The following is a 72,089-nucleotide window of genomic DNA, read 5'->3' on the forward strand; positions in this document are numbered from 1 at the left end:
TTTTTGGCTGACATGGTTCCACACACATCGACCCCCCCCCCATTTTTTCAGAACACTTCCCTGGAATTTTTCATTAAATTAAAAATTCTGGATAAATCCCTGGGATTGGTGTTTTATTTGCTGGTCTGTGTATCTCCTACATTTCAACTGATAATTAAGTCAGTCTTATTCCTATCACAATGAGTAACGTAAAGATAAAAAATATTCAAAGTTAGATAAAATGAATAATTATAATAATAATAATAAAGAAACGAAAACAGAAGGAAACAGAAAAGTGCTGTATATTTTTTACAACCGCATAACGAAGTATCAGCTTCGTACCCTGAATCACAAATTCGGCGCACTTTATTTTTCGTTTGTTACTATGCCTGCTAGAGAAGGAAGGGGTGGGCCTACCTACATCCACAAGTTTCTTCTTGGCAACAAAATCCTTGCTGGAAAACGGCATCTTCAACAAGTTCTCTTCCCCACCGCACAATCACACTCATTTTATTCCATAATGCACTTCACTATCACACCACAGCACAGGCCCTACAGTCCGCTTTCAATAGATGGAATTCGCAAAAGCAATACCTCGACAACAAGAACGGGGAAACAAAAAGAAACCAGAAGATCCAAAATTGGTCACTGCTCAAAACAATGATCTTTCGGACTGTGAAGGGAATATCCCTTTCGGATATAAATAAATTCCCTCTCTTGTCTTAAAATTCCCTATATTTAGTAAAAAAAAAATACAATATTAATTATAAAAGAAATGCTCACTAATTGTAGGAACATATCCAGAAATTTCTATCAAAGGACATGTAAGTGCTTTCTTAGGATACTGTAAAAGCAAATCTAGCACCTATAAGATCATAAACAGGCTTTTCGAACGATGTTCGAAGAGTGTTACTACGTAATTAATAATATTTGGTTTACATTTGACATGAGATTTGTAAAATTGGTTCAATCTTCAGCTTTCATTAACATTTATTTATTTATTTATTTTTGCACTTTTTAGCTCAATTATTACCAGCTGAGTTCATACATAAACGGAAAACAGAGATCTTAATATTTCTGATGTTTATGCTCTCCTACAAGCTAAAAACAGAAACAAGAATTTAGCACATCAATGTGTATCTAGTTTTCCCGTATCCCACTCATTTTCAGGTTTCTCCTTTTTCCCCTTCCTGTTAGATTTTTGCTTCAGAATTCCCTGTTCCTGGAAAAAAAAAAACCTTGAAGCACCACCGGCTCAAATTTCCTTTGCCCTCAACCATTCATACCCGACAACGCTGGAGGCCCTCCTCCTGTTGCAGGACCTTTGTCTCAAGACTAGTAGTCTTGCCTGTCTCTCGCTGGCGCGTATTCAGTGAAGCCAACCCAAGCATAATGGTGCTAAATCTCGCACAAGTTTAAAAAGTCGTTTGTAAGTTGGGAATATAAATAAAACAAGAGGGCCACTTTTCGTTGTGGATTAATTTTCTCAAACTTTTCACGTATAACGTCGAACCCATGCCGTTCGTTGAACCATTCGAATGTATCTTTATGTTTTTGTTATAAATTAATATTAATAATATGAAAATCACAGAACAATTTCGTAGTATGTAGCATAATTTCGGAGTTAAAACGACACCATGGATATCCAGAAGGGACAAGGCAAGGAGACACTTCCTGAAAAATGAATGTCAACCACTTTCACACATACAATTTAATTTCATTTCAGTCACATCAAATTGTTAATTATTGTAAGGGCGTTGCAGAAAAATGTTAACTTCAAACTTAATTAGTATATTTTGAGAAGGGAAATATACCTAGTGTACCCCAACCCCTGAAAAAAAATAATACTTTGCTTAATCCTCCCTGGAGGAAAGAAATACTGCGGCCATCCATGAACAACACTTTTTCTAAACATGAGGTTTGCAACACTGCTGTAAGCCTGTGGCCGTAGGTTTACAAACCTAGGGTTTGGCCCACTCTTCTCCCTATATTCCTTGCTTTTCTCCATCCAGATACGGTAGGCACTGCTCCTTCGCGGTCAGAAATTTGTAAGGCAACATTCAGACGGCTTACAACTTTCGGCAAGCAAAAGGTGGGAGTTCCAATGTGCCCCCTGGTGCTGAAGTGTTGCAATCTAACAAACAGGATCTCGAAGACTGGTATCAGGCCGAGTTGAACTTTGAAGTTTTTACGAATTTTGCCATATAATTACATACATTTTACTAGAACTAATAAAGTGTAAGCCCGGCTTACATGGACGCTCCGCGCCTGGTATTACATATTGCTATGATTATATTTGACTGCTTTATTTCAATCTGTTCTGTGTAAGCATTTTGCACTGGACACTTACAAACTCTTAAGAGATAGAGGGTTGTTAAAATAAAAGATATGGAATTGGGGGTAAATTGGTTGATTTGTAAGTTAAATCACTCTCACAGAACCATAAAAGCCTGTGTCAAATATTATTTTTAGAGAGAACCATAAACTATTAGTGTCGTCTCATTTGGTAAACTTTATGCAAAAAAAAAAAGAAAAACTGGGTAATTATGAGAACTGTTTGAAACGTGACTAGCCGGTTCACGGTGTGGTGTGGCAAATGTGGTGAAGATATTGTATGAAAAGAAGTTGTTTCCGGATCCCACTTTAAATTGTAGGTCCAGTCCCGATTAGCCTTACTGTGCATAAAGCAGAATTAAAACACCAACTCAATCAATCAAAAGTTGTTTTCTCGTTGTTCTCATTCTTGCAACCGGTTAATGTCTACTGCCTTCAGCAAAAACTCGCATTAAACCCTGACAATGAACAAGCACATGCAATTCTATCTATCACAAACTCCCCCATCCCCAACCAAATAGGCATGAACGGGAAGCGATTCCTCCATGTACTTCCAATTCTGTTACGTTTTAGGAGTTTGATAATAATGTGCATTATAAAATTATGAGCACAATGTACGTACAATTGACTAGGTTAGCTATTCTCAAGAGTTTGCTGTTGCTCGCTCCAGCTGCGACACTCATGCTTTGCTGCCCCATCTGAGGGACCTTGCTGGTAACACTACAAACAGATGGGTGAGAAGTGGAAGGGGCAGGGGAAGGACCTGGGTCAGTGGGGCATGGTTTGGTTTGTGTAGAAAATGAGTTTCATCTATTGTCTATCTGGAAAGAGAGAAAGAAACTCATTTTCTACACACCGCACTTACCACCATATTGCCTCGCGGGCCACAGGTTGGGTCCCTAAGCCAGGGTGAAAGGGGAAGGCTTGCATAGCTGTGTTTGGTTTGTGTAGAAAATGAGTTTCAAGCCCGTTCAGGAGAATTTGGCGAGAGAACCCTGACATTTTGACAAGAGAAAAGACAATGAACCGGATTTCATGGAGGAGGAAAAAGATAAATCACCCTGGAGTGGCTTTTTTGCTACCATGGGCAAGTTCTCTTCCTTCTTTTTCCTTTATCTCTATCTATAAACCCGGGACCTGTTTTCTCCCCTTCTCTAGGATCCAGCGAGGCAGCATCAAGTTTTTCCTCAATTGAGTGATGCCAAATGGTACTAAACCTAGCAAAGTTTGATCCTTCTTGGCTCCCTGCTTTTGGCATAATGGTAAAATCTAGCATCATCTGCAAACGTGAGTCTGTGGGAGAGGGAAATCCAATTCAAAGGAATATGTTTTCAGGAAATAAAAATAAAATTATGTCCAAATCTTATTTCTACTTCACCAGTGGTAAAAAAAAAAAAGGTAAAGTGCTCCCCTGTGCTTAGCACCACGCCATGAAGGCGTATAGGGGGTGTGGGGGTAACGCCCCACACTTTCTTGATCCGGTCGTGAGTGGGGGTGATGTGATCAGCATCATGCCCCTGACCGTCTTTACACCCCCCCCCCCCCAGGGTTTCCCCCAGGTACCCATTTCATTCGACGCTGGGTGGGTGCCGGGGCCGCTTCCAACGTTAGAAAAGTTCCTGGATTTGAACCGGCCGGGGATCAAACCCGGGACCTTGAGCATGGTAGTCAGACGCGTTACCGACTGAGCCACCAGTGGGCATATTTCAAATAAAAGGGAGTATGCCTACACAGCGACAAGCGTTTTAGAACCATGCCACGATCCATCCTCTATCTTTTCTTTATCCTGCCCAATTTTGTGTGAGGAAATTTTATGGCAGGTAATCAGTAGCAGGTTCAAGTTTTGTACTGAACCCATTTCATTTGTTGTGCCATGTACACAATTTTGTGGGAAAATTAACAATATTACATAAATCTAGTGAATAATAAGTAACACAAGTAGATACATAATTGAACTTAAAACTAGTTATCTGAAAAATAAATAATTAATAACAAATCCTAGCATTTAGCATAACTTCAGAGTTTAAACAGCACTTTTTATTATCCTCAATCCACACAACAGACAAAAATCGAACTTCTTGCAAAATCTAAAATTTCGTCAATGCCTTTTTCGTAAGTTTTTATAGGTTCACATTTTAAATATTTCATAGTTCGGGGGGAGGGGCTTGCTCTACCTTGTGCATGTGCCTGCAATTAAACATTCTACGTAAATGTAATGGATAGTACAAGCAATATGTGCGACTGTAATTGAAAACATTTTTCAAACCTTCCTCGGTTTACCATAACTTCTTTCTACACCTGAAAAAAGTCACGAGTTGCCACTGATTACGAACCATAATACACAGAGCAGCATTGCATGCCTCTCAGTGCTGTCAAACTACTCCCAAATCAAATCAAAGGAGTAGAAGTAAAACCATACGTGAAGCCACAGATGTGGAAAGGAGACAAAATGAAAACCCAGAAACTAGCTACACAACATTGCAATTAGTTTCATCAGAGTACCTTCATGAAGCTGTTATTGAGAAGTTCACTTCATAAACAAGTAATGGGGGGCTGCATCTGAGTTTTTACTAGCACATGCCTCAATATTATACAGCGTTAGCCTAAAGAAATAGACACTTTATAAATTGAAATTTGTTTGTTACATCAGAAAGCATTTAGTCATTTAGTACTGTTGTATAGTGAAAGTCTTGAAGTTTATGACCTCCGCTTTTCGTTTCTCTTCGTGACGTCAACATCACGTGAGCAGTGGCAAAGCGTGGTGTTGCTGGAAGGGTAGGCACAGGTGTTGTTATGGGTGCAACTCTTTTAAAATATATAAAATATAACCTTTAAAGTTGTTTTTTGATAATATAACAACTTATTCTTGCATCTATCAATGTACCTGAATAGTAACTCTTGATGTGTGCTAAATCGTAAATCGTATTTCTTGATTTTATTGTAAATTGGTGCTTTAGATGTTATTCGAGTGGCAGTCCTCAATGTTCCGATGCCCGGTAATAGGCTTTTATGCAGGTTTTTGTAGCATTCCAGAGTAATACAAGTCATTATTCCCCTTGCTCACTTCACGCTCACAACAATGAAAGCTGGCCCCCGTGGCAGAGTGATTAGCACATTGCACTACGAGGCCAGGGGTCCTGGGTTCGAGTCTTGGCTTGGGCATGGGATGTTTGTGAGTGTCCATTCGTCAATTTCATCATATCATCACTCATCCCCATCTTCGCAAATTAGCCAAAAGTGGCACAAAAAGCAACATAAAATAAAATCAATCATAGAACAATAAAAAAATAAACGAAAAGAAAGACAAGATAAAATATAACAATAAAACAACAATGCAACAGGAATAAATTGAGAGACTAGGGGTGTGCGGGATGGGAAATTTTTTAAATCCCAGACATTCGGGATGGGATAAATTCGCAATTTCTCTACAAAGTCTGGAAATTTTCGGGACGGGAAATGTTCAAAACTTCCCGAAGCTCTGGAAATCTCGAATTCTACACGTCATTTTCACTTTAAGTGATTATTTTCGCATTTCTGGTACAAAAATGAACAATTTTTGATAAGTTCCAGACATTTACAATGTAGAAAACTTCAAGAATTAACAACTTTTAAAAATGACCATTCGGAATTTCCCGACTGCTCGGGATCCCACACACCCCTACGAGAAACTAACGAAAATGCAGAACACTGTGACAAACATTTTTTTTCACCCTCGGAACAAGTTGTCTTTGCCTTTCTATCCCCACTTTCCCTTCCCTTTCCCCTCGTCGGACACCCCATGCTGGGCAAGAAACAGATGTGAAGCCCAGTTTATACCGTGTGTCCAGGGTTGCCAACCTCCCAATCAGGAAAAGTGTGCTGATTAATCTCTTAAATTTTGCTAAATGCAACTAAATTGTGCTCTGATGACTTAGGTCTTAAGTTCATTTTATGTATCTATTTTGGGGGGAGTTGTGATGTGAACATGCATTGTTGATTAGTTAAACAATCTTTGTAACTTCCCCCATCAAATGAATTACAATGATTTAACCAATATAATTGGTTCAATATAACGTTTGAAAAGTTTGAGAAAATTCGAGGACTACAAAAGGCGGAGGCTTGTTTTATCTGAGACCCCAACTTTCTAGCAATTTCCTTCAATAAAATGTTCCTCGTGAGCTAAGTAAGGAAAGATAAAGAAAAGATGAAAAGTAGACAGTGGACCAGATGTGGCTAGATCGGCATTCTACCTCTTGTTTGAAACAAATAAGATCTGCGATTTTTTAATTTTTTTTTTCAAAATATATTCCTCTGAATTCAATTTATCTGTCTCCCAGGGGCGCATGTTTATAGATGCTATATTTTACCATTACCCCAAACACAGGGTGCTAGGTGAACCAACAAAGTTCCAATTGTACAATTCCTTCAATAAAATGTTCCTCGTGAGCTAAGTAAGGAAAGATAAAGAAAAGATGAAAAGTAGACAGTGGACCAGATGTGGCTAGATCGGCATTCTACCTCTTGTTTGAAACAAATAAGATCTGCGATTTTTTAATTTTTTTTTTTCAAAATATATTCCTCTGAATTCAATTTATCTGTCTCCCAGGGGCGCATGTTTATAGATGCTATATTTTACCATTACCCCAAACACAGGGTGCTAGGTGAACCAACAAAGTTCCAATTGTACTACGTTTAGCACAATTATGCTAGGGTTGACATCACTGCGTGAGGCCGGACTCACTATGTCCATTTCAGGCGAACACGCCCCTGAAATTATGCTTTCCCTCATAAATCACATAGAATGTTATGGGACCAGCTGAGGCCCTCGGAGAAGTGGCTCTGCGTGCGACGATAGAGCCTCTGGCAGGGATGGAAATTTGTGGAAATTATCGTAAGGCCTAGAATTTCAGTTTCTTGTATCAAGGCGGCATTTAATGAAATAATAAGTAATAAAATAATCCGTAATAGCCAAATATATTAGGGTAGGCCCAGCCTCCGGGCCTATTACGAGGCTTCGCCACTGCACGTGAGCACCCTTGATGTAAGTAGAGCAGTATGGCCGCTAGCCAGTGGAGAAGGCTTTCTGTGTGACTGAATTTGCAAAAACAAATTCTGTAACTATCTTGCAGCGTCGTTTTAGAACATGGTATGGTAAACAGCCACTCTACGATTGGAGCAAGACATTTAAGGAAACTGGTTGTCTGTGCAAGGGGAAAAGTCCTGGGAGAGGAGAACTGGACTATCGCATTGATACCTGTCATGTTACACATAGAACACTTGTGACTTACCAATATAAACTTCAGGATATACTCTTCAAACCATGCATTTCAACCCTATTATGAAAACAATTCTTTCTGTAAAACTTTGAAAGTGTCTATTTCTTTTAGGATAACCCTGTATATCTCTGTGTGGGTGAATCACAGGTCAGAGATTACCCGTTCATTAAGACCAGCATATGCCACTGCTACAAGTGCATTTTCAAATCCATTGCACTGGATGAAATTCAAGTCAATGAAAAACAAATTTTATGAGGTTTTTTTTTCTTTCTATTTTTCAAGTCTGCTTGCATCCAAAATTTACAATAATTACACAGCAAAACTATGATTTCTTACAGAGTATTGTCTAAGAATATGGATTTATACACATGATATACACAGTTACTTTCACAAAATATTTAGACATGTTGAACACAATTTCATTTTGAATCTTCCACGAGGTGCTGCACAGGAATATCTTCGATTCTATCCATAGAGCTACGCATGTATACACAAATAACACATTACTTGGCTTTCCCCTGAGCTGCAACTGCCTCCATAGCTTTGCGCACCGTTTCCTCATCCCCAAGGAACTGCATCGATACAACTGGCTTCATGTTTTCATCCAGTTCATACACAAAGGGGATCCCGGTGGGCAGATTAAGTTTCATGATGGCTTCGTCTGACATGTCTGGAAAGTAACGAAGATTTTTAATTAGTAGATCCAAGGCAGCAACTTGAGTTTTGGGAGACATTATTTGGACTGACCGCAGCAGCAGTGTAAACCCTTCACATTTTCAATAAATACTACCATAATGCCTAACCTCCTCATATTTGGATAATGTGCATTTCTCACAAAGTTGAGTCTATGCAGTAACTTGTAATTGACAACAATGTCTATCTTACCAGTTGCAATTGATTTATGGTTTGAGATCCAAAGACAGATTTTTCATGACATGCATGTGATTAAATACTTTTTTTTTTTTCCAGCTAATGTCTTGACCATATTAGGGAGGAATGAGGGCAAGCTTTCCACAAGCAAACACTAACAACAAATCTCCGATAAACATAGGCATAAATAAATGAAAATCCCCTCCCCTTTTGAAGCATAAAATTAAACAAACTACCTTCAAAGACATCTTAAACTAATAATATAAAAGCTAATGTGCACAGTGGGTGAGCATCCACTCACATGAGAGGAAAATGTTTATCCGCCACTGGCTAACCTTTGTGGCTGTCTATATGGATGCAAAACCTCAAAGTGTTATATTTATGCTGTTATTTACACCTACGTCATCTTCACATATCATATTTCTAGGGTGTTGTTACGGTGACTGAGGAAGGGATTCATGTTCACATCCATCATTGGAACTACTGGAAGAGCTGGAGTTATTTTCATTGAAGGGTGGATTTTCAATGTCTAGTTAATCTTTGTCAACTACCGTGCATCCAATTCCTTGCGAGGCTGAGAAATCGGGAAAAGTGTGGCAGGCAGCGCTAGCGGAGATGCGGACATTTTCAACCACTAATGTCCCGCTTAGTTTACCCTCAAAAGCATTTTGCTTTGCTTGGAATCGTTTGAAGGTTTCAAATGTGCAACACTGTATCAAGATTACATTGCAGACTAAACCGTTAAAAGTCAATGGTTTTCATGAGCATTGTTTGCAATCTGAAAGCTCCGAGCTTGAGTTGTTCTTTCCTTCGCGACTACAGGTGCCCTGGACACAGCTGCGAATGGAGTGAGGAACAAACCTTGAACCAAGAGCATGTTAATTTCGTACTGTGTGAAACAGTGTGGTTTTTGGTTACTTGCCGTGCTACTACTTTGTGTAATTGCAGTGTGTGCGTGTGTTGTGTGTAAGTGAGGAGATTGAAATACCAGTCGCTAAGTTCACGTTAGAACAAAGAATTATTATGTATGACACTTACGTGAAAACAGACTCATGTCAAGACGTGTGTAGGGAATTTGCACAGAAATTCCCTGGCGTTTCATCTCCAGATTGAGAGATGGTTAGATGTCTTGTCCTTACATTACGAGAAACTGGATCATTAAATTTTAGAACCCCTAAGCAAAAACAACGGATTCTACCCGAAGAAAAACTCAACGAAATTGGGTCAGCATTAGAACGCTCTTCAGACAAACCTCTACACCGTGATTCACAGAGGTGGGTGTGTCAAAATCATCAGCACATAGAGCCACTAAGCAACTAAAATTAAAACCGTACAGAGTCTCTATAGTGCAAGAATTATGGCCCCCTGACAATGTTAAGTCAAGTATCAACGAACTAAAAGACAATATAAGGGCAGAACTTGGAAAAATTACGGAAGAAGAACTTTTGCATGTGAATCAAAATTTCATCAAACGATGCCAGGAATGTGTAGGTGGACATCACTTTGAACAACTCTTATAACACAGGCTAGTGCTCGTTTTGCAATATTAATATAAACATCTGCATGCTAAAGATATGTCCATAAATATAAGTGGGACGTTACTGGTCGAAAATGTCGGCATCTCTAGTGCTGCCCGCCACACTTCTCCCGATATCTTGCCCTCACAAGGAATTATACGAACTGTATCTGCCTCTTGCAACTAATCACCAGTCCTAGCCAGCCACAGAGTTTTCAATGTGAAAGTAAGCAGCAGTTAACTAAATGGAACTTCACATTTGAAAATAGTGAGTTGGCAATACTGAAGCATGGAAATATTAAGAAATTGATCTGCACCCATCTTTTAGTTTCAAACCGAATCGAATGGCACACAGCCTGCAGGGTTGCTACAAACAAGTAGAAATGAAATTCCCTGACTTTTCCAGGTTTTCCAGGACAAAATTTACATTTTTCCCTGACAATTACAAACTAAACTAAATCGATGTTTTTGCAAATGGATATAATAAACTCATACAGATCCACGTATGGTTTTGCTAAGTACCAATATTATCTTCTATTAAATTGACTTAATTTCTCTATTCTCTATGATTTGAATTCAAACTGAAAAATAGTGAATTTGGAAAATTATTACAATTCACAAGCTAAGGAAGGATTATGGAATTTTGTCATGCGCAGCAAGTTTAAAATAAAATACTTGATTATTTTTAAAGTTACGACTAAATGAGATAAGAGTGAAGAGTAATTAAGAAATACAATTTGTAATTTATCAGTCTCCTTATACATTCTCGGTATTATATGTTGATATTTCCACTGAGGTTTGGAACCCTCTGCTTGCAAAAACCATGAGTGCGCACTCATTTTTCAATGCATAAAGCTACTACTCTCTTCTCTGTAAAGCAAACAACTTAACTCTTGCATATAAGTGAAACAACTGAATCGAACAAAAGAAAGTGTCATATTTCCTTACATTATCGATGGGATTTCTGCTTCAGTACAGTATATCCAAGTGAAGTTCTGTGAAACTGACAACATGCAGTTATGCCATTAATGCTGACGAAAAGGGTATGTAAGTATTAGAAATTTAACGCAAGGAATTTATAGAATTGCATTGTATAGGTACCTGATTTAGCTAACCAACACATTAAAAACAGGAACACTCTAATAATAAAAGCTTCTGAAAGTTCATATATGAGGGGCATCCTGAAAAAGCTCCAATCGTGCCTATACGCAGCACTAGTGGTCGGAGAGCGACACACACACATACAGGCAGGAAGAAGTGGCATGTAGCTGTAATCTGGTACAGTTGCAATGTAGCCGGTTTAGGACAGTTCTAGGTTAAAGATTGCAGCTTTCATAAAGTCTCCCACTGACTGCGATGTAGCCTACATTGCATGCTCAGAATTTGGCACAGAGCCACCAGCAATCATGTGAGTTGTGCAGACCGGACGTCGTGAGTGATAGTATGGTCAGACGATGGTGCAGACAATTCACGGAAGGCCAATCGAATGTGCACAACCCCATAGAGCTGAGTAAACACGGGCCCTTTGCATCACTTCAGGTGAGAGATCTTAGACCACTCCCTGTACAGCCCTGGCCTTGAATGTACCTACTTTCATCTGTTTGTTTAACTGAAGAGGTTTCTGGCAAGGCAAGGATTTGACAGCTACATTTCGGTAGAGATAGTTCCAGTCTTTGCTGTCAGACACATATACCATGGGCATACAAAATTTAGTGCCATGCTGCGACACATGCCAGAACAACGGTGGTGATTATGCCGAAAATTTTTCCGAAAATTCACATTTTCATTTTAGCGCATTTTCTGGCAAATATCTGAAATTATACCTTCATGGTGTTTTTAAACTACTGTTTCAAATTGTAAGTCACATGGCTTATGCCTCTTCGCGAGAGTTTGATATCTTGAAAGTTATTTTGGGAAAGTTATTTTCCATACCCCTTTATTAATTTTAAGGTAAGGATTTTAGATAATGGAATTTTGGTGTGGAGTTAGGGTCCCACACTTTCTTGATCACGGCTGAAGGTGGGGGTGATGTGATCAGCACCACACTCCTGGCTACCTTTATCCCTCAAAGTTTCCTCAAGGTACCAGCTTCATATGATGCTGGGTGGGCACTGGAGCAGTTTGAATAGGTGGAAAACATCCCGGTTCTCCCCTGCAGGGGATCGACCCCGGGTCTCTCGCATAGTAGTCAGATGCCCTAACGACTGAGCTCCATTATTACAAAAGCCGATAGTGCACACTTAGCTTGGTAATTCAAAACATATCTCGTGCGACAAATACGAAGATGTGGCTCCCGTGTGACGGTAGATACGCACGCGATCTCATGTTAGAACCCTGTCACTTTGCTCTGTGATGCAAATGGTTTTGATAGAAGTTGAAAAAATCGTGGGAAATAAATGATTTAATGTGGCTGTCGGAATTATTCCACGTACGTATAACTCTATAGTTTACTCTTGAGTAAAATGTTGGAAAACTTGCATGTTCTATGTACACAAACATGGCCTAGAAAAGACAAGGATGTTGGATTTCATGGAATTTTTCATTGTTTTAGGACATTTCTTTAAAAAAAATTCCTAAAAATGCCTACAATTCGCATTTTTTGCCAAATTCGCATTATTTCGATATTTCAAATGGGTGAAAAAAGTGTCCAGACATCACTGCACATTCATAAACATAGTTTCACAGCAATTACCATTTTTCACGGTTTTGGCGTTTGCGAAAAATCAATGTACCTACTAATTGGAAATTACTTTCTGGCCACCTCTCGTATAAATCAGTAGATGGAAAGTGAAAATGTAGCAGGGCTGGCAGAGAAAAGTCAATTCTTGAAGGAAGTGATTTGCTGTTATGATTGAATGATTCGAGTAAATATGGTATTAAAATATTTACGTATTTATTATTAGTATTTTATTTCATAATATTGGACATTAACTTCACTGAGTGAGAGATTTAAGATCATCTCTCACGAGATCAAACAGACAGGACAGAGAGTGGCGTTAATTTCATTGCAATACTAGTGTTGCAGTAAATTGGAGGTTAGGAGCATGCACTTGCCAATTTTTAAAACGTTCACCAATGTAGATTTATTTTTCGCTTTTTCGTGATAGTATTCAATATATATCCAGTTTGGTTGGATTCTTCTTGATATCTAAGAATATTGCAATGTCATTGTAAACGTATGTTAACTTGTGCGAAACCAGTAATACGTCAGGATGATAAAAGAAAGCCTTCGTAAGCACTGCTATATTCAATAAGGTGAAGTGAGCCAGAAGAGTAATAAAATTCCAGCATCATATTTGCAGTCTAAATCTCTTCTTGTTTATGCATGCGATTTTTGTTGGATGTTTCAGTCCATGCAATTTCTGTAGCATGTTGTAGTGAGATACTTTGTCGGGTGGTAATTTTCGACAAAAATCGTATGTATCAATGGAACATATTTGTTTCCATGTTCCTTCAGTTTGCCCAACAAAATGACTTACTACGACATCTGACAACTATCAGACAGCACCACCTGCTCTTATCCCCTCCATCTGTCTACAGGTCCCCTTACTACTCCCATACGGACAAGAAAAAAATGATAATTCAATGCATTTTCCACATAATATTTAGAGGCTTAACCTTTACTCCTCCGATGATACCAACGATATGGTATCATCAGAGTAAGGGCGTACTGGCCCGATGATACCATATGGTATCATGGTGCTGATTACGAAATGAATGTGCTTTTTGGACCTCCATACTCTTATGTTTGGATGGAAACTCTGACACAGGTCTGGAGCAAGTCTGGAAAATTCATACTGATGACCAACCTCCCCTCCCCCCCTCCGCAACATATCCATGCCACATTTCCAAACAAAGTTTTATTTCACATTTTGGCTCATTATTCAACTTGTATGGCACCAAAGAACATGAAACAAGTTTCATTCTCTTGAGAAATGTCCATTCTTTGAAAAGAATACTAAAGTTTGCACCTTCTTCCCAAATAGCGGGAGAAGAGAGGGTAAACTCCTGATTTTTATGTTTTTTTTTCATTGAAATTAGGTAGTCGCTCCCCCCAAACCCCCTTTCCTCAGTTCGGCATTCTGAATTGTACACCGTTGCATGCTCTGATGTTTTACCTGCAAAACAAAACTTATCCGAAGTAGATTGCTCCCATAGTGCCCAAGTTATAACAATTTTCTTCCAAAAATGCAAATTACATTTGCAAAAACCGTTTCACATTTTGGCTTATTATTCAACTTGTATGCACCCAAGAACATGAAACATGTTTCATTCTCTTGAGAAATGTCCATTCTTTGAAAAGAATGTAGCAAACTCCACATTTTTGTTTTTTCCATTGAAATTCGGGGGTCACACCACCCCAAACCCCCCTTCCTCGGTTCGGCGTTCTGAATTGTACACGGTTGCATGCTATGATGTTTTATCTGCAAACCAAAACTTATCCGAAGTAGATTGCTCCCATAGTACCCGAGTTATAACAATTTTCCTCCAAACATGCAAATTACCTATTTTTCGTAAAGAAAGAAAAAATCACATTTTGGCATATTATTCAACTTGTATGGCACCAAAGAACATGAAACATGTTTCATTCTCTTGAGAAATGTCCATTCTTTGAAAAGAATACTAAAGATCGCACCTTCTTCCCAAATAGCGGGAGAAGAGGGGGTAAACTCCAGATTTTTATGTTTTTTTTCATTGAAATTCGGTAGTCGCTTCCCCCAAACCCCCATTCCTCGGTTCGGCGTTCTGAATTGTACACCGTTGCATGCTCTGATGTTTTAGTTGCAAAACAAAACTTATCCGAAGTAGATTGCTCCCTTAGTGCCAGAGTTATAACAATTTTCCTCCAAAAATGCAAATTACTTATTTTTCGTAAAAAAAAATCACATTTTGGCTTATTATTCAACTTGTATGGCACCCAAGAACATAAAACATATTTCATTCTCTTGAAAAATGTCGATTCTTTGAAAATAATACCTAAGTTTGCGCCTTCTCCCCAAAATAGCGGGAGAAGAGGGGGCAAACACCAGATTTTTGTTTTTTCCATTGAAATTCGGGGGACGTGCCCCCAAGCCCCCTTCCTCGGTCCGGTGTTGTAAATTGTACACCGTTGCATGCGCTGATGTTTTAGCTGCAAAACAAAAGTTATCCGAAGTAGATTGCTCCCATAGTGCCCGAGTTATAACAATTTTCATCAAAAGAGTGTTGAAGTCAATGACGACTAAATTCCCTGACATTTTTTGACACCTCAAATTCCCTGACTTTTCCCGGTTTTCCAGGTCTGTCGCCACCCTGAGCCTGGTATTTTAGTGTAGAACTGCAAGTGCATATACACACTGCACTAGACGGATGTTTTTACATTGGACACACTTGAAACAAAGTCTGCTTACTCTCGTTCTGTATTGTTACGAAATAAATTTAAGGAAAGCAAACACTAAAAAATGCTTCCTTCAAATTTCTTCTGCTCAACCTGTAATGTATACTGTAGGCTGTGACATGCAACAAAGTGTTTCAAATAGCGCCATCTCTCTTCTGTTGGATTGGGTAATCTGATGACGTGGCATCCTGACACTTTTAGTATATCGTCAATTTTTTCATAATACATGTGAAGTTTTACCATCTGAAAAATGTGTGCTTTTAGCAGACAGAATGTTCTTCCTTCTTGCTTGACAAACTGCTTTACAAGCGCACTGTAGACGAAGCAATGTCCATCACCATGGAACGGACTTATATGTAGTAAAAATGTGCTAAATATGTAACTACATATTAAGTTATATTCACCAAAATATGGAGTTGAATATGGACTGAAAATTGTAAAAATTTACCTTTTTAATAATATAAAACCCTACACAAGCTACATAAAATACAGTGTGCTTACATTGACATAATTGTAAAACAACACAAAATATGTTTTCATTTTCTGTTCCCAAAACAATGAATACCAAAATTATGTTGTAAATGTTTGAACGTGAATTTCCTTCTGTTGTCTCTTAAGATGGATTTATATTGACTAAAACTGCATTCAATATCGCAAAAAGTAATGGGAGTGTATTTCAAATTTGTCAGTTATTCGCAAGAAATTCACCTAACACTTTTAGTCACACAGGGACATGTAGTTATTGCACCAATATGGAGTAAATGTTGAGAAATGTTCTGAAATACCGAAATAATATGTAAAAATAACTAAAATATGAGCCAAAACATATGTACAAATATGAAATATAAAAACTGAATTTTTCGAGTCTACATGCCGTGATGTGCAAAGATAATACAAAACATAACTGATTTCAGCTTCATACATAAATATGTATTTACATACATATAAATCCGTTCCCTGTCCATCATTATTGCAGAATTGGGTTGAATATTGAGAATAATAAATTCACAAATATATTTTCTTTGTTCATTATATGATGCTAGTCTTCCAAAGAACTGTATGCAAGGAATATGGGACCACCACTTGTAAAAACAATCCTTTTCATTTGTGCAATATATGATTACGAGCCTACTGCCATTTCACTGTGCAAGCTACAAAAGCACCTAGACTGCTCACATTCTACAAAATATCACACTGCATATAAAATAGGTGGTACCACCAAGCCTTTGAAGTGGCAGAATTCTATGCATGTTAAGCTATAATATGCACTAATCTCTCGAATATGATTTACGTATGCACTACAAAATTCCAAAGTGTTTGGAAGTGTTCCAAATGAGATGAAACTAATTAATCTAATGAAAGCAAATTAATTTTCCTAACATATATTGAAAAATTCAACTCTTTATAGGAGTTTTGATGCAAAACTATTAGATTCATATGATGTGCAATTGCTAACTATTCTGAACAAATTTTCATTAGAAACTTCAAGTATCTGCATTTAGTGTAATGGAAGCAAACCTGATGTTAGCCAACTTACTATCAAGATGTTTGACAATGCCCCTCAAACTGTTCCCATGAGCAGCGATTAGGATGCGTTTCTCTTCCTTAATTTGCGGAACGATGACATTGTTCCAGTATGGCAACGTCCTCTGAATGGTCAGCTTCAGAGATTCAAACTTTGGAAATTCTTGTTTGCTTGGGCCATTCTCATAACGTTTGTCTTCTACAATTGTTTTGTAGTAAGGGTGGTCCTCTTCCATTGGTGGAGGAGGAACATCAAAACTCCGCCTCCAAATCTGAACCTAAGGAAAAGAAATGCCTCTTGCAAACCCAAAAAACAAGTTGTAATATAAAATTTACCAATTCTGATCTGATTTAAAATAACTAATTTTTCATTATGAATCATTCTTCATCTCCTTAACTAAAACATGTTACCAGTGAAGTCCATTGAGAAAGAAACTATGTATTTACTTTGCAAAACCAAGTACATGAATTACATGTTTGCATACATAGAAATAATAAAATGACAGAATTTGGCAGTAATATATATAGACTATGTACAGAAACACTGGATTGATAAAATTAACGGAAATTTGAGTGGTATGCCTACATCAGTTTATACCAATAGGGTACCAATTAATGTGACCCACCCAATGCACAGTGATCCAGAATGGCAAGAAAATCGAAAAAAAATCAGGAGCTCTCTGTTTGACCCCTAAATCAATACAAATATGTAAGTTTTGCATTTTTGAGGAATAATTGACACTTTGAATCAAACAGAATTGACATGAGATTGATTATTTAGATTTTTATACAAATAAAAATAATGATTATGACGAAAATAATAGTATAGTGTAAAGCAACGTTAAAATGAATTTATGCACAATAATTGTTTAACGTCTAGAAAACAGACTTCCTATTTTAATAACTTTTTTTAAAAAGTAATGTATTTTAAAGCATTAAATAATATTTATTCACTAGTTCCGATTCCTTACCTTCTCCTTCCTCCTTTAAATGTACTTTTGTTGCAAATGTGAGTTGCTTAGACGCATTTTCCCACAGAAATTCAATTTATCGCTTTTTATTTCTGTCGCTACTTTCTTCAAAACTGACAATCTTCTTTTAAGAGTGCATAGAGTAGAAGAAAAAGCAACTACAAATATCCCATATTTTTAAAAAACCAACTGAAATTATTTCAAAGAAATGTATCTTCTATTCAGCAACAATTTTTACATCCTTAAAATACTTTGCTGCAGAACCGCAACACATCAACGTTAATCTTCTTAACACAATCTTTAGCGATATTGTTAAAATGTATAGAATCTAACACGAATGAAACAAATACTTAATTTGATCATTCCTAGTTTCATCAAATTTTTCATGAATAATGTTTTTGTGGATATATAACTCACCACCACCATTAACCGTGAATGGGTAACAATGACCCAAGCCATTGTGATTTTTTTTTTTTTCATCTTTTCCAATGAGTGCTTGAGGTGAACCTTCTTAGATCCTTTTCGGGGCCTCCCCTATGGTGCAGTGGTAGCGTTGTCTCCTTGTAATCAAGGGGTCCCAGGTTCGATACCCGGTGGAGGCACACAGTGGTTCAGATTCCACTTTAAAAACTGTAGGTCCAGTCCCGATTAGCCTTACTGTGCATAAAGTGGACTTAAAACACTAAATCAATCAATCAGATCCTTTCCAGTGAACCCTTCCGTATGTCATGACATTGAATCTGCTAGTTAATCAGGCTTCGTAGTTCCCCTCACAGGGCCGTAGAAAGATCGCCTGTTTAGATTTCACCCACACGTGCACTCCTGCCTTTCAGTTTGGTATTTCACTTTTTCTCATTTTTATTAATTGTAAAATACAATAAAGATGTTCAAATTTAATACAATTAGTTTAACCAATAAAGGTATTGAATGCTTTAATGTAATTGTAATTTGGACTTACGAAGTAATTTTACTTCTGGGTAATATTTACACAGCGTGACCCTTTGGTAAAAAATTTTAGGGAGAGTTTTGATGAAAGTTTTGGGGGTTGTTAGGGGGTGTATAAGTATCAGCTGATATCGAAATCGTATACCTCCCATTCCACAGCGCACACACGTGACCACGTTTTATTCAGGTTTGCCTGCTAACCCATTAACAGCACACGTTCATACACATACAAGCTAAATTTTTCAAAAGTAGCAAAAAGTTTCTACCGTACCGTTTTCACAATACTTTAAAGTGTCTTTTGCTTTAGAAATCGTTGCTTTAGAAATTGCGACTAAAGCTGTGTTAACTCAAGAAATTTTTTGTATTTTTAAGTCAACAATAAACATGCCATATTTAATTCAAATATGTGTAATTTTTCTGTGTATTATTGAGAAGTTGCAAGTCTACCTAGCACAATGTTATTGTCCAGGGAAAAAATATTGCTACAACAAGTCTTAAAAATTTGTACAAAATATACTCCAAAAATTCAATTTTGAGGCCCGGAAATAGGAACAAATATAATCGATTTAGAGAAAAAATCTCTAACAGTGTAATGGCCCATTTAGTTGTTTAGTAAGTGTTCATGTTTTGTCCCCTTACCGAAAAGTAAAAATTTCTATTTTTGCCAAACTTTTTTGGCATTCTGGATCACTGTGCAATGTTGCCAGAAGACATATAGCAATCCTTATTGGTGATATGTAGGTAAGTGTTGCCCTCGTAAGGCCAGAGTAACAAAGGTTTCAGCTATCTCCTGTGCACTGCACTGCCATGAAGGTGCACAGGGAACATGAAGGTAGAGCCCCACACATTCTACATTTTAGTCATACTAAATGTCATGTGTTGTTGTTTTCAAGTCTACTTTGTGCACAGAGAGGATAATCGGGACTGGATCTACAATTTAATACAGTAGAATCCAAACCACTGTGCAATGTGCATCCACCAGGTATTGAATCTGGGACCCCTGGCAACTATGTAACCATTATGCCATCAGGGATGCCTAAAGGTAATATGATCAGCTGTTTCAATTTCAATTGTGTAATAATTTCTACATCTTGTACAGGGGCACGAAGAAGATATTCCGAATATTTGTGGTGTAACGACCACCATGTTAGGCAAATTTCAGTCATATATTTGAATTTATATTATTCATACTTTCAAGTTAATAACTTGGATTAAATTATTTATATTTAATTGTTTTCATAATTCAGGTATATATTTATGTTTTATCTTATGTTATTATACTATTCCCATATTTTTGCAACATCCATTCATATTTTATAGGCTAATAATTATCCCAAATAATATATGCAACATTTTCATTATTTGTCAAATCCAAGATGGCTAGGATTATTTCTATATTTCACGCGAATGTTGTTGTTTAAGCACATGTTAAATACATTTCTACCTAATACTGATATTTGTCAACAATAGACAAGATTGAAGTAATGTAGTCTTCGTTATAAATCTGTAAGCTAAATCTTTATTTAATCATTTTATGTGCAAGGGCAAATATGAATTATTTTAAAATCAGTTTTGTTATTTGTTTTCCTAGTTTAATATTGTAATATTATAGCAAAGTATTTCTACCTCGCTTTCAATAAAATAACCTTTTTCTATTGGCTGTTTATGTTAGGAGTGGGGAATGACGCTTCGTGTATATGGCGACGTCAAAAGTTCCACGTTGCCATTCTTAATTGTTGCCAACCACAATCAAAGCGTACTATCGCTAATTACCATTAATCTGATATATACATTATCAACTTTTCTTGTGTTATTGTTATGGTACGAGTTTGTAGCATTGTAAGAAAGAATCTGTTAAGCTATGCCTCGGGCTTGAGGTAGGAGTTGGGGTCTTGCTATTAATGGTGAAGGCTGTGCGCGGACTCTGTCGTGTCAAATAAGTTGCTTATCACTGACTACAAGCATGCAGGACCCAACAAATTATAATTTTAACTTGTGCGAATCCGTATGTACACGCGCGATACACGATTAAAGATTTTGGACATTTTAATTATAAAGTATTTGGATTTTATTTGACGTGATGTGCAGCAATTTGGTGGTTACCTTCCTGGTAGATTGGGGATCGCCTTAATCCCAATCCCTGGGTGAGAACTTGTGCTTCCAACTGACCAGCCGGAGTTACGAGTGGTGGCATGTTGCAGTGGAAATATGTTTGGAGATCTAACTTTTGCCTTCTTAAACTTATTGCAAACATAGGACCATGCACATAAGTTGCACATAGATTTGACTGTCTGGGAAGCAGAACAACACTGGAATAAATTAAATAATGAAAATGGCAACGTAGACCCACTGTGGAGTTTTCTTATTCACAAGTGGAATAGGCCAAAATGTTTAAAATTTAACGTAACAGAAGACATCAAGAAACTTAGTAAAAGAAATGATGATTTTGAATTGCCTGATGATATTTGGGATTTATAATTTTAAAAATGTGATAAAAAATCTTCATCTATAATAATAATAATAATAAAACAGAAGGCTTGTTTGACAGTTAAGTTGCTATATTACCAATATAACATTAACAAAATCCATTGTATAACTGATTCTTTTTTTTGTTAAAATTTTTTAACCATTGTTACAACTTTATCTTTAGTCAAACTAAGAATAAATGTCTGATGAAGGAAGTGTGTGTTCTCCTGAAACGTCAGAACAAAAACTTTTTTTTATGCTTGTGACAACTGTAGACTACAAGAGAAATAAGCCTGCGAGTTGTCTAGTGTTTTCTGTACAATAACGTAAGAAAATCACCATTAACCTTAAGAAGATTTCAAGACATTTTTGTAAGATTTTGAAACTACTTGCAAGGGACAGTGCTACAGAGGGGCTGAAGCCCCCCACCCATTGCCCCCCAACATTTTTTTAGTACGGTAGATGCATTTTGACCGAAAACTTAAAAAGTTTATGTTTACATTTTCCATTATTAAAATTCGATTGAGGCAAATACAATGTTCAAGTACATTTTCTAGTTCAGTTAAATCGCAAAGTTACTTTTAATAGGATGTGTTCTAGAATCAAGGGGAGGGGGGTATATGCAGATATGCCTGGATAGCAGTGGCTACCACTTGATACTACGTAATGGGCCAATCATGAGTGCAAGCCAAACTTGCTACGAAATCTGTTACCTGCCTCGTAGGTGGACGACATATTCAGTGGCTGTGACATTGTTCTTTAATTGTTGGCATATGCACCTAAACGTGTACATTATTAGGCTCCATAAATCGTATTGCTATATTTCTGAATAAATCTAACAGATGTGTAAAATGAATTTGTTTAAGTAGGACAATATTCAACATCTAAAGAGCCATCGTGAATGTTCTTTTCTGATTGTTAGTTCCTCATTCGAGTACCGACAATGGTATGAGTGTTATCGATGTTCTCTCATTGTTTTCATCGTTATATCTATCCTTATCATCGCAAATATTCAAGAGGGAGAAATAGGACGTTAAGAAATCAAAGAGTACCCAAGGTAACTAATTAAATGTTAAGAATTGGAAATATTAAAATTGGACCTCCCTGCTCTGGTTATCTAGCAGCAATACTGCTGCCTTGAAATTAAGGGGTCCCAGGTTCGATCTCCGGTGGAGGCACATATCACTAAGTGGCTCAGATTCCAGTATAAGCTGTAGGTCTCGTCTGAATTAGCTTCTGTGTATATAGTGGATCTTAATACAAATCCAATAAAGTAAACTTTTTTGCAGGATGCAAAAATCAGCATGCTTGGGCAAATTTCATTCTTCGCAGGCCTAGGCCTACATGCTAATTAATTATTATTTGTGATGTTAGAAAATAATTTCTGCAGTACCGTCAAAGTGGCCAAATTTGATTCCGTGCAGAAGAATCAATCTTTGAAGCACATCTCATAAAACTATTGATCCAATTCTGATCAATATTCAGAGCATAATATATTCTGAAATAAAATTATAATCTTCAGCAGTCACTTCTCTATCCAAAATGCCCAGTGCAAGAGTTGCAACTACATATATTCATTGATTATATATTTGTCTCGTAGTGGAGGTGGATTTGTAGTGAAAATATTTTTATTCCTTGAGAGTGACACGTCCTAAGTGGAGATATTTCTCACATCCTCCCCATTTTTAGCCCTAAGTTCTGAATTCTAGTCGTTGAACGAGAAATGTAAGATATTTCATTATGGAAGAGAAAATTGTATCATTAATACAATTTCTATTCAAGGATGTTTTCGCTTATTTGATGCCTACTTTATTAAGTTAGTGCCACTTTTCTGATGCATGAAAAGCTACAATCTTTATATGCTCCCTACTGTTGTGATTTCGACAGTTTAGAGTCTTGGCACACTATGAGGCAGAATGGAAGCCAAAATAAAGACCTTCAGCAGCTGCTTGCAATGATTGAAACATTCAAAATTTCCTTTTACGAACTTTATAAGCTTTGTGTTATTGAAATGTTCATATTCCCATCAATGGTTGCTTGCGACAAACCTTCAAAATCTAATTGATGAGAGGTTGAGTGCTCTATTTGTTTTGTCCTTTGAAGAGCTTGAAAAATCTTGAATTTAAAAAAGGTTGTGGCTGCTCATAGACACAGACGTATCTTATCATAGTTTCTTGTTGTGGCTCATTTTCTCATTTTAGCAACAAGTTAGTCACACTGTTTACATAGAAATAGTGTTACGTGTAATATTTATACACATATCCAGCAAGTTGATAATGTAATGAGTGTAGTTTCTATGGTGTATTTTGTTCTCTTCACATGACTAGTAAGACTCTTGATATTATTCCACTCAATAATGGCTTAGGAAAAGAAACAATATAATTATTGCATTTTATTTGACATAAAAGATTCTAATATAATTAAGCCTTGTTTCCATATTAAAAACACTAAGTTGCTGACCAAGGCAGTTTAGTGTTTACAAGTACTTTTGTATATGATGGAACAAAATGCAACATCTCATTGATTTATCTTGAGTTCTGATTGTAAAATATGCAAGCGGTAAAATTATACCCTAAAAATATGAAGTAAGTACATTTAAGTCAGTATTAGTTAGCCCTCCCGAGAATTTGACTCCGAAATCTGCAGCCCCCACTTATTTCAGGCCGGCGCTGTCACTGACTATATGTAATTTTTAAGTAGTAAATGTTACAACACTAACTTAGGCCAAGCAACTTTCACTGCCTAAGCTGCATTTTTTATATTTGCCTACAATGTTATTGATTGATTTGGTGATTTACGAGGGTCACTCTGAAAGTTTTGAGAATCGACAACAATAAGCCAATGCAACACGCTGCTGGTGTTTCTATATTTAGTTTGACATTTCAATAGCAAACTCTACAAGTTTCAACTTGCTCCAACAATGGGCTGAGTCAGCATGATAGTTTACACAGAGGCAGTTGAGGTTTCGTTTCGAGCAAGGATGGATCTGAAACGAGAGCATTTCCACGCTATGATTTTTTATGACTTCAAAGTTGGTTTAGACAAGAGTGAGTGTCGTGGAAGATTGCACCGTGCATTTGGGGATCTTCGCCCTTCACAAGCCACCATCTATCGATGGTTTGCAGAATTTAAGAGAGGAAGGGACTCCCTTGAAGATGAAGATCATTCAGGGTAGCCTGTAACAGCCATAACAGATGAAAATGTGGCGAAAGTTGAACAAATGTTGAGAGAAGGTCAAAGATGTACATATGTGCAGATTCAGACAAACCTAAATATTGGATCGGCAGCAGCTGTGAATGAAAAACTTTATGTCAGGAAGATTTGCAGTTCCTGGAACCCCCACAACCTAACAAATGAGCAGAAAAGGACACAAGTGAATTGGAACCAGGAAATGTTGGACATATTCAGTGGAGGAAGATCAAAAAACATTTTTAACATCATAACAGGTGACAAAAGCTGGATATACCAATATGATCCTGAAACGAAGCGGCAGTCATCAGTCTGGGTCTTCCCTGCAGAGGATCCTCCAACAAAAGTGAAGCGATCAAGAAGTGTTGGCAAAAAGATAATCTGGTCTTTTTTCTCTGCTAGTGGCACATTGTGACAGTTCCACTTGAAGAACATAAAACAGTCACTGCCAGATGGTACACGATAAAATATCTGCCCAAAGTGTTCGATGCGTTGAGGAGGAAACGTTCAAAGACAGGCCTGCACGGAATCATGCTGCATCATGACAATGCCTCTGCTCACACCGGAAGGGAGAAAACAGATTTTCTGAACAATTCAAGTCAAAACATTACACCATCCCCCTTACAACCCAGATCTGGCCCCATGTGACTTTTTTTTTTATTTTTCCTAAAATGAAAGAAAACATTCGTGGTCGTCGATTTGACTCACCTGAAGCTGTGGTGGCGGCTGCATATGAACAGTGTCTTTGAAGCATGCTGCATGACGCAAGGTGTTCAGCATTCAAAAAGTGGTTTGAATGGATGACACGTTGTATAGTGTGTGGTGAACAGTACTTGAGAAGATGTAATGGAAAGATTTTTTTTTTTCATTTTAAGGCTTTCATTCTCAAAACTTTCAGAGTGGCCCTCGTAAGTCCACTTTATGCACAGTAAGGATAATCAGAACTGGACCTACAGTTTAAAGTGGAATCCGAACCATTATGTGCCTCCACCGGGTATCGAACCCGGGACCCCTTGATTACAAGACAATGACGCTACCACTGCACCATCGGGGAGGCCTTTCTACAATGGTACTTCATGGTAAAATCGGAATTGCTTTCTCATCCTCATGCAAAAAGCATATAACGTGCTGAAACAGTCAAATAAATAATTCCATATTTTTTAATGTTTTACCTGGTCTTCTCCATATTTAGCAGCTGTCTCTGCTTTGTTGAGGCCTGTCAATCCGCCATAATGTCTCTCATTCAGGCGCCATGTCTTCTCAACAGGCAAATCAGTCTGACCAATCGCCTCCAGAATTGACTGCAGTGTAACCTGAGCACGAGTTAACACTGAAGTATGGGCTACGTCAAAGTTGTACCCTGCATTCTTCAATGCTGCTCCAGCAGCTTTTGCTTCTTCTTTACCTACGGAAGAAATGATTTTTCAGAGAAACTGAAGACTCAAAAACATTAGGGTTGAGTCGATGCCGATGCATCGGTATCGGGCGATACAAGCGGTATCAGGATCGAAAAGCATCGGTTGGAATTTTGGTCTTACATGGGCTCCACAAAAATACTAAAGGACACTTTAGTGGAGTCTAATTATCCCGAAAATTATGCAAAATTCAAAGTTTATTTTTATTTTGCACAAGTTTTGTATGAAAAATTGATATCTTTTATAACATAACATGTAATTTAATATTGAATATTGAATATTTCGTAGTAAAAATTTTGGTAAATTGATGCATATAAATAAAGTGGAATACTTATACACAAATGTTAAATCTTTTGAACAACTTTTAATTATTGCAATTTTCAAGTATTGGTATCAGTGAGAGTATTGGCATTGGTATCAGTTCAAAGTGGTATCAGCTCAGCCCTAAAAAATATGAAAAGTCAACATAAAATAAAATTTTGATTGCACATGCATGAATTGAGATGTGCTTACTTCACTAAAGCATTTATGGCCAGTTTTTCAACATACAGTTAGCAGCAACCCATTAACGCCCAAATTATATTTCCTTTAATTTTTCCTATTTTATTGTTTTATTCACTTGAAAAGCACTTACATAAACATATTACAATGAGCAAATATTTTTTGCATTCCCAGTTTTCTCATAATGTGCCATCCTCAAATGAGGACGCTGGGCAGATATGAGATAAAACTGTCATTTAGCAGATTTTTCTAAAAATATAAGTTATAAGTAAATAATTATTTTAATTGAACTTTGCAAAAAACATTGCAGTGTTTACATAAATTTTCTTTCACAAAACGTTAAGGTATTATCTTCCTTTTTCCTCAGACTTTTAGCTTATTTTGAATGGTATGGTACCAAAAACTTGATGCACAAAGTAATATTGCACTTCTTACAATATGTATGTGGTTTGGCATTACAAACCTGCTTCGCACATCATCTTTGCTTGCTGCGACGAGCGATTAAATGTTGCATTCCATCTAGCCTTATGTCTTGAATCACAGCACGTACGGTGGATGAAGTTAAGGGACGTCCAGGTTGTGCTCTTGCGGAATTTCCTAACTTTAGGTAAGGTACCGTTACAGCTCGTCTGAATTCCAAAAGGTCCATAGATTCTCTTCCATTAACTGTCTTATATAAAATCCAGGCATTGACTAAAGCCATATGAAGCAGTCGAGTAAAAAGGCAGCAGTACCATTTCTTTCCTCTTATACTTATTGCGTACTTTCCCACCAGCCAATCATGATGGTCTACTTCACCCATGTGTGCGTTGTATGATTTCAAAACCTTTGGATGTGTTATACCGATTTTCTGTCTCGTGGCTCTGTTACACCTTGAAGCAGCACTAACAGGTTCAATTGTGTCACAGTTAGTGGCTATGGTCACACATTTGTTGTCGTTCCATCGCACAAATAAAATTTCACCACAGGTATCGAATCTGTAATCGTAAGTTCCTCTTGATTCTTTATATAGTGTTCTCTACTTGGTGTTAGAGGACAGTCACCACATCTATTATCCCTAACTGTTCCTGTTTTTTGGTACCCTAGATTTCTCAGATGCAGAAGTAAATCACAGCTTGTAAAGAAGTTGTCAAAATAAATACTGTCGCTGTTACTCCTCCAGTTACCGCTTTCTTCACAAAGTTTCCTCTTTTACCCTGAGCTGCCTTCTTTCAACTCAACGTAGCAACAGCAAGATTGAGTTTCTTCTCCATTCTGCGATGTTTATTGTGAATTTCTTGCAACGTTACTAATCTCTTCTGCATATTCATCCCTCGAAGTCGATGACACATATTGAATTTCAAATGATCGTGGAACATCATTTACTTCAACTTCAGCGAAGCATTCATCTGGGCCTTCTTCCTCATCAGTCAAACTGTCTACATCAGGTGGACACAAAACTACATCAATATTATCACAATATTCATCACAAAACAGTATCTTGAAACCCAGGATCCTCTAATATATCTGCTATTTGCTCGAGCGTTAGAGCACAAACCTTCTTGCACAACATGTTGGCACAATGTGACTTCACAAGGAAAAAACTCAAGTACTGGCAACAGTGTATTACACAAAGTCATTGCTATTTCCACTTCAATTTTTTATGACAATTGAAGTAGTGTCTTTGTAGTGATGCAAAACAATACAAAGACAGAAAAGAACGATAACAATGGAAGTAAACAAGTCATGCTACGCGAGGACGGAAGGAATTCTTTTGGTGTATTTTTATACCCTTTCTGCCCAGCATCCTCATTTGAGGACACTTATTTTTAACATCATATAGAAATATTTTGCACGGTTTAGAAAACGTAGTTAAGGTAAATTTTGGGCTATTCTCTGTTAATTCCATTCGTTTTTCAATTAACAGGATTTACATGACAGAGTAAATAAATATACTGCTGGACAATGAAAACCAGACACTTTAATATTTGACATCTGAATTGCAATAACAGCTCGCAGGTATATTACAGAATGTTCGGCAGATCATGTAGTACCATATGCACCATTCATAGGCTCGGACTTTGTTTATGCATTCGTACTTAATTCAGTTTCTGCAACATTTAGTTAGCCCTTGTACCAGAGCTTTTATCGACCCATTGCGTTATCACAAAAAATGCAAGTGTCCGGGTTTTTTTGTCCAGCAGTATATTATGAAATAGGTTGCAAAATTGATGGGTTGCCACATTCTGTTTAAAGTTTTATAAAATTTAATAAAAATTAGAAATCGAGGAAAAATAAATATGTACATTATACTAAGAGTGCAATTTACATTAAAGGTAGAAATTTATGGAAAAAATAGCATAGAAACTTGTCAAGAAATTTTTGACTTAAGTGTCCTCACATGAGGACGGTGGGCGTTAATGGGTTAACTGAAAGTTGCAAAGAAGGATCGCATGATTTTTTTTTTTTAATAATAATGATATCTGGTCTACCAGTCAATCTATGTGCAGTAATTTGGTGCAGTGGTTAGGACCTGCAGGATGCCAAGCATGTTAATTTATGAAATATGAGTTAAAATCCTGCTACCAGTTCTTTTTCTTTATTTATTACATGTTTTCTCTTTACTGCATACTGTATTGTTAAATGATCTTACCAGATAAGTCATACAGTAATTTATAAATTATTTGCACTATTTTTCACACACACACACACACACACACACAAAAAAAAAAAGCTGGCCTACAAAGCATGCTCACTGAAAGGTTGTTTTGCTTTTGCTCTCTCTCTCTCTCTCTCTCTCTCTCTCTCTCTCTCTCTCTCTCTCTCTCTCTCTCTCTCTCTCTCTCTCTCTCTCTCTCTCTCTCTCTCTCTCTCTCTCTCTCTCTCTCTCTCTCTCTCTCTCTCTCTCTCTCTCTCTCTCTCTCTCTCTCTCTCTCTCTCATCCTTCTTCCATAAGAAAATACGACAGATTGTGCTCTGTACAGGGAAAACAGGGAAATGTCTGGAATTTACGTGCATTTTGGAGTCTGCATGATAAAAAATTGCTAAATTAACAAGCGGTTCATTTCCACTTCTGAATTCGGTTCTTGTGATTCCACTCCCAAAAAAGATTCAGTTCAGAAACTTGTTCATTTCATTCTTATGATTCTCAGTCTTGTGCAAAATTATGGTTCCTTCAAAGTTCAGTAATAAACTTTCACTTTTATGCTAGATTTTAGAAAGAATATAAGTTAAACTTGTAGTCCAGATATCTGTTTGATAACTAAAGTACATTGACAATGTGATCAGAAATATTGGAAAGGTTGGTGAAGATGAGGTTATCGTCTATTATTTTATAGATCTTAGACTTGTTGGCATTTCCTATAGAAGTCCTACATGCAACAAAAAATTCTCCACATGTTGTGTACTCATAAATGTAAAAAGCAGAATTTTCTACGACACTATAAATCTGCTAGAAAGTGAAAAAGTTTGTGTGATTTATGAAGATTGTGTTGTTTATGAACTTTCTCTGTTCTTTTAGATCCTGGAGATCTGTATGGTGAAATAAATGTACGTCTCTTAACTTAGCCTGTAGGCTAACATATTTGATGCGGATTGTAATTTTACATTATTATTTGAATTGTCAGGTGTTTTTGCGCATGTAGAATGAAATTTGCTTTAAAAAAAGTTGTGAAACTGAATATTCATAATAATTAATGGATCTATATATTTAAGTGAAAAAACACAAGGTTCAAAAGCAAAAAATCATATTTATTTATTTGCTTTATTTTACCTCGCTTCTTGTGCTACTTTGGTTAATTTGTGAAGATGGGGATGAGTGGATGATATTATGAAATTGATGAATGAACACTCACAAACATCCATGCCCAGGCCAGGATTCGAACCCAGGACTCCTACCACAATGAAAACTGTTACACAGCATAATCAATACATGTCAAACATAATATTAAAAAATCAGAAAGGTAATATTTTTCATATTTTTCATAGTAAAAATATCACGTTTCAGTATAGGGTGTATGAACCAATTGCCATACAGCTTTTTTTTTTAAAAAAAATGGACCTAAAACACTCACAAATTACTACATAGTTTGAGATCAAAATGCATATGGGTCAGTCCATTCCGAATATTCCAGCATTGATTGCTTGACCACTTTTAAAATTTTCAATATTTTTGTTGCTCTAACACACATGCAAGGGTAGTTGAAAGCAGGCATTATTTTTCTAAAACTTGACTTTGTTTAACCCTAGAACACTACCGTGTTCCAATATTACAGTGTAACTACCGCTACGTAAATTTTACGTACATGAAGGAATCTATTTTTAAAACAACCTCTACGTCATGAAAACAAATTTATATTCATTGTGAACATTATTTTGTTTATTTTTCCTTATCCTGGAATTTTATTCTTCATTTAAAATGTATAAACATGGTTTTATTAAACATAGAATATTTTAAGAGAAGGTCTTGCTTGACAAGCCCATTTCGTACATTAAGAATGAAGGCGAAAAGTTCGAACAATGAGAAGCAAACAATAATAATATACATAACGCTGTAAATAAGAAACAAATGTAATTTTAAAGTCTTACAAGAAAATAGTGCATGCTTCTAAACATTCGTTTTCAAAATCTAAGTATCCAAATCGAATTTACAAATGGCAAAATTACGTGAAAGATATTTCTCGTTTTACACAGCTACATAAAATTGACGTACAGTGCACAACATAACAAACCAAATCAAGACGATCAGCGCTTGCACCCTCCCTACCACAGTGCTGCCTTATGTCTGACAGACAACTTGAGGCACTGCTGTGCAGAGGGATGAGTGGGTGCGAGGTGGGAGGTAGGGGAGGGATTTGAGCGCAAAGCATACGTAAATTTTACGTAAGGTAGTGTTCCACAAATTGGCTTCCCACAGGAGCAGTACGTAGTTGTCATCCTCATTTTCTTGTAGTTGCAGAAACTGCAATACTTTCTGTTTACTTGTGACGTGGCTGCTACTGTACTTGCCCCTTTCTTCCCCAATACCTTCAAAATGGACTTTCTTAACCCCTGTGACAGTCCCGGATTTATTAGCCTTTGCTACTGCCAGATCTTGGTCAAGTTCTCATGGAGGTGAAGCATGAACTGAATTCGTGAGAATGGTCTCTTTTCTGAGTTGCCCTGATGTAGAAGTTGTGAGTGTGAATAATGTATCGATTGATCGCTGCGATGTTGATCATATTATAGAAAAATGGGATATTTTAGAAAAATTCACACAAATCTTACGTGAATACAAGTGGCGTTATTACTACATGCACGTCAAAATTACGTGCAAGATTTTTCTTCTGTTACTATCGCTACGTATTATTGACGTACAGAGTCTCACTTAACGCACAAACTAAAGACGTTCACTGCTTCCGCCCTCCTTACCACAGTGCTGCCACGCACCTGACAGAATGCCCGAAGAATACCATAGGTGGAGGGGTAGGTGGGTGCGATGTGGGAGGTAGGGGAGGGAATTGAGCACGAAGCATACGTAAATTTTACGTACGGTAGTGTTCTAGGGTTAAAAATGGTGGCCATTTTTCTGTTTCATAACTTTGGGTATTTTTGGCCTTTGCAGACAGTTGCGATAATTATGATAGCTCAGCTAAGAAAAATTATAGATAGCTGTGGTAAACAACATTGATTTCAATACATTTCAAGCATTATTTTATGTTCTGTGCCTTCTAGCAACATCTCTAATGAGAATGGCTGAAATTTAAGACCAAAATAGATGTTCAATTTTGAACAAAAATCAAAGATTACGATTTTTTTTAGATATATCAAGATGTTTTGATATGGACTGGTGCTGCTAATATGTCACATGACATAAGTATGATGGGGTATTATTCCTTTCATTAATAGGTTAGGTAGGTTGGGTTTAGTGCTGTTAGCACTAAAATTACTTCTGTAAATACTTCCCAACACATATTCGTGTAATTTCTGGTCTTAAGCACTTCTGCTATTCTCACAACCTGGTGGCAGTAGTAGTCACACCCATTTTTAATTAAAAATAACAGTAACACTTTACTATACCGGAGACGGATTTCTTCAAATTTACAGGAGAAAGTACTTACGCAAATCATTTTCTGTAGCGTTGTTGATGTTCGGGAATGTAGTTTTGATCCATTTTAATGCGAATGCATGTGGTTTTCTACGAAAATCTATTTCCGACGTGCTATTGCTGCTGCCGCCATTTGCTTTCTGCACGAGAGCACAATATGCTCTCGTATTGTCCATATATGCTAAATTGAACGAAAGGAGTGCTAATGGAACCTAACCTAACAAGCCTAACCTAACCTAGTAGGCATACCTCGTCCCCGTGATAGTTCGTGGGGCTATCGTGAATTTTTGGGCTAATGTCAATGGTTTTTGGGGCTACCCGTGGATGGTTTGTGGGAAATAAGGAACAACAGTAAGTACTCATTAATGTAAGAAATAGACATTATTTTCGTTAGAAATTCATTAGTTCACCTAAAGAAATGTTCCGCAATGCATAATAGTCCGTTAGCAATGTAAAAAATTGCGAAATAAATCATTGATAGGTGTCTCCGGTATAGTAAAGTACTACCAAAATAACTTCTTAAGTAAGTTCAACAACACTCACCACCTGGTGAAAAAAAATATATAGTGTTTCTAAAATCTGTTATAAATATAAGCAGTGGGTGCATCTAGACCACTAAAAACCTGTTTGTGATTTTTTGGGGAAGTGTAACGACCACCATGTTAGGCAAATTTCAGTCATATATTTGAATTTATATCATTCGTATACTTTCAAGTTAATAACTTCGATTAAATTATTTATATTTAATTGTTTTCATAATTCAGGTATATATTTATGTTTTATCTTATGTTGTTATACTATTCCCGTATTTTTGCAACATCAAATTCATATTTTATAGGCTAATAATTATCCCAAATAATATATGCAACATTTTCATTATTTGTCAAATCCAAGATGGCTAGGATTATTATCTTTCAAGCAAATTTTGTTGTTTAAGCACACGTTAAATACATTTCTACCTAATAAAGATTTTTGTTCAACAATGTACAAGATTGAAGTAATTTGCCTTCGTTATAAATACATAAACTAAATCTTTATTTAATCATTTTTATGTGCAAGGGCAAATATGAATTACTTTATAAAATCAAATTTGTTATTTGTTTTCCTACATTAATATTGTAACATTATAGCAAAGTATTTCTCCCTCGTTTTCAATAAAATAAAGTTTTCCTATTGGCTGTTTATGTTAGGAGTGGGGAATGACGTTTTGTGTATTTGGCAACGTCAAAGGTTCCACGTTGGCATTCTCAATTGTTGCCAACCACAATTAAGCTAACTATCGCTATTTAGCATTAATCTGACATATAAATTATCAGTCTTTCTTGTGTTGCTTTTATGGGAGTGAATTTACAATACCAGAAGCTTCTTCAATTGCTTTCAAATTCGGCATACTCACTAATTTTGGCCTCGTAATCACGAATCTGAGGTTAAAATTTGGCGGTCATGTGTAGAAATTGCAAAGTAAGTAAAAAAAAAGAGGGTCCGTGAACGGAGTAAACACCCTTGATTTATGAAGAAAACAACTATTTTTTGCAATTATTAGCGTTTCAAAACTATGATTATGATGACCCTTAATTTTAACTATGCTTGCCTAACCTAACATTACCGTGAATGGTTCGTGGGGCAAACATGTTTTCCACCTTTATGCAAGATGCCATTTTCTCATGCAACCGGCCCGACCCTGTGGCCGAGTGGTTAGTACATCGCGCTGTGATGCCAAGGGTCCCGGGTTCGAATCCCGGTCGGGCTTGGTTGTTTGTGAATGTCCATTCATCAATTTTATCATTTCATCACTCATCCCCATCTTCGCAAATTAGCCAAGAGGCACAAAACACAAATTAAAATAAACTAAATCAATCAATCAATCAATCTCATGCAATGGGTCTCACTTATTGCACAACACTTGAACAACGTTGGTAGCAAGACCGATGTGTGGAAAGGAAGACGTCTTTATATCAGAGTATGGAGAATCATAGCGGTAATTGACAAGGTTATATTGCAATTTCTAGACGTGACCGCCAATTTTTAACTGCAGATACGTGATTACGAGGCCAAAATTAGTGAGTATGCTGAATTTGAAAGGAATTGGAGATACTTCCGGTATTGTAAATTTATACCTTTTTATGGTATGAGTTTGTAGCATTGTACGAAAGAACAACCTGTTATACTGCACCTCGAGCTTGAGGTAGCAGTTGAGGTCTTGTTCTTGAAAACAATTATAGTACTACAGTTGCGACCCAAAAAGATCTAGGTGTTATCAGAGATGAAAAACTGAACTTTAAGGAACACATCGCACCTACAACTAAAAGTGCAATGCGCCTCTACAGATTCACTGAAATCGATACTCCAACTTCTCTTAGCCTATTTTTCAAGTCATTCATTTCTCAGATTCTCGACTACTGCTCTCCAGTCTGGGCCATGGATTCCAATACAAATCTTTCTAGCATGGATTCCGTCCTCAGCTTCTTTGCCGCCATTGTTCGTCATAGAATTCCTTCTCTGCGGCATCTTCAGAAAGCTGACATCCTGACTACTTTGAACATCCAGTTACTGCAGACCCAACGTGATATGGCCGATATGAAATTTTTCTATAAAATCATCAATGGAAAATTAAGATCTGAATTTCTACTTACAGAATTCAACTTCAGAGTTCCCTCTCGATCAACCCGAAACACTGAATTGTTCCACAACTCTACCGCTAGGCTTTCCCTTATACAGCGCACTCTATTCCACAGGCTGCCCCAGTTCTATAATAAACTAACCACAAACATAGACATTTTTGCCCCTGAAAGTATTTTCCGATCTTCCCTAAAAATGAATATGTAAATCTCTGTTTGTTTCCTTGTTTATGTCTTATGTTTATATTTAACCTTCTTGTTTTCACCTAAAACCAATTTCAACATGTTCTTGTCAATTTGTTAGTTTTCAGTGTAAAATGGCATTAAAAGTGCTGTATCTGAAACTTGGAATAAATAAATAAAAAAATAAATTAAGTGTGTAGGTGGTGTGCGGACTTTCCTGTTAAATAAGTACGTACGCACGCGATACGTGATTATAGATTTTGGACATTTTAATTATAAAGTATTTGGATTTTATTTGATGTGATGTGCAGCAATTCTGTGGTTACCTTCCTGGTAGACTGGGGATCGCCTTAATCCCGATCCCTGGGTGAGAACTCGTGCTTCCAACTGACCAGCAAACTTTTAAAATTTGAAGAAATCACTTTCCAGGATAGGGAAAACTTACATGAATTTCACACAAAACACCTTCCCGATGTTAGACAATACTACAGGAACTTATTACGGTAACTAGTTTCTTCTGTAGAAATGAAGAAATCTGTCCGACGGATAGTAAACAAGTACCTTTTATTGTTTGGTTTCACCCCATCCAAATATAATGCACTCGATTTAGAATTTCCTCCCTCCTGTAATGTGTTCGAGTGAAATGACTTGCTTTTTGTTTTTCTTTGGGGGGGGGGGTATGACTTAAGATGACCGGACCCCTCTCAGATTTTCTTCATATTTGACATACTTACTAATTGAGGCCTGCTAATGACGAATCTGAAGTTAAAATTTGTCGGAAACGTCTGGAAATTGCAAAATAATTGTGAACCATTGAAGTGTGGTTAGGTTAGGCAAACATAGTTAAAATTTGGTGTTGGGGTAGTATCAGGAAATTTCGCGAAAATAGACTGTTTCCATTCCAAAAACTAACGCCTTATTTTCGCTTATAAATATGAAGAAAATCGGAGAGGGGTCCGGTCATCGTAAGTCGTTCCTTTCTTTGTTTTGTTAAATGAACCAATGAGGACATTCTTGCTACCAGAGCAAGATTGACAAATAATGAGTAAAAACTAAAATACTCTGTGGATAACAATAGAAACATTATCGTATGGGTCAAATGGATTCCTTCAAATTTCCTTCAAATTTACAGGAGAAAGTACTTACGGAAATCATTTTCTTGAGCGTTTTGGAAGTTCCTGAATGTAGATTTGATCCATTTTAATGTGAATGCGTGTTGTTTTCTGCGAAAATCTCTGTCCGACATGCTGTTTCTGCTCACGCCATTTGCTTTTTGCATGAGAGTGCAATGTTCCGTGTGTTAAGACGATGCAACCCCGTAGCCAGTGTTTCAGCCTCGCCGTGTTTTCACTAGAACCACCTGTCGAGTTCGGAACAAACCATTTTTCCCGAATGGGTGTCAATTATCGCACAACATTGTAGCAACATTGTGTTCCGACGTCACAGGAGAGAGCTGTTTTTACAATTTTTCTTTGTATTTATGCTAATGGAACCTAACCTAACAGGCCTAACCTAACCACGTAGGCATTCCTCGTCTGACGTCAATATTCAAGGTTGCAAGGAAGAGAATTAACGAATTACGAAAGAAAGATTGTTCCGACCCGAATGGGTGTCACTTATCGCACAACACTGTAGCAACATTGTGTTCTGACGTAACAGGAAAGATCTTTTTCATGTTAGGCAATACAAGCTAACGCGTCTCTTAGCGAAAATAATAATTTTTTCTTTGTATCTATGCTAATGGAACCTAACCTAACAGGCCTAACCTAACCACGTAGGCATTCCTCGTCTGACGTCAATATTCAAGGTTGCAAGATGGTTGTGCGTAAAGGAAGAGCATTAACCAATTTTGAAAGAAAGATGGTTCCGACCCGAATAGGTGTCACTTATCGCACAATACTCTAGCAACATTGTGTTCTGACGTCACAGGAGAGACCTTTTTCATGTTAGGCAATACAAAGGTAACGCGTCTCTTAGCGAAAATATTATTTTTTCTTTGTATGTATGGTAATGGAACCTAACCTAACAAGCCTAACCTAACCACGTAGGCATTCCTCGTCTGACGTCAATATTCAAGGTTACAAGAGAGTTGTGCGTAAAGGAAGACCATTAACGAATTGCGAAAGAAAGATGGTTCCGAATTGCGAAAGAAAGATGGTTCCAAATTGCTGTGTATGGACAATGAACGTGGTAAATCGCAAGGTTATTTTACAAGTTCTACACGTAAATGCGACGTATTAGCATAATTTCAAATAGGGGCACGAAAGTAGATATTTTCCGGTGAACGAGGTTGCACCACTGCATAAATGGACAAAACACTCTCAGAACGCCCCCTAAACCAGTATGCTATCACGGCCATAATGTGTTACAGATTCGAAACAACAAGTAACAGTAAGTACTCGTAAATAGAGAAAATAAACATTATCTTAGTTAGAAATGCATTATTTCGCCTTAAGAAATGTTCCGCAACGCGTTAGCAATGTAAAGAAGTCCGAAATATATGATTCGTAGGTGTTTCACCCATACGATAATAGTACCCAATAGACTAAAGATACGAGATTTCTCCGCGCGACCACTGCAGTGTAAACAGAGATAAATACGAATCGAACCATGTAAAAAATGGATGTGTACCGTGATTAGTTTGGAATTAAACAATCTGAACTTGGGCCGTTTTATTTGTTTAGGCAATTGAACGTAAGATGTGTATTACCTAATTACCAAGAAGGGTACCCTACTGTTCAATAGAAATTACCAATTTTAAACTATAATTACCTTTGTCGCTAAGTTTCGAATCAAACCAACCGCAAAACAAATTCTTCTGATTCCATTCACTTTCACCATGTCGGACCATCACAATTTTATAGGTAGGCATTTTTAATTTTAAAAGCCTCTTTACAGACAGATATGAAATAATTCTATAATATAAAAATTCCACTGCCACTGCCGGCACGTCCTTTTCTTGACCTTTACGGATGACGGTGATGGCAATGTATGATGTTATTAACAAGTAGTAATCTGTGAGATTAACTTTCTTGTGTGTCATTTACACAGCGTACTGGTAATATAAACTCATTTTTAACTTTTTTTTTTATTTCTGGAAAAAGTAGAATTTTAGGAAAAAATTGAAAATCTGCCTTGCATGTAAAAAAATATTCATTTCTACAGAAGAACGAAAATATTTTTTTAGTTTAAATTTCCCACCGATTCCGGGATGGATAGCCCCAAAAACCATTCACGGAATGTTCCGCGAAGCAGATAGGTAAGTATGAATGTCAAAAATTGACGAAACGAAAAATTTATAGGTGTCCGAAGGATAGTAAATATTAACCAAAATAAAATGTTAAAGTTGGTTAAAGTTCAACGTATATACGGGCACAGACTAGAAAAGAGGTAGCCCCTCCCCCTCACCAAGTTATATTGGTCTCTGACATTTTGGAGGTGGTGATCAGCACCACGGTCCTGCCGCATTTATCCCTCCGGTTACCCATTTAGTTGAAGGCGAGAATAAGTACCATTTGTACCTTTCCTAATCTTAGGCTCTGTCCGAAAGGTACAAAGTACAGACTTGAAGAATGGTCTTGGCGGAAGTGACGTCACCTAGTACAGTTCGAAAGCTCCAAGAACAGAAGCACGCAAGTGCACACTAGCAGTGCAGATGATTGGTGACTAGGTCGCGTGGTTTCCGCACTCGTTGTTCATTTGTTTGAAATCACGGAGGTAGAAAGCCAACGACCCAGGTAGATAGATGAGACAAATATAACTTGGGCCAGGAAGTTGTTGGTTATAAGTAGTTTTTGTAATGTGTGGAAATGTATGTATGTGTACGAACATTTGAAAATGCTATGTGATTTCTATGGTGAAAAATAAGTGTTTAAAACGCGAGGAAAACAACGAGTACTCAGTTTTACCTACTGATCTCTTTTCATCCATTTCCTCGAAATCAAGGCGCCAAAATTATTGCATTCAAACTGTCAGGCGTGAAAATTGGAAGCCCATTAGCAGAAGTAGACTCCGCAGTAATGACAACGGATGTGCAGGAACCCAAAAAGTCGGGACCTGAAAAAAAAATCCCGTTCCGATCAGACTTCGGAAAAAATGATAGAGTTTGAAAGTAGTTTATTCCCTAATTTTCTTTATACTAAATGTCCGAAATTTATTGAAATTAACCGTGTTTATTCCAGAAATGCTGTAAAGGGTTTGACGCTTCGTCCGGAAGACCGAAGTCCCCAGTTCGAGGTGCCAAACAACTACACCGCTGGTCCCTTGGTTCAGGGTTCCGCGGCCACCCGATTGGACGGTCGTCGGTCCTTGGTTCGCGTCTCCGGTTAAGGAAACACGAATCCTACCACCAGCTAACGGTTTAATTCCAGGTTCGTGTCACCGGGTCGGTGATTTACACCTCCGGCGATAAGCCACGTCGTGCATAAAGTGGTGTTGTTATTCATTTATAGCAATAATAATAATAATAATAATAATTGTTGTAATAATAGTAAACTATAACCCTTCTGATCAATGGAGACAAGCTATACAGCTTCAAACTCAGAACTAAATCCAAAAATATCGACCATACGAGGATATACATCTATACCTATATATAAATGAATCAAGAACACCTGTAGGATAACGAATATATACGTGTATTCGGTAAAAATAAACACAACAATGATAATATAACACATTACATAACCCCTCACTCTCATTCCATTCAATCATGCACTCTCACACTCATGCTGCAGGGGTGAACACAAGATACCATTACATGATAAAATATCAAATCGCCTCTTTGGTTTATCTCCCGTGTACCTTCGAACATTTCAGATTTCTATTAGCCCCTTAGGCTTGCTTTCAATGTAAATAAGCGCGGCCAGCGCTCTGTCACATACGAGACGCGATTCGCTAGGTGGCGTCAAAGTTTCCAAAAGTAAATAATAATCGACATTACACTTGTTGAGGCACTACCATGCAAAGAGAATAAGCATACACTAAATGTATGACAAGAGGAAATTAACTTGATTACAAATACACGATTGCTGATAATAATAACGACTGTAATATAAACTCGGATATATTAAAAAATGAATAAGTCGGCTATACTATTTAGTACCTAGTTTTCTAATACCTACATATCAGAGAGCACGGTAAAAGTTAAAACAAACCTATAATTAATCATATAAATGCTCGGCGCGAGGATAGGAAAAACAATAACAAATCGTAGTTCTTTTACATTTATAGAATTTCGAAGGGTGAGCGAAATAGGTTTTTAATTTTGAAGATTTATAGAACTTTTGATTGGATTGGCCAAAATAATTAGTAATTGCAGGCAACATTGCTCGATTTCAACTCGCTTTGTCTTATGATGAACAGTGGCGACGTAGGTGGACAAATGTTCACTCTCACACATAAAGAGATAACTGGCGAATACTCTCCTGGTGGGCGAAAACGGTCTCTTCGGCGTAACATTCATTTTTCTTCCCTTTCCATTGCAGCGACGAAGATGGGCGGAAAAAAGCACCTCGCTTCCATCTGTCTGCTCGGGGCGTTGCATCCGATCGTGGCTTCAATGGCCGTTCGGCGATACGCAGGGCGTCAGGTCGTCTAAGGGCTGACGTCTTTTCATCTCTCTCTATCTCTTCTCCTTTTCTCGGCGTAGCATCCGTTTCACTGGCTTCGACGTTGTCCTACTGTCGTCTCTCACCTACGTTGGCAATGCGAGCTGTCGTTGCGGCGTTGCTTTCATCTCAGGCGCCGTTATGCAAGCGTCGTGGTGCGGTTCTCTTGACTTCAGGCGTCGCATCGTTAAGAAAGCGTCGTGGCGTCTTCTCTTGGCTTCATTACAGCAGTAATCGGAAACCCGAGGGTCCGCTCCCTCTCGCAGATTTCACCCGCCCATGTTCATTCACTGTCCCTCCTTACAAAAAGGGGAAAAAACACAACTGAAGCACGTGAAACACGTAATTAACACGGCCTCAATTCCTGGCACTGTCACTGTGATCACACTCTCACGACAATTAACACGACGCGGTCGAAAAGTTAAAACAAAGAAAAGTTCCGTATCTTGCGCAAAGTGACGCGGAGATGGTTTTCGGTCTGGTTACGGCGCTAAACTGTGTCGGTCCTCTGGAGTCCAGGGGTATTTAAGGAAAACTTGAAACTTCAAAAAATAACCGCCTCGAAGTTCGTTAGCTTAGAAAAAATGCTGGACGGTGGTCCTTCTTCCAGCCTCATTGTCCGCTTGGGGGGGTTGGGGGCGAAGGAAAAAAAACAGAGCAGTCTTCACACATGTTGCGAAAGAACTCCCCCTCGGTCGGCAACTTGGACGTTCTTCCTATTGCTGGACAAGTCACCCTTATTGTCAAATATTCCACAACTCGGTATTGTTTTCCTACCCTCGCCGTCTAGAACCGAAACTCCAAGAAAAGCCAAAAAGCACAACTGGCTACAGAAAGTTGTTAAGAGTATTTACGAATTTCTAAAATACACTCACAAACTACAAAAAGACTGGTGACAAAAGTAATTGTCATTATGCAAAATAAATCATTAGCCGAGGATGAAATTGTGTGTATAATTAACATTTATTTTAGTATCGGGTAATGTTGAATATTTTCCACTCCTATAATCTCTCAATTTAGTCGGGAAATAAATTATTTTTCCCGTTTTGAACGTCACTCAGGACTTTAAAAATACCCCATCCTGTTTCCTTCCCAACCAAAAATTTTGCGACCCGCACCCCTTGCACTTCTTTAAAGGTAGAAGAGAAATCATTCAAATCTTGATTTTCTCTCTGTTTTAGTGATTTGAGCAAAAATATTATTTTCCCTTTCAAGAGATGCTCGGTCATAGTCAGATAGGTTACACGTTACGTTCTTGAAGTACACACGAACTGTATTAAATTTTTGTGTAACCAGATTTTTTTTGTGTGAGTGTAACCAGAGGAAATATTTTTTGTGCGGTTACTACTGTATTATTAATTTTCGTCTTTGCAATGGAAATCTTTTCAACATTGATAGAAAAAAGGTCCTAGGTTTGAACACCATGGCCAGGCAATGGTATGTCATTGTCATTATGTTTGTCCAATCATTAATTTTTCCAGTTTATTATTCATCTTTATGCTCATGTTTAACACAAATAGCAGAAAATTGTCTTAAAATAACAATGGACGTTTTGTGTTTCTTCGTTTGGACAGGAACGAAACCAGCATGTGTGCATTACCACATCCTTCTGACTCGCTCTGACTGAAGAAAGAAGCTCCTTTTTCCGTATATCTCGCACTTTTTCACTTAAAACATAAGCGCTCTCGCTCTGTAGGAAAAATTACTTTCTATTAAATATGTAGGCTACAAATATCGCCAATGCAACGACGATCAGCAAATGGATCTCATCCTTGAATAATGCCGTATTACTTTCTAGTTGCTCATCCAATTGATATGCAAATGCCTCTACATTTCCCCTGATATATCTTATTCTCCTCATCGTCAAGTGCTTTTATATGATCATTTCATCTGATATACAAAACGAGAAGGGCACAAATACGCACTTGAATTACCCGGCCGCCGTGAACTGGTAGTAGTTGTGCTACAGTTCCACAATCGATTGTGCTGTTCGATATGTTTTTGTTTACTCGTGGATAGCCCCTATACTAGGGAGGGCAGTTGAAGTTTCAGAGACAAACCATCTTCCTTCACCTAGGCATTTGGGAAATAGGCAACATGGTTACTTGAAGTTCTTTCTTTGCTTCTTGTCACATCAGGCTCTTGAAACAGACAATCAGACGTTGTATTCTTGAAATCTTCCAGTAGTCTTAGTCTTACGCTATTGGAGGCCAGGAATAACATCGGTTGTGCTTAAGAACAATCAATTTGTAACTACAATTCTGTCCCAAAACAGCCTGCATCTTTCTTTGAAGCTACACCTAAGTTTCTTAAATTGGCTGGGAGGTACACCATTCAACAACTGAGAACACCCCACCCAGTCAGTGGCACACCACATTTTTCCAATTTTCTGATGCAGGCTCAAAGATAGCGGAACTTTGCACAGAGGAGAAGCCGACACCCCTTACTGTTACATTGCTTCTTTTGTTACTCAGATTTGTTCAAGGTTCAAAAGGATCATTCTTAATAAAAGTTACACAAAAATTTAAAACGCCTTTTTCAGGTACAAACAGGGCTTTTACACATTTATAGGAATTTATGGTTCATTTCGGCATTTTAGGTCCTATAGAATTTCAGTAGAGAGGTGGTGTACATAAAATGCAAAGATTTCTAAATAGGACAAAGCAAAGAAAATAGGTATGGAGATAGAAATCCTTTTAGTTTACGTTTTGGTCTGTACATATTGCATACTCTCCTATGTATCATATTTGAGTCTTATATATTATTTAGAATTGCAGTAGTTTCCTTCCATGTGTGGGTTTTAGGTTTACAGTGGTGATTATTAAGATAAGCTATGTAATCAAGTCAACCTCGCACATGGTGATAACATCTGCCAATCATTCCACGAATATGTATGCTTGAGAATAGTACGCTCGAGGATAGAGAGACTTTCAACACTTAGGAGTGAACGAAAGTGGTCCCATGCAGGGTTCAAATATGAATCATAAATTACATATAACATGTACACTTCTCCAAATGTTATCTGACTGCCCTGAAAGATTTCTAAGTCAACATAGCTCTTGAGCACCCGCAGAGAGTAGCCAACTGTACTACAGGCTCCTCTAGTAGGTGGCAAAAAGCTGTGGTGAAAGATTTGCATTTTTGTTTAATAGAGAACAAAATTAAAAACTTCAGAGTGATGAATAATTTTAGAGAATACTTGCAATTCGGATGTTAAATTTGGAATCAGAGAAACTGTTGATAGGTTGGAAACACTGCACTCGCTAGTTGTTCACCTGGAGGAAATTGCTGTAGAGTTTGGACACAAAGGGACATAATGAAAAATAGTTCATGCAAAATAAATATAACAAATATTGCAAAGTTACTGCGCAATGATAAAATTAAAAACTCTCACATAGAAAAGTCGAAGCTTCCACAGTCATCAATGCATTTCAAGACATTTGCTACCAGCGATGTTGTAGAGCATTTGGTAAAGTACCGGTGTCAGAACTAACTTTTTTCCTAGGAATGGATGATCCTGGGTTCAAATCCAAAGCTCTATTTTTTTCCTTATTTTTTTGTATATCATTGAGTATGGAGTTTAGGAATTAAGTTGAATAATTTTGTTTCAGGATGTTCGCAATAATTAATTCACTGTAGAATTTCACGAATGTTTCCTTTGTTCAACATATTTGTTTTTCCCTTCTTTTTGGCATCCCTGCTAAAAATTCTGTCTACTGTTTTCAGATCTATAGGTGTTTTGAAACATCTACTGTGGTCAGATTTTCACAGATATAAAAAAATGTTAATAAGGAGTGAATTTTATTATTTACAGCCATCATCTTAAGCTAAACCCACTATTAAATATAATATTGAAGAAATTATTTTCATTTGTAGTTTCTCTACTGTACTGTTTTCAGTAGATCAATAGGTATTTTGAAACATCTACTGTGTTTAAATTTACAAACAGAGGCCTGCACAAGACCTGGAGCAGACCCGTTCGCGAGACATCGCTCCTGAAATGCCATGCAACCTGCGCAACACCCTCGCTTGAGCAGCTTGTATGCTCACCTGCCCAGATCGTTCCTGGCAGGCATTGTAGACCCGCCGGGTACCCGCAGTCTTACGATACCTAGTAGGTCTCAGTTCGTTCTTTCCATCAACTGCAGACCCCTCCCTCTGCATGACGTAGTTGCTTCGAGTAGAAACTGCACCGGGCCCACACCGTTCTGCAGTGTTGCCAACTGCAATAGATTTTCACTTCTTAAAAAAGGGAACTCAAAGCTTCGTAAGCCACATCACCAATGAAATGAGATTTACGAATGTTGCTACCCCCCCCAACACACACACATTGAAATAGGTTTTCCGTGGCACAGGATCCATAAGTATATGTCGTAAATAACCAATATACGTATATATATAATGATATAGGGCAGGACTGAAACATGTCACGTTCGACGCTGAGGTCGCGAGTCAAACAACACTCTGCGAACACCAGGGCCGTAGCCAGCCAGGGGCATTGCCGTTACCCTCGTTTGGGGGGGGGGGGCAAGTACTTGGATAAACGTAACAACAACAACAATCACAATAATAGTAATAAAGTAGCATGAAAGGCATTATTATCCTCATAAATCACGCAAAAAGGGGGTAGAAGTCGGTTCTCACGCATTTGTGTTGAAACAGAGGATTAGAAATATTTTTTTTCAACACGTCAATTTCACATTAGCTAATAATGGAAAACAAGCACACAAACTATTTTTGAAAGAAAGAAAGTGCATGATAAATGCATTCCGAATGTACATACATATGGCATGTAAAATTTCCATCTACAATATTTTCTTTTCACATGGAGCGACGTATTACATAATTAATTCATCCAACTCGAAACAAACCAACATTAATAGCAAATAATATCACGGGCCGCCATAGCATTCTCTGTTTTAAAACTTTTCTCACTCGTTCGGCGCTCAGGGCCGACTCCCGCTACCCCTTTGCTACGGCATTGAACTTGATGAGACTTGTACTTTAATATTTGACCCCCACCCTGACCCCTCCGCTAGACAATTTCCGTCCAAGGTTGTGCAATGCACCCTGCCTCCTCTGGTTGCGCCACTGCGTGCCTTTTTAAGGCACCATGCAATGAAAAACAATTAGTTTTCAGTGAGGAGATTTTTGTTTGCTCGATCATTCATTTAGATAAATGAAACTGTAATATTGCGTGCATTTCCTGGCAACAAGATAAAAACTGCTTACGCTGAACTGAAATCGCTAAGTATATAAATTCTCCTTGGAGAAGAAGCTCCTCCTAGGACTTCGTAGCTACGTAAGTAGGCAACACTGGCTGCAGCCGTCCACGTGGTGATGAAACACCTGGAGCGACACGCTGCCGGAGGGCTGTTTCCTTCCAGCAGGTTTTGCAGGCGCCCAGGTCTTGTTGAATGCCCAGGTACCTTGTAAGCGCAGAGCGCCTTGAAGACCAGAACCCGGGTAAAGACGCAAGTCGACTCGTTGCAAGCAGGCAGTGGGTAGGTAAAAGGCAGACTATGCTGGCCTCTATTTACAAATAGATATAAGAACAAATTGTTAAACAGGAGGAGTGGAGAGTTATATTTACAGCCGACATGTTGAGCTACACACAGTACAATATTACATGTAATACTGAAAATGTTTCTTTTGTATTACCTCTACTGTACATGTACATTAGGCCTACTGAAGTTTTTCAGTCGGAAACAAGCCATCGATTTTCAGTAATTTCCATGAAGCACAGTAGAGTACAATTGATAACAGTAGATTTTGTCTACTGTACCTAGGTAGACAGTAGAAATTTCCAGAAGGGATTAAGATATATAGGGTGTCCCAGAAGGTATGCATATAGGTGGCATACCTTCAGGAGCGTGTTCCTTACATGTAAACAATGAAAAAAGTTTATATGAACATAGGTCCGGAAATGTTTGGTTTCAGAGTTATAGGCTGTCACAAGACATGCCCACTGCAATTTGTCTATAGCACTTACTTCTTCACAGTACCCTAGAGGAGATGTTCAAAATGGCCACCCCTGGCCTCAATACAGGAGGCACATCCGACGTCACATGGCCACTCGAATATGCTCCCAAATGCCTTGGCATGTTCCGCATTGTCTCATAACCTACTACAATGTGATTGTGGAGAGTATTCACATCTGCCAGTGCAGACGAATACCCCAGTGATTTCAGTAAGAATGCAGAATTCAGAGAATGTCTCCAATTTCGTCAATGTTTGGTATACTAACTAATTTTGGCCTTCTAATCACGAATCTGTTGTTAAAATGAGGGGTTCACGTGTAGAAATTCTACATTATGCACGGGTAGCCCCACAAACCGTTTCCGGTAAGGTTAGTTTAGGCAAGCTGTTAAAATTTTGTTCGTAGAACAATGCGATATAGCTCTAAAAAAATCCACTTATATCAGCTTTTTTCCTGATTTCCACACGTGACCCCTGCATTTTAACAACAGATTCTGGATTAGAAGGCCAAAATTAGTTAGTATACCAAATATTAACGAAATTGGAGACATTCTCTGTATTCTGCATTCGCTCCGTGATTTCAAAGTGGGCCCCACAAGTAGAAAATTGAAATTAAAATTTTGGGTGCATCAGCACTAAGGCTATTTTGCACCCGTCACACTATGCGGGGTCCAGCCCCTTATCATAACAAAAATAAAATTGTGTCTGAAAACTAAAATATCCTTACCTTGGTTAAAAGCTGAGGCTGTAAAGAGGCACTCACCACATATAGCGACAAAACACAGAATTATACTAGCCATAGTGCCAGTCGCCAGAGCCTCGTTCGTCAAATGCAGTCCAGGGTGTACTACGTGGAAGTGAGGTTGATTATTGGGCACCTTAGCAGAAGGCCGTCCTTGATCAAATGCTCTACCACATCGCTGATATCAAACGTCTTGAAATGCTTTGATGACTGTGCAAGCTGACTATGTGACACACATTTTTGCTGCAAATTGTGAGAAATTTTCACTCATTGCACAGTACTTATTTATTTTGGATAAAGTATTTGTAATTATGTCTCTTTGTGTTTAAACTTGACAGCAATTTCCTCCAGGTGAACAACTAGCGAATGCAGTGTTTCCAACCTCACAACAGTTTCTCCGATTCCAATTTTAAAATGCTGTATCACAAGTATTCTCTAAACTTATTCATCAGATTGAAGTTTTCCATTTTGTTCTCTATTAATATGTTAGGTGAATTTAGTTTCTGGCTTCATGTTATAAACAAGAATGTAAATCTTTCACCACAGTGTTTGTCGTGTAGTAAAAAGGCCTGTAGTAGTCACGAGTTGTAACAATCCCAGTGATTCCTAATGGCATTATTACAACCCAGAAGTGACTGTGAGTGTACAGTTGGCTACTCTCTGCTGGTGCTCAAGAGCTATGTTGCCAAATTAACGATTTCTGGACTTAGAAATCTTTTGGGGCAGTCAGATAACACTAGGAGAAGCGTACAAGAACTGATCAAAAGTAGTTCCTAGAAGAGTGCTCCCAACATCGACAAGAACTGACTTTTTACAGTACGATTGCAAATAAGATAAATGCAACTTCCTATTCAGTGTGCAAAGTGTTGGAAAATGAAGGTGACATGCACAGAACACACCACTACATTGTCCACTCACCACAATCTGTTGGGCAACTAGCCTTATATAGTCTTAGCATCATTCTCCATGCTGTGGTGTAAATAATGTTGACAATGAAAGGGGAATAAAACAACTGTAAATTTAAAAGTTGAAAATAAACTCATGCATGTTAAATTATCATGGAAAATATCAGTCGCTGTTATTCCATGCATTTATTAAAAAAAATATATCACAGCAGTCCTAATTTTAGTGCATAAGCATTAAAAAAATCTATTACATATTACCCTGAGGCTTAACATATAAATTCATTTTTTTGTCACAGCGAAATAAAAAATGAATGCAAAGAACAAAATATAACAAAAATATATCACTGTATTGAGAAAATGAAAATAAACGTTTTTCTTGATGGTGAGTATGCTTTTTACTATTACTAGCACTTTAATTTAGCACACATAAAACAAGGATAAAGTTGTACGAAGCAATGTTACAATTTTATTTAAGGATTTTGTTAACATCTTTAGCATATAACCTGTTGAAAGCCTCACACATACAGCTGACTCATGGCTACTGAAAACTTTTTTTGCTTGCTTTCTTTGTATTGAAATGAAAGCAGTAACAATAGAACTTTACCTAGTTTTTAGAACCCAATATAAAGCACAGGAATTCCTAATAAAAATATATTAAATAAGATATAATGGTTGTTACAAAGAAAACAAGAATAAATGTTACTTAGCCACTATCATGAGTAAAAATTGGAGAAAAACTTCTAACGGATGCATGCATGCATTTTTACAATTCTTTTGTTTAAAAAATGTAGAAATCAAATAATTTTGGGCATTTCTGTTGATATTACCTTGAACGAATGGTCAGAATATATTTACAGGTTCCTCAACATTAACAATCATTGTACACAAACAAGTGTCCTTCAGATACAGGAACTCGTGAACAATTAGGATAAATGGGTCCTCAAAAGATGTAAAAGACCTAAGGTATCTTAGAAAACTTAAATGAAGGATGAACACTTGAAAGTGACACACATCATTCTCCATGCTGTGGTGTAAATAATGTACAGGAAAAATTAAAAGCAGTGAGGAAACAGAACATCTTCAATGTGAATATATCATTCTGATTTAAGAGTATCATCAAAAAAAGAGATGATTTATTTGCATCATGTGTCTAAAAATACAAGGTGGGGCAGAAACAACTAGACAATTTAAATTTGGCATCATACCGATATCTTTGTAGGTGGCTTGAAGAAACACACATCCCCGAGTAGAGCGGTTTAAAGCCTTCAGTCGTCATGCACCGTTGGTCAGAAGAGCATTGAGTGGTTGCTATGGAACGAAAAGGTTCTGACAAACAATACTGAATTGGGTTACACAATTCAGGAGTACTGCATCTATTGTCAACAAGAAGCCTCCTGGTCTACTTCGATGTTAAAAACACGCTGTGTTACAGTAGCAGAGCCATTGTTTCTGAACAACGTTTACATAGCAACTGCTCAATGGTCTTCCGACTAAAGCTGCATGATGACTGAAGGCTTTACACTGCTCTTCGCAGGATAGTGTGTCTTACCACGCCACCTATAAACCTAAAGATGTCAGTATGGTGCCAAATTTAAATCGTCCAATTGTTTCTGCCCCATCCTGTATATGGATTAACAAATCTTATCACAGTGTATGTTTTATCACCATTAGTTTACTAGCACATACACATATTTATTATGTAGATGCAATCAGAGCTGTTAATTTTAAATGGGAAACCAATTTCCCATTTTATTAATTTATCACTATGCTTACAAAGAAAGACATGACTTGTCATTCTCTATCATCCTGAATATAATATGGTGTTTATCTAAACTCTTTTCCTGCTAGCTATGTTTTACAAAAATACTGTTTCTTTATTATCTAGAATCATAGCAAATCCTTAAACTATTCACAGAGAAATGTTGTGACAACCTGTTGAAAGCCTCACACATACAGCTGACTCATGGCTACTGAAAACTGAAAACATTTTATGCTTACTTTCTTTGTATTGAAATGAAAGCAGTAACAATAGAACTTTACCTAGTTTTTATGTAAGCCGCAATACAGAAACTTATCATACTACTTACTATTTCATCCAAAAGACCAATTGCAGTTGTGCATTACTATTACTTTAAATTATAGATAACGGCCACAAAACTATTAGAAAATACTATTTGTTGCTCTTGTATATGATAAAATATTGATATTACTGCATACACCGATTCAACTTTTAAGTATTTATTTTACACATAAATTTTAGTGGTATTTTTATTGCATTTTACTACACTAAAGAATTATTTAGAGAAAAAAGACATACAAAGCAGACAAAAAATTAATAAATTACAAGTAAGATGTAATTTATTAATTTTTTGTCTGCTTTGTATGTCTTTTTTCTCTCTAAATATTTCTTTAGTGTAGTAAAATGCAATAAAAATACCACTAAAATTTATGTGTAAAATAAATACTTAAAAGTTGAATCGGTGTATGCAGTAATATCAATATTTTATCATAAGACAATTTATAATACAAAATATATGCAAATGCATATGAATATAATGAAAAAAATTGAAGAGAGTAACAAGAGCATTTTTCACTGCTGGCTTCATAATTATAGTTCTAAATCATAACATGATGATCAATTTTTCTCTACTAGTTAGTGGTGGCAAGAACTGTAGCATCCCAATCATTGGAAACATGATTCTTCTCAAGCTGAAGAAGAATGAAGTGCATATTAATATGATGCAGATCAACTTCAAGGACACAAACATCACAATTTTGTAAAGCTCATCTTGCAGACAATACAAGAAAATTGAAAATGTACTCACAATTAAAACCAATATTATGAAATTTAAAAAAAATAATCAAATTTCCATGCAATAAAAACAACAGTTTTGTTGTTAAACTCTATTGTTTAGCGTTTATCTCTTGGTGAAAACTTAATAATTTTGACCTTTCAATATATTCTAAGATCGAAAACACAAATCTCTCACGAATTAAACAAAATATACTCAGTGAAATTTGAACATAAAAAGGTTATTACAAATGTGTTTGTCTTAGAAAAGAATGTTGCTTAATAGCAAAGAGCTTGGATTATTAAATGTACCCTGTAAAGAATTTTTGCCTTTTTGATAGTAAAACTCTTGATTTAAACAAATGTTGCCCAATTCTCACTCACGGTAAGAATTCAATATTGAGCATAAAATATGGACATATGATTTGGTGCACATTCGGTTCCATGAGAAAAATGAAGGAAATTGAGGAGATGAGGGTAATATATTATGCAAAATTACACTTGGCACATATGAGCAAATTTGTAACCAATGCACACCAAACATCGTGCCCATGCTAACAATAGGCACATTCTGCTTCATAATTTCAACCACCATCAGATATTTCAATGTCTATACAGCACATAAATATTACATGATAAGACATGCGATATTGTAGATGATACTTAAGTAATAAAGTGCCTTTTTTTTTTTTTTTTTTTTTTTTTTTTTTAACAAAAATATTGCACTAAACAATGGCTCATGAAATTTGGACTACCTGAATTTCTAATTCTAGTGAAGTATCACCATTACTGTTTTCTTTCCGACTGAAATGAAGGCATTCATTCTTAAAAGCCAACTCTGAGATATCTCTCTGTTTGCAAGTTACTATGCCCTCATATTTAACATCTGCACTCTCTATATTAACACGGTAACCATAGTCCTTACATCTATTTTTGCCTCCAATTTTTTGTATGTGAGCAAAGAATGTAGTGAAGTATTCATTATCTATAATGATTGACTGGTCGAGTACAGACTTCTCAATATCTATTTCAAAAAGTGTGGAGTCGAATGTGAAGAAATGTGTCCAGTTAGAATTGTTATTGAAATTAGCTTTCAGAGTGAATTTTCCAGTGCGGCGCAAGGTGATACTTTCTCCATGATTAGTGCGGAGATGTTCACCCAATAAGGAAGAAGGGCCAACCCATTCACAATTATCACCCTTTCTACAGCGAGTATGATCACTATATATGCAACTGTCTTCATGTTCCGCTTTAGTGTCCGCCATCAAAGTCTCTTCACAGCCTTTGAACTGATATTTACATGGGAACCTAATCAACAAGGCAACTTTTTCCATCATCCTGTTCCGACTGTCTTTTAAGTCAGTTCGGCAAGTGGGGCACTTTCTATTCACTGCAGGGTAGCAGGTTTCACATATCAGATGTCCCATTTCACATTGGAAGAGTGGAGGAGTCATGTAGTTGAAACAAACTGGGCACTCAAGCAGAGACAAAACTTCCTCATTGAATGGCCTCTGATCAGACATCTTGAAATTCCTGTTTCCTGTAACAGAAGATATTTGCATGTGAGGTTACAGAAAAAATAAGGTACAACAAGTATTTAATAATAATACGAGGGGCATACTGGAAGTTATGAGCAACAATTTTTCAAAAACCAGAATCCATCAATACATCTATTTATATATTTATTTATTGAGAAAATTTCAGATACAGCACAGGTGGCCATTTTACACTGAAATTGTCAACAATGAAAACATAATAAAATAATAAGCAAAAAGATATTAAAAAATAATAATTAAAAGTAAAAAAATAACACGAAGAGAATAGCAAATTGACAAAAAATAAGCAAAAATGGCACTATTTGATATTATTTACAAACATTTCTTCTAATAGAAGACCAAAAGGCAAACTCGGAGGAAAATATGTCTATTCCTGATGGGAGGTCATTGTATTGTGTGGCAGTCTGTAAAAGAGGGATCTTTTTTGAATTTATAGTCTAGGTTTCTTTGTATATAATAATCTTGTGTTGCGAGTTGTGCACATAGGTACTTGAAAGTGGAATTGCAGCAGATTGTGCCATTCACAATTTTGCATAAATAACTCAAATCATTCTGCAAACGTCGCTGATAAGCAGTTCGTAGGTTTAGAAAAGACAAGAGATGCAGAGATGAAAAATTGCATAATGAGGGAACCCTGTATCGAACTATAGCTAGGAAGAAGTGAGAAACTGAAACGATTTTAGAAAGTTGAGAGGAACACACCTTGGACCAGACAAGAGAGCAGTATTCTATTATTGGGGAAATGAATGATTTGAAGTATAAGGTAAGGGCTGAGATGTCAGTAATTTCAGTGGAACGATACAGTAAACCTAAGAGACGCATGGCCTTTTTTGTTGTGCCTGTTATATGTTCTTCAAATGCAAGTTTTTGGTCGAAAACAATGCTAGGTCTTTGTGAAAGGATACTGCTTGGATGTTATTGCCAGACACGGAATAAGATGACTAATAGGTTCTTCTTGAGAGAGATGGTGATAGTACACTTTTCAGGATGTAATGTAAGGTCCCATGTAAGACACCAGGAAGTAAATGTTCTGTCATTCTGAAGAAGATGAGTATCGTCGGAAGTGGAGATTTCTCTAAAAATTTTACAGTCATCTGCGAAAAGAAGGTAATTGCTAGAGAAAGCTGTGAGATGGTCAGCAAGGTCGTCAATGAATAATATGAATAAGAGAGGTCCTAGAACACTACCCTGTGGAACTCCAGAGAGGACAGGAAGAAAGTTAGATATGGTTCCTGGAAGAACGACACGTTGTTGGCGATCGCTAAGATAATCCGTGAGAAGGGTTAGAAATTTGCCATGAATGTTGAATCTATTGCATAATTTGTGAATCAGAAGACGGTGACATACAGTATCAAAGGTTTTGGCCAGATCAAAGTATATTACATTTACTAATTGTGAATTATTTGAAATACATTTCATAGCATGTCAGAGAAAAACTGACAGGTTTGTAAGACAGAAGCTACCAGGAAGAAAACCATGTTGGTTTGAGCTTAAGTAAGGAGAAAGAAATTTATACAGTCGGTCTTTTTTATTTTTTCACAGATGATTGACAGAGGAGAGAGTAAGGAGATTGGTCGGTACGAAGAAACAATATATTTGTTGCCACTTTTGTGAATTGGCGTGATTTTTGCTTGTTTCCAAGCTTGAGGAAAGACTCCTTTCAAGAAACATCTGTTCAAGACAATGGAGAGGGGATAACACAAGGATTGTACTGTTTTCGTGAGGAACACTGTGTTGATATCGTCCGGACCTAGGGCATGGTGAGCTGAGACAATAGATTTTTCACCTCGTCGGGTGTAGTGGCAAGCGTCGTTAGGGAGGAGGGACAGACTGGCCTTACGTTTGGCAATGCTGCAAGGGAGGATGGTGGGCGGAAGGTACCTTAAAAATAGGCATTGAAGAGTTCTGCCCTTCGGTCGCCTATCACACTTTCACTATCATATGTAATATCAGCTGGAATCCTACTATTACTTTTTCTTGAGTTTATTAGATTAAAAAAGCTTTTTGGGTTTTCCGGGATTGTTACATTGATCTTGTCTATATGTTCCTTGTATTTTTTCCGAAGAAGATACTTTGAGTGCCATTGCAGAGCAGCAAAGGTGTTGTGTGTGTGTTCACTCGGGAAGTCCTTCCAAAGTTGCCATGCTCGTGTCTTGTTGGCCAGTACATCCAGCACTTCGTAGTCGAACCAGCACGGAAATCTACGAGAAGCTATTTTCCCTGTAGGCACGAGGTCCATCACCGATGCTTGAATGACAGCTGCAAATAGGTCAGCTGCATCATCGACGGTTCCATCTTCCAAAAAGACCCAGGGAACGGAGTCGAGGGAAAGTCTATCTCCTCCCATGGCACTCTGTTCCACAAGTAGCGCTTCTTCGGATCTGGGGTCGATGTTCTCTTCTAGAGGGTGGGGGGATGGAAATAGACACGTACAGACTGTCGTAGTCGGAGCTCAGGAGGTTCTTGGGTGGCGTGATACTAATTACGTTCAGGGTGGACAGAACGTAATCCAGGTTGCTGTCCTTTCTGGTTTTGAACAAATTGTGCTGTTTTAGGTTCAAGCCACAAATGAAACTTTCAATAAACCATTTATCATTCGCACAATTTGCTGTTCCATTCTCAGGGTCTTGCCAGTCAAAAGAATAGTTGAAGTCACCGAAAAGGGCAAAGTCCCCGATGGCAACTGCTGCAAGGAGAGAACTTCGACATTCTTCCAGGAAGAACAATGGACTGTTTCTATGCGGTCTGTAGAAAGAGCCGAGGAGAAGATTTTTTGAACCGGTCACTGAAAACTCAACCCACAATATCTCACAATTCCGTTGCAGGTCATGACATATTCTGCTTGGCCATTTTGCATTCACACAGATCATAACGCCCCCACCACGAGTCGCACGATCATTTCGTTATATAGTGAAATGGCTTGCAAATGGCAGCTCACTCTCACGAACATTTTCAGTTAGCCACGTTTCGGTAAATATTAAGCAGTCATAAAGAGTAATTATTAAACCATTGATGTTAGCCCCAAAAACCATTCACGGCTAGCCCCACAAACCATTGACGTTAGCCCCACGAACCATCACGGGGACGAAGTATGCCTACAGGTTAGGTTCCATTAGCACTCATTTCGTTCAACTTAGCATATACGGAAAACATCGTGTTTTTTTTCTCGATGAGAGAAAATACACGGAATTATTTTGAATTTTAACTTTCCACGTCCTGCATTCCACTTCTTTCTTCACGAATCCGTGTTGAATTAAAAATTCAACGGCATCTTCCACACCTGCCAACAACTTCACGGCGCATCCTCGACATGTCATCTTGTAGCGATAACACGGCGTGGTTTGAAACACTGACTACGGGGTTTAAGTCATCTAACACATGGATCATTGTGCTGTCATGCAGAAAGTAAATGGAGGCAGCAGCCACATGTCGGACAGAGATTTTCGCAGAAAACAACATGCATTCGCATTAAAATGAATCAAAACTACATTCACGAACTTCCACAATGCTACAGAAAATGATTTGCGTAAGTACTTTCTCCTGTAAAAAGCACGAAATCCGTCACCCCTATAGTAAAGTGTTACCAAGAATTTATTTCCTAAGGTGTCCATTACTAGAGCATTTACCCTATTAACAAGTCCACCAAGTTTAATCAAAATCTGAATCTGTGGTTGTCATCATCAATTGTCTAAAATGAACCATGGTAACAGTTAGATATAGCAAAAACACATTTCTTCAAATTTACCGGAGAAAAGACGGGAAAGTACTTACGGAATTGAGTTCCTGTGGACTTTTGGAACCTGGGAATAGTGTTTTTTCCATTCGTGCAACTTATTCGGCTGGTAAATAATGTAATTTTCGACATTCATGTATCTCCGTTGCACAATAGCTCGTGCCACCATTACCGCCGACTACGTGAATCAAATGTTTTGTGCGTTCGATTATGTAACCCCCTGTCAGTGTAGCAACCACGCGGTAGTTTTACAAGACGACGTGCGAGCATTTTTTTTTTCCAATTTAACTTTCTGTTTGCCTAACCTAACCTTCCGTGAATGGTTTGTGGATGAATTTTAGCCTAAAAAACATCATTTTTCGGTTAATAAGTGTTAGTGTAACAACAACGCGGTAGTTTTACAAGATGACGTGTGAGCGGTTTTTTTTTCCAATTCAATTTTCTATGTTTGCCTAACCTAACCTTCCGTGAATGGTTTGTGGATCAATTTTCGCTTAAAAACCTTTTGTGAATAGTTTGTGCTGCACCTGTCGGTTCATAAGTGTGGTAACACTGCATATTAGCTGACGATAGACAACGTGAGTCAAGATTTGGCAGCCAATTAGCAACGACCAATAAATACTTATGTTAAAAATAACGCTTTTTTCATTAAAAAAAAAAGTAATCCCAAGTTGAAAAATGTTCGGTACTACAGTGCAGAAGAAATAGCTTGGCAGTGACGTCATCTCCCACCTTCACCTCTCCTTCCAGAAGCAAAGGCTCATTCGCTAGAGCGGACGACAAGGTGATGTGCAAACCAATCGAAATCATTCCGAGAGGGGTGATGCTGGCGTGCAAACCCCCACAATGCTACATTAGTCTAACAAACCGCAGCTACGAGCGAGGGATTGCAGGCTATTTTGTTTCTTTGTTAGGAGTTTTTTTTGGCTGGTTTTGTCATTGTTGTACAATGAGCAGTGGAGTAAAGAAAGGTAAGCCCTTGCACAGCGATACAAGAGAAATAGTTTTCAATATGTATAAGTACTTTGATGAAAACAAAACCACAGCTGTTCACAGAACGCCCGTGGCGACAGGTGTCAGTGAAAGATCTGTGTGGAGAATTTTGAAGAAGAAAGACAAAAGTGTTGCTATTGCGAGCGGGAAACCTTTTTCAACGGCGGACAAAAACCGACCGAATGCCCAGCAACGTGTCACAAATCTGGATTCTTTTGATGAAGCAGTCGTGCGCCGAACAATCCATGATTTATACACGAAAGGCATTGTTGTCACCGTACATAAACTGATGAAGGAACTGCAAGAAAATGTTAATTTTAAGGTTTCGCGTTGGTTGTTGCGTATGATCATAAGACAATTAGGATTCAGATTTAAAAAGCACAGCGTAAACAGCAGGAAGCTACTCCTTGAACGAAACAGCATTGTTGCTTTGCGGCGATCATTTTTGCGTGAAGTTAAAGAACTGCGCAGAGAGCAACCCCGCCGGTCTTTCATTTACATGGATGAAAGTTTCGTGAACACACACCACACTGTCCCCAAAGTTTGGCTGGATTCCAAAGATTCGGGGGGAGGGGGGTAAAAGTGCCAACAGGAAACGGTCCCAGGTGCATGCCGGTGGTGAAAGTGGATTTGTGGAGGGGGCATAGTTAGTGTTCCTTTCAAAAACAACTTCTGGTGACTATCATGGGGAGATGAACACTAACAATTTTATGTTGTGGTTCGAAGAACAGCTTATTCCCAATCTGCCCCCAAAATTTGTTATTATGTGTGACAATCCTCCATACCACAACAAGTTACTGAAAAAAATCCCAACATCAAACAGCAGAAGGATGAAATGAAGTCGTGGCTATCATCTCACAATATTCCGCATGCAGAAGGTTTGCTGAAAGCTGAATTATATGAAATAATTAAAGTAAACAAACATAAAATAAACATCTAGCAGTGCTAACATTAAATTGAAAATTGGTAGTTTGCACCGCGATCCTTACTGCTCGTACTCTTACTCGTGCCATGGTTCCTTTCATAGTAGTTGGCAACGCTGACTTAGCAGGGAGTGACGTCACTGCCAGGTTATTCCTTCCCGGCTGTAGTTTACTATCCTTCGGACACATTTATTTTTACAGAAAAAACTACTTACTGTAATAAGTTCCTGTAGCATTGTCGAACATCGGGAAGGTGTTTTGTATGATGTGGAAATGTTTCATAGCTGAAATTCATGTTCTTCGTTGAAAATTAATTCTCCGACTGAGAATAGCGTTTGGCGCGTACACCTTCGTACACCATCACGCTCTTCTTCTTCATGCATCACTTGTCGTGATTGTGTTTTGTTCATGTTCATTGGGTATCCAGTGTTTCGAACTGTCTGCGTTTGCAACGAGAGTTAGAAGGATGGCGTGTCGCTAGCCCCATGAACCATTGGCACGTGGTTAGGTTAGTTCGGTTACGTTAGGCAAACATAGTTAAAATTTGGTGTCGTGTTAGTATCAGGATCTAGAAATTGGAAATAATTGCGAACCATTGACGCTAGCCCCACGAACCATTGGCGTGTGGTTAGGCTAGTTCAGTTAGGTTAGGAAACATAGTTAAAATTTGGTGTCGTGGTAGTATCAGGAATATATATATATTTGGTTGTGAAACAAAAAAAATCGCGAAAATCGACTGTTTCCATTCCGAAAACTAATGCCTTATTTTCGCTTATTTTGCAATTTCTAGATGTTCCAGGACAGATAGCCCCAAAAACGATTCACGGATAGCACCACGAAAGATTAATTTTCTTCGTAAAAGAACGCGAAAAAAAAAATGAAAAAGAAATAGATCTGATGAACTTTGTTCACGGGCATTTCTTGGGTTCTGAAGGTTGAAAAACTGCATAACAATTGAAAATCGAGGAAAGACAAGCCCGACGCGTCATTATGTAGGAAGGTGTACTCGCCATATTGTGTCTCAGCAAGCGAAAAGGCCTACCAGAAAGACGTACTGGTAATGTGAAAAATTGCTCTTACTTTCATCAAAACAACGTTGATACACCTTTAGGAATGTTCCGCGAAGCAGATACGTAAGTACGAATGTCAAAAATTGACGAAACGAAAAAATTAGAGGTGTCCGAAGGATAGTAAATTTAAATTTTATAAGTAACATGCTTCTTGAAACAGTAGTTAGGGCGATTTTCATGACTATGACAAACATGCAAGTTCCAATGCAGGAAGCGCTATCACGAATGTAACAGTTATTAGCTGCTTAAGACCTAAAAATATTACCTGTCTAAAATACACACTGCAGTTGTAGGTTGATAAGCGTAAAATCTTAGAAGAGCAAAATCAGACAATTACAAAACCTCCGTTTTACTTTCATTTAAAATTACCTTCTCTTCGACTTCCCTCCATATTTCTCTTTTGTCTACAGCTTTTGTCTAAAAATCAGCTTTGCCAGGGCCAGGGAAGGTGAAAATTTAAAATGCTGGTGCTCCTTTTTTGTCATTAATGAGTAATCGTACATACGAAGTGATGTAGGTTTACACACGTACAGTGGGATCCATGAGTATTACCATGCGAATTATCCATCACCACGTTCGTGCACTTTCTTTGACCCAATAAGAGCTTCCAGAATTAAAAGAAAACTCAAAACAAAAAATCCATCGCTTAAAAATACACACGATAGGTTGTAAGAAGAACCCTATGGAAGAACTAATGATAATAGCAGTGGCGTAGCGTTATAGACGGTGTTAAAGGCGGAGCTACTGCGGAGCATGCGCACTCGTTTGGTCCCCCTCGAACATCCGGTTACGCTTATGATGCTATGGACGTTAATACGAAAGGGCAAAGTGGTGATTCTTTTACAAGGAAATAGGGTGTCAGCTGTGTAGCATATGGTTGCGCCAGTTTGGTTTGATTTGGTGTTTTAAGTCCACTTTATGCACAGTAAGGCTAATCGGGACTGGACCTACAGTTTAAAGTGGGATCCGAACCACTATGTGCCTCAACCGGGTATCGAACCCGGGACGGTTGCGCCAGTTCGATCGGGAACAAATTTATTGAGTCAAGTATCACTTCGTAGGTTTCTGAAGGACGTAGAGAGACGAAACCTGTTGATACAAGCAGAACGAGGAAGGACTGGTACCCGGAAAGGATTTTTACGACTTGCATTTTGTTACAAACATGTTGATCGTTTATCTGCGTATTGTGTTGTGGTGAAAAGCACTCCTCTTAGTGAGGTTTCAAACCGAAGCGACACGCAACAGCAGTGGTTCGTACCAAAGTTACAAGCGACACAGGCCCATTTAGTCTATAAATAAGCATTTACCGCTCATGGGAAATCAAGTCTCAGGCGGAACAATACACGCCATTGGGAATCTGAGCGACACGTGCAGCTTGTCGTGTCGCTTCGGGTCGAAAAATTTCATTGATCACTGAGGATTCACTTTATTTTAAGTGGCACGGAGATTACACACCGAAGCGACAAGCAACAGCCCCTTTACTCTAAAGCAGTGGTTTCCAACTTCGAAAGGTCCGAGGGCCAAAATTATATCCAGCAGTTGATTGGCGGGCCGCATTTTTTTTTTTGGGGGGGGGATTAAAAGTTACAAAGATTGTAAGTACTGAACAGAAAATTGAGGCCGATCTGCTTCTTTCATGAAAGTTGGAATGTCCACTTGAATTTCTGTATTTGAAAGTCTCAGAAGGTGAAGCAGTGAAGAATCTGCCAGTCGGCTTCTGTAGCGGTTCTTGATGAACTTCATTGAAAAAAAAAGAAACACTTTCACACGTGTATGTACTGCCGAACATCGATGTCATTATTTGCCCAAAACTACGAAGGTTTGGAAAGCGTTCCTTTGAAAGGCATTCGAAAATCTCGGGCCCCTTTTCTTGCCTAATTTGAAGGAAATCGCCTTGCAAATCACACAATTCAAGCAGGAGAGAAAAGCTTCTTGTTCTTCGATGTTAACGCCAAGAGGATTGCTAAATAGCTGGATGCTGCTTTTAAGTTCTTCAAAATCTTTAAATCTGAAGTCAAACTCGTGCATTATTTCTTTAATATTTGCACTGAATTCAGAAAAGTCCAGTGTTTCTTCATCTTCTGCTAGCCGCCAACAGCTTGGAAAATGGACCAGGTTATTCCTCTCCAAAGTAACGTTGAAAATCATAAGTTTATTACGATTTCCTGCAATTCCGCATAGCGAAGAGGTGGGAAGCGGGCAAGTTCATTCCGCATAGCGAAGGGGTTGAATGCATGGTGTGAAGAGAACGTTACGTCACTTTAGATTCTTCTGATGATCATTATTGACTGCAAAATCAATTCTACCTGAGATATTGTCTTTCTTCACAGAGCTTCCGTTCATTTAACAGCAAAAGTAGAACGCAGTTTAATAAAATTACATGAAATTAATGTGTTTTGCAAACAGGCTTCGCGGGCCGCAAAAAAAGGCATCGAGGGCCGCATGCGGCCCGCGGGCCGCCAGTTGGAAACCCCTGCTCTAAAGGACACAATTCATCTTGCATATGAGTACAACAGAGCGAGGCGACACCATTGCGACACGATGTATGGTACTGAGAAAACAACAGTCCAGTCCAAGCGACACGTAAGGAAGCTTTCAGACTGCAGCGATACGTGTCTCTTGGAAATCAATATTAAAAAACAATACCTTCCGAACAACAAATAGCAGGTGTCGCTTGTCACTTGGACTGGGCCACTTTATCAATACTGTGCATTGTGTTGCCCCGGCCTGTTATTTGCGCAAGCGTGACTTGTGAATGGTTTGCTTTAGATCGAATGCTTCTGTGCGAAACCCCGATATCGCTTGTCGCTTCAATCTGAAAACTCCCTTGTTGCTTGAAGTAAATTCGTGCAAGTGAAAGTGGCATGCCATATCATAGGTTTTCCCTAAATCGCTCATGCGGAAAGGCGACGTTGAAAGCACATATATTTACTAGCATTTGTTATGTGTCATTAGCCTACTTCTGCAGATTTGTTGGCAAAGATTCACTTAAGCATACTTTATAATATAATGATATCACTTGTTTTATAGAATTATCTTTCCCTCACTTTTCCATTTACAAAATAATTCAATATATCTAAACGTTCGTCGTGCATGTACATGAGATACTTGTATGTACGTAGATTCTGTAGTACGTAGTGTGCTATACAACTGGCGGCCACAAAGACACGTCATATTTTAATAATTTGCTCTGCAGTTGATCATCCGACGGATTCTAGACGTCCACTCCTTCATAGTAGAAGTTTAACAAATACCTTTCTTGACTATCGTCGCATAACTGATGAAAACAAATGCTCAATTCTTACTTCGTATGCTGGTGAATCTGCACTGGCAACAACGGGGACTGGCCTAAACCGGAAGTTTCGGGGGGACCGGGCAAGACCTCACCAATGTTTATGTTTACATTTTTAACACGGTCTATAGTACGCCCGTACGCCCGGCGTTTCCAGATTTAAAATTTCAAAAATGCTTAAATGCTGTGATTATAAAGTAAAACGTGACTAATTTCATATATGTTTGACCTTCATGGCATTATAATAGCTATTTTTCGCAATCCGCTTGCAACGCTCCACTCTCAACACTCGTTCTAAGGTGCGTTGCAAAATGATAAGAACGGCATGGAATTTGAACATATCGTGGGAACGAAAAGGAAACAGGAAACGAAAGTGATGCAAACTGACAGAGAGAAGAAAGCATGTTATGAGAAAAGTGGTACTGTTCAGGGAGACGTGTATGTGTAACAGCAGGCAAGGTCGAAGTCAAAAGAGCGTTGCAAAATGATAAGATCGGAGTGCGGTTACCCCAGTAGATGTCGTTGCCAGTGGCTACAGAGGGCTCTATTGCAGCTAGCGTGCAGATCGCGAGATATCCATGCCCTGTTGAGGAGTACAACAGCATTGATGAAGGTGCAGAATGGGCCGTCGAGCAGGATTGTCGGAACGTGAAAAGGGGCAGATATTGGCATATAATGAGATTTCACGCAGAATTTGTCGCAGCGCCTGTGTGGTGAACAATTTCCTAAAACTTGGAGACAGGTATGGAATGAAGAAAGCACCGGGAAGGCCGCGGAAATTGACGCCACGACAGTAACGTGACGTCCTGAGGAAGCTGGCTGCTGGTAAAATATCCCTCAGACAGTTGGCTCGTGATCCTCATATTCATGTGCATCAATCAACGCTATCACGCGCTGTGAAACGCATCAATCGTCTCCGATATCGCAAGGCCAAACGACAGCCACGACTCACAGCACAACACAAGGAGCGTTGTGTGTCCTGGGCCAAGATGCACATGGCGTGAAAGGAGGAATGGCGGCGGGTAATTTTCAGTGATGAAAAGAAATTCAATTTGGATGGTGCCGATAGCTGGAGATACTATTGGAATGATCTCCGCAAAGAGGAAAAGATCTTCTCCAAGAGACACCATGGAGGACAGTCTGTAATGGTGGGGGGTGGGTTTGGTTATCATGGGAAAACGAATCTCGCCTATCCCACAGGCCGTATGAATGCGCTCGGAAACCAAAACGTCCTAACGGACAATCTATTGCCCTTTGTCAATGGCATTGATGGCGATCAGTGGCGTTTTCAGCAAGACAACGTCACTATACACACTGCTGAGTCCACTATCTTCTGGTTTCTTGGCAGGAATGTGCATGTCATTGATTGGCCTGCGATTTCCCTAGACATTAACCCCATGGAAAACCTGTGGGGTCTTCTGTGCCGTTCAGTGTACGCCAATGGAATCCAGTACAACAACGTTCATGACCTGAGGAATGCTATCGTTGCTGCATGGGATGCCCTTGATGCTAATCTATTGAAAACGCTGGTGGACAGCATGTGTAATCGGGTCTTCAAAATGGTGTACTGCCATGATCGTGTATTGGCTATTAAAGCAGGTCTGGGATGCCGTTCTTATCATTTTGCAACAGTAAACATGGTCACTTTTAAGGTTCGTTGCTTTGTACCTTCTCCTCGCCTGCACATGACTTCTGGTCAACACGTTTTCTCTTTCTGTACATTAGGTGAGCTTTGTAATGTGCTGTGTGCCTGTACCTGTAACTTAGTAAACGTGTCACACTTACTTTTTGATTCGTTCTTATCATTTTGCAACGCACCTTAGCATCTCTTTTCAATGCCTTTTCCGGCCGGACGCCGAGCAGGTTCGGCGTACAGGACTCTATATTCCTTGCTGCCTTTCTGGAGGGAAAGCTTCTATTTCTACAGCACGCGCGTAAATGCCCTCTCTTACGCAAGCGTACGGAGCAGAGTGGTCTACCGTGATTGGTTCATGTGACCCTTCCTGACTTCTGAAGCAGACGACAGCGGTAGAATTCCTACCCGATTCTTCGCTCTTCGCGCTCATGCAACTCGTGCTATGTGATGCTACAATACGCAATATTGACTGACGTAACTTTACCATTCTCAAATATACGCTTCTTAATGGCCACTGCATTGTATGATTTATCGCACGAACAGCGATGTGCATTAGAAACGAAAAGATCAACAAGTTGGTGAAGTCCTCGTGGTAGAAATTCAGCCTGTGGCTGTTCTACCACTTAACTCGCAAAACTATTATTTTTTTAAATTGTATTTTTCGTTATTATCTAACTACTTAATATTGTGTCAATGGAAATGTTTAGCATTCATTTGAAAACTCTTAACATCGAATGGTCTCTGGACAAAATTATTTTAAAACGTTTATCAGCATTCTCAAGATGTAATAAACAGTGGTCTGAATTACTAATCGGCACTGTTACGTCGGTAGAGTGTACGATATTTGGATCATCCACTCTGCTTTGCACAGTGCGCCAAGATGACAGAGGTCCCTGGTTAGAATCCCGGCGTGAGCACGGGTGTTCTTTGTCAGTGTCCCTTCATCAATATCATCACTCATATTCATATTCGCAATTAACCAAAAGTGGTAGAAAAGCGAAATAAAATAAACCAAATCAATCAGTAGTTGGATCATCCACAACAATGACGTCTACTGTTGTGCAGAGGCGCTTGTGATTCAGGTAGGTTTTTAATGACTTGCGTCATGCAGAAAGATATAAAAAAGGTATATAACACCAGAGTTCAAAACATTTGTGGCATTTTCTAGCTAAAACATGCATGGATGATGTTTTATTGAAAACCCAGCTGACTTCAGGCAAATAAACAATACCTGTGGCGACTAATTCCATAAGTAAATTATTAAGCAAGAAAGGGCCGACCCTTCCTTCGGACTTGGCGTTCCCACCCGAAATGTCCATGCTACGCCACTGGATAATAGCATGATAATAGTCATGACAAGTAATACTCATGGATCCCACTGTACGTAGTAAGGCAAAAAGAGACTTCCAAAGTTGCGAGGCTAGCGTTGTGCTGAAAACACGCCCCGCCATGTTAATACGTCACTACTTACTTGTTTGAGAGAGCTCGTTTGTCGTCTGCTTCGAGCCGGGGGCCTCCGAGATGCGTATACTTCGTGTATACTCCGTATACGGGCCGCAACCTGATGATGTCAAAATATTAGTCGTGTGTTTTGGCGAAATACTTGTATTTGCATGAGTGAGTTGTTCTAAAAAGAGTTCCTGTAAATGTATTTATTTCACAGTAAGAATAATAATTATTATCGCAAATTAAACATAGTTATGTCCTGATCAGTTACAAGTAAATGTATGCGTTTATATGTAATACAACATTTAATTACACGTTAGTAAAAAAAGTGTGTACAAGCAGCGCGAAATACATATAAGAATTTGTGTATGGTAATATTAATTACACAGATGCCGAACTTGTAACTACTAATTATATTATTTTAATTAACACGAAAAAATGTTAATATTTATTCATATGGCCGAATTATTGCTCATAAGTTGTCTGAAATTGTGTAGTTCCAAGTTCAAAAGTCACGTCTTAAACATCTAATTTACTATCTAGCCACAGTAGAGGAGTATTAACTTATTTCTTCAAGCTATGTTCCGGTTTACAAAAATTACGATCTTGATGATATACATGAAAGAAATATAATGTACGTACGAAAGAAACAGTAGGCGAATTGTCCATCACCATTTTCATTCGGTCTGAATTACACAATGTGATGACAATGAATTGAAATAAAGACAACAAGCATAGAACAATGCCTGCTTCGAATCAACAGTTTCATTTCTTAAGACAACACAGGATGTAGAATAAAATAGCGGTGGACTATTTTCCTACCATTATCTTTGCCGTTGACTGTACATCAATGGATTTTTACGACTTCGTTCAATTCTAATAACCTATTTCACAAATACATTGTGGATAATTTTATACCTTTGTACTCAGTAATCGATGTTATATTTTCTCTCCATCGGTTATTTCTGTCAAAGACAGGAAGAAATCTTTATGATATTGCGATGTAGTTAGCGAACTGTAAAGAAATGTGTTCTTGTGTTATCAGCTTTTAAGGTAATTGGAAATGTACAGAGTGATCACAAAGTCCCATTACCCCCTATGTATTACATAGATGATAGTGAGCACAGAGTCCTATTACCCCCTATGTATTACATATATGTTAATGAATTTTTGTTTCTTATTGTTGCAGGATCTACATCTAAATCATGGCTGATGAGTCCACTTACACCATGGAGGAACGGATCGTCATGAGCACGTGGGCTCACGAACGACCCCATACAGGAAAATCAATGAGAGATTACGCATGATTTCACTGTAAGGTTTCAGAAACCTTCCCCACCAAAACCAACAATTTTACGGTGGGAGAGAAAGCTCTTTGCACTGGTTGCATAAAAGATAAGCTCCGCCCAGGACGACCATCAACACGTCTGGAAACGTGTGTGGAGGCTGCAGCGTCTGTCGAACGTTCGCCAAAAAAAATCCATTGTGAGTTCCATACTCGACATTAAAAAAACATATGAAGAAGGATTTGAAGTTAAAGGTATTTAAACCTTCGTTTGTAAACGAATTGAATGATAATGACATTCAAAAACGTCATCAGGCTTGTGGGCGAATGCTCGATGTCTTTACAACTCTTCCTTCAAGGGGTAAAGTGTTTTTCTCGGACGAGTGTGTGATATATCACAGTGCAAAAGCGAGAAACATTTATTTCTGAAAAAAATAAATATGCTGACCAAGGCAGTAATTTATTTTATTAAAAACATAAACTAAACATAACGTTTCAACCTTCTAGCAAGGTCTTCTTCAGACTCTGTATCAAGTACAAAATTAACAAGATACAAAAACAGGGCATTATATATACACAAAACATTACTCCCTCCAGACTATTAGAAAGTTCTTCTGGAACTTTCTAGCAGGTGCATTTCACTTGTCAACTGTACTCTCACCTAAAAGGCTAAACATATTTACTTCCATATAGAATGTGGTTGGGCTTTATATCTCACGCTCTTTTTCCTTCATTTTCTTCCTTCTCCTCTCCTCTTTCTCTCTTGTCCTTTCCACTCTTTCTAACACCTTCTTCCATTCTTTGTTTAACTTCAGTCCCCAATTCCAGTTCATTGTATCTTCTTCACCTTTCTTCTCTATTTCCTTGGCTTCCTTCCATTTTCTCACTAGCATTCTCTTCTCCCTTCCTATCTGCTTAGCCTCATTCCACTCTATGCCATGTCCTGTTTCTCTCGTGTGTTTAAATATCGCATTTCTCTCTTTCTCTTAACTATGCTTTCCACTAAATAAATCTGGGGTAAGTTTGTTACTCTTTGCAGGTTTCTCTTTAGTTACATTTGCTGAATTACTTGTTAAACTAACCTTTGAAACATCTTATTTTGGGGTACCAGGTTCTATTCTAAATTCGTTATGAACTATTGTGGAACTTACGCATTCATTATTTTTCTTCTCCTTTCTACGTAGCACCATGGACTCTTCCGCCACTGACCGTAACCTTGATACAGATCTTGACCGTGATTTCAGTAGTACAGTAAATATGCCTTTGACTGCAACCCTGATTTTTTGACCCCACGACCACCAAAACCTCAAAAACTCACTTTCTCTCCACGTTCCGCGCCTCATTTATTGCGCTGACGATGTTTCACAGCGAAGAAAAGCAGTGATGAGTGAAATGCACTTTCTCATCCTCTCATCCTTGAAGGATGAATGCACCTTATCGTAATTTTCCAAGTCCGGGACCATGTTTATATATCGTGACCTTTGTAAACCTCTCGGGAACGATGTGATCACACACACGCGCGCGTGCCTCTCATTATTTCTGTATTGTGACGCAAGCAAACAAATAATAATTGTTTTTTTTTTTAGGATTCCTGGCCCCTATAACCCCACCAGGGTGCGTGGTACCCAACCCAAAAAAAGTTCTAACGGCTGCGGTTAGATAACCACACCTCTGTAGAGTTTCACGTGTTTTTTTCCCCCATGAAACTCTACAGAGGACCTCCGTAATGCATGCAACGTGTACTAACGACTCTAGTGTTATTTGATGTTGTAATTTTTGATATAGAGTTTATTGTGAGATAGATAAAAATTATGTTTATTATAATATTTTCTTGATGAAGATGGAGAATGTGTATTACAAAAAAAAGTTGCATGCTTTTTTTCTAGTGTGTATGTGTATGTGTTTTGATATTCGACAGCATCTGAAACGATAAAATTAAAAAAAGAATTTCATTGTTAATTTTCTCATGTAAAAAACAACAAATTTTGTGCAAATTCTGATTGTCTCGTGCTATAGTGCAAAAAAACTGATGAAAAAAAGATATTGTAACTGATAACTGGTGAAACTGATATTGTAACTGATAACTGGTGAAATTCTTATTATCATTGTAACTGATTGTGCAACTTCTTATTGTAACTGATTGTGCAAGAAAAAAAAATGGTAAACCTGTTAAAACTGTTCCGTGACCCTCTCGTTCTTCACGTCGTACGCGAAAGACTTCTCTGCAATCAGGATGACGCTGCGCACGGTGTCCTCGGGCAATGGACTGTTGAACTCGCAGACGACCTTGATGTTGGTGCGATCGTTGACCACCACCTGCTTCCTCTTCGTCGTGTTGATGACGGTCATGGGTCTGTGGGTTTTGAATTCGCTGGGCGTGTAGTACATGTCCACGCTTCCCTCGGTCACGCGCTTGTAAGCAGAGAACGCTTCGTAAAGTTTGAGGTAATCATCTTTGGTCATGTCGAGGTTGTAATTCTCGCGCGGGAACACTTCGTTCCTGCCATTCTTGAGATAAACGTTCTTGATCTTGCAGTCGTCGAACTTGCTGGAATATTTTTCCTGATTCTTGTCCCTCCCGGTCTGAAAGAGCACTACGACGAAATCTGGCATGTCGAACTGTATGTTGTTGAACTGCGTCGTCACGTCGAATTCCATGTGACTTCCCGACGCTATCTTCTGCACGCACTGGTAACCGTGAAAGTGAATGGGCACCTGTGGACTTTTGAAGATCTCCGCTTTGTACTTGAGGGCGTAATTCGTTTCGTATTCCACCACCGGCATTCTCAATTCCATGCTCCGGATGACGCATTTGGCTGCTTCGGGTAATGTGTTGTGCAGCGGCGTGATACCGTCCGCGTTCAAGTTGCTGTATCGCATCAGTGCGTCGTTGTCGTTGGCCGCTCTTCGAAATGTGATCCTCAGTCCTCCCTTCCACATGATCTCCTTGTAGTCCGAGAAGAATCCCGGAAGCAGACGCATGGGAAACAGCATGTGTGACTTCTCGTCGATATTTTCGTCCCCGCTTCGAATCCTCCCGCCTGATATTATGCTGCGTCCGTTTTGGATAATTTCAATGTTCCCACTGCCGTCGACGTGATGCCTGGTGATGATATTCTGTCGATGACGGTGTTGTGTTTCCTCACCTCCACCTGCGAGAACAGGTGAGGCACGAAGTTGTCCACGAGTATCAAATTTGCTGCTGCGGGGAACGCGTCTCCGCTTTCTTTCTTCACCACGTCAAATTGAAGGTAGAGGTCCGCTCTGTGAGGATGAACGAACCCGTCGCCTACATCCACGTCGTATTCGATCTCCCGGTTCGCTTCGTTCAAATTGGCGAACGTGCGACGGTTCGGAGGGAAAGATTGCAATTCGTAACTTTCGATTTGCTCCATTTTTTTTCACTACGTGTTATTTATTATACGTTGATCTCCACGACGGCAGTGGTCGTTGCACCTGCGAAATCCACCACCTCTCCTTTCTCGTTCGTCACCACCACCTCTATGTTGTCTATGCGGTTGCGACATACTGGAAAATAGATCGGCGAAGAGGGTGTGTAGATGATCGGTTCCATGAATTCGGAACTGGGTTTGAACGTGGCGATGATTCCCGTCTGCTTGTGACTTCCCAGTAACCCGTCCGAAGATTTCGTGATCATGCCTTCCGCCACGTTGCAGTGAACGTTCAAAGTTTCGATGGCCAAGAATTTAGGAATGTTTGTTGCTACGTGCTTGATGCCAGCTTCGAGTTTTGGGTGATTGTTCTCGAAACCTAAAAGTTCTCCTATGGTGCCCAGGTCCACGGTCTCCGTCGCCGATACGATTTCCACTCTGTGCGTGACTGAATTTTGAGAAAGGTACGTGCCTTTGGGTAATTGAGCTTGCAAAGTAGAAAGATTGTATTGACCTGGCGTGACGACGATATGTTCGCTTCCGACGCTAATTTTGTTGTTGTACTGCGTGACGTTAGGTATGAAGTACATGCTGTAGAATGCACGCAGAGCTATGGATTTAGGATAGACGATGTCGTCGTGCAGCGTGAGTTTCAAGATCGAAGATTCGCTCGTGAGATGGAACACGCCCATCGTGATGCTGTTTCAGATTCCACAGTGCTTTCTGGAAATCTTCCACCTGTGGCTTATTTATTTTAGAGAGAAACGTGAGCATGGAGAGACAGAGATGACCGCAGTTCACGTCTCCGAAATCTTGAATGCGTTCGTCGTTGTAGTATAGGTTGTTCGTTTTCAGATAATGAACTAAATTTGTAGGTGCAACACCTCCGAAAGAATCGAAAACGAATGCTTTATCATTTTTGTGGTAACATATCCAATGCGTGCCTGGATTTTCTTGACTGTCCAAGTTGACTACGCCACATTCTCTATTCCTAACGGTTGAAGGTAACGAGTCGGACATGAAAACGCCTCTGAAGTGTTTGATTTGTAATAGTTTGATCAGAGATTCAATGTCTCGGTTGGTGAGTGCTGTTTCTTTTTTTTAAACTTCCTCATGACGCCCTTCCCCCTATTCTTCTCCGTGGCCAGGTTGTGACGTTTCTGTTCTTCCAATTCCGCCTTGTTCTTCTTCGAGTCGATGACGGTTTTCGCGATGGCGGCGCTACCCCCAGCCAAACTTCCAACGGCCCCCAATGCTGCCAGGATGGCCGGGATGCTGAATATGAAACCTCCGATCTTTTGCTGTTTGCGCGAACGCTGCAATCTTTTCAATTGAGGTGTGCTGAGCAGCAATTTCATTCCGTGTCCTTTGGACAAGCAAGAACGTTTCTTCTCGCGTTGTTTCTTGGTGAGTAAGCCATCGAGGGCACCTAGATTTTTAGAATGGAGTATGGTATCTGGTACACGACACCCTTGGGCTTCATTTTTTTTGATGCTATATGTTATCTGGGAAAGAGAACAACTTTTTTTT

At 38.4% G+C, this 72,089-nt stretch overlaps 2 protein-coding genes across 3 annotated transcripts; both read right to left on the minus strand.

Annotated features, from left to right (window-relative positions):
• Positions 1 to 7,802: 7,802 nt before the first annotated feature.
• LOC145997169 (phosphoglycerate mutase 2-like) lies at positions 7,803 to 38,220 on the minus strand. The gene is made up of 4 exons (XM_083133858.1): positions 37,980 to 38,220; positions 25,599 to 25,831; positions 16,869 to 17,133; positions 7,803 to 8,238 (listed from the first exon to the last, which is right to left on the minus strand). The coding sequence occupies exons 1-4, from the start codon at positions 38,077 to 38,079 to the stop codon at positions 8,072 to 8,074; spliced, it is 765 nt and encodes a 254-aa protein (XP_082989984.1). The 5' UTR covers positions 38,080 to 38,220; the 3' UTR covers positions 7,803 to 8,071.
• Positions 38,221 to 51,893: 13,673 nt separating this feature from the next.
• LOC145983794 (E3 ubiquitin-protein ligase SIAH1B-like) lies at positions 51,894 to 59,952 on the minus strand. Of its 2 annotated transcripts, none has more exons than XR_014441267.1 (2): positions 59,774 to 59,925; positions 51,894 to 52,773 (listed from the first exon to the last, which is right to left on the minus strand). XR_014441267.1 is itself a non-coding variant. In XM_083116843.1 (2 exons), exons 1-2 carry the CDS (start codon positions 59,897 to 59,899, stop codon positions 51,971 to 51,973), a joined length of 825 nt encoding a protein of 274 aa, XP_082972969.1. In that variant the 5' UTR covers positions 59,900 to 59,952; the 3' UTR covers positions 51,894 to 51,970. The 2 variants fall into 2 exon arrangements, 1 of the variants encoding a protein (XP_082972969.1); XM_083116843.1 differs by having other exon boundaries at positions 59,878 to 59,952.
• Positions 59,953 to 72,089: the final 12,137 nt, after the last annotated feature.

This window comes from Lepisma saccharinum, chromosome 1 (genome assembly GCF_977018435.1).
Source record: "Lepisma saccharinum chromosome 1, izLepSacc3.1, whole genome shotgun sequence".
NCBI lineage: Eukaryota > Metazoa > Arthropoda > Insecta > Zygentoma > Lepismatidae > Lepisma > Lepisma saccharinum.

Coding starts and splice junctions, on each gene's coding strand:
- LOC145997169 (XM_083133858.1), bottom strand. CDS start 38,079: ATGCCTACCTATAAAATTGTGATGGTCCGACATGGTGAAAGTGAATGG. Junction 17,134..25,598: donor CTAAATATGGAGAAGACCAG/GTAAAACATTAA, acceptor TCTTTTCCTTAG/GTTCAGATTTGGAGGCGGAG. Junction 8,239..16,868: donor CATTGTCAAACATCTTGATA/GTAAGTTGGCTA, acceptor GTTACTTTCCAG/ACATGTCAGACGAAGCCATC.
- LOC145983794 (XM_083116843.1), bottom strand. CDS start 59,899: ATGGAGGGAAGTCGAAGAGAAG. Junction 52,774..59,877: donor GGAGGGAAGTCGAAGAGAAG/GTAATTTTAAAT, acceptor CTTCTGTTACAG/GAAACAGGAATTTCAAGATG.